Source organism: Juglans microcarpa x Juglans regia, chromosome 2D, assembly GCF_004785595.1.
Source record: "Juglans microcarpa x Juglans regia isolate MS1-56 chromosome 2D, Jm3101_v1.0, whole genome shotgun sequence".
Taxonomy (NCBI): Eukaryota; Viridiplantae; Streptophyta; class Magnoliopsida; order Fagales; family Juglandaceae; genus Juglans; species Juglans microcarpa x Juglans regia.
In genome coordinates, this window is record NC_054596.1 from 14,346,666 (window position 1) to 14,416,815 (window position 70,150).

Consider the following 70,150-nt stretch of genomic DNA (forward strand, 5'->3'; position numbering starts at 1 on the left):
AATATAATATAAAACATCTATAAAAATAAACACTATAACAATATAATCTAAAACATCTACAAACATATAATCTAAAACATCTATAAAAATATAATTATGATTTATTTATAAAAAAAGTAACCAAAAAAAAATCAAACTAAGTAATAAACAAAAAAAATAGTAAAATACCGAATTGAGGGCGATGGTCGGCGACGTGCGGTGCGACGAGACGGAGGGCAGTGGACGCTGGCAGCTGGCTGGCCGTCTGCGGTTTGGGACTCGGGTGCTGGCGCTACGCTGCAGCTGCGTGTGAAGGAAGAATTCAGCTTGAAAGTGAAAGAAGAGAAAAGAAACTGAGGTGTTAGGTTTTAATTTTGAGGTGAAATTCTAACTTTGCCCCTAATTATTTGCCATAATTTTGAAAATGCCATCAGCCTTAACAAATTAACACTCGACTGACCCGGCCGAAATATGTACCGGCCGAAATTTCTGTTTCGGCCGAAACATAAAATATCGGCCGGTACACCCGATTTTTAAACCGGTACGGAATAGCATATTTTCGATACCGGCCAACTGGCCGGTACGGCATGTACCGGCCGGTACGGAACGGTATCCAAAACAGTGATCCTAAGTACGGACAACAACAGTAATAGCCATCCACTATAGGGTGGTGGCTCTTTAAGGCTCCCTCAAAAGCTGCCCAAGGTAGAGCCACCTATGGTGGCCTCTGAACTTCTCAAAACTTCCAAACATAAAGATATAAAATGTAAAATATATATAATTTTTTAAAAAGAGGAAATATTTATTGCAGCTTATTGTATGATGCAATCGCAATCCTGTACTATATTTAAAAATAAAAATTTACATGTGGAGTATACGGAACGGTTGATATATAGTCGCACTTTTTAAAAATGTTAGATAGACGTACGAGCCTTTTTTTAAGAAAATAAAATAAAATATTATTTTTAAAAATTAATCTAATTTTAATTTTTTTTAAAAAAAAATGGGCGAAATATAGCATTTTTAGAGCAATAAATTATGAAATCTTGCCAACTACATATAAGAGTTGACCCTCTGTATGGAGCCCTTGACCCTATCTCCACACGGTTGGGACTTGGGGGTATACATCATCCGATAATTTATTTATTTCATTCTTCCAACTATCTTATAGATTGGCTCGTGAATGAGAACGATATCTCATTACTACGGGAGAAAGAAGCTGTTTTTCTCCTTCCACTGATTTTGACAGAAATTGCTCCTTGTTATCAACGAATACCTGGGGATTCGGAAATCTGGGTATTTCAAGAATCAAGCTTTTCAACTGTCAGATGGATCCATACGGCAAAGAAGTGGTATTAATCACGGGGTGTACAACTGGAGGCATAGGCCATGCCCTGGCCCGGGCGTTCGCCGCCAACGACTGCCTGGTCGTGGCCACCAGCAGGTCCCGGGGTTCGATGCCGGATCTCCAGAACGACCCCAGATTCTTCCTGCAAGAATTGGATGTTCTGTCAGAAGAGAGCGTACAACACGTCCTTGCCAATGTTCTGGAGAAGTATGGTCGGATAGATGTGCTGGTTAATAATGCTGGGGTGCAGTGTGTAGCCCCTCTTGCTGAGATCCCTCTCTCTGCTGTCCAAGACACTTTCAATACCAATGTCTACGGTAATAATAGTCTTCCTCGTTATATGTCCATTCTTCTCTTTTTCCTCTGAGTTATGCTTAATCTGTGTTTCTCGTTTTTTTTTTTTTTTTTTTTTTAGTTTCTTCCATGACGTTTATGGCATTTTTAGCGATTCCCAACATAGTAAAAGAGGATCTATGAGTTTGCACTGCTGACTTTTGATGTCCTGCTGATGGTGCAAAAACTGACAACTTATGAATGGCATCGTTATTCTTGTGGATCTCGAATGATTTTATGTGTGAGTGGGTGTCTGCGTTAATAGTGGAAAATTCATGATTTCAGCTTAAATTGCTCACACCTTTTATCAGTTGGGGATGTAATTTGGAACTGTGTTGTGATGGATCTTTTACTGTTTACATCCTGGAAAGCTAATTCCATGGATTGATTTTTCAGAAACTGTATCACTTATATTTATGCTGCGCTGGCAGACTGATGCTCTTCTAGTAACTATTCTTTATTCTCCAAATGAAGGACTTCATTCTTCTACTTGTCAGTTTCTGAAACGAGGCAGAACATCCATGCCTCCTTCAATTCAATACACTATGCGACAGTTCAATTCAACACACACACACAAACAAATACTTGACTTGTAGCTTGTTCCCAATAATGTCCTAGGACAGGAATACTTGGCCCCGAAAGCATCCCCTGTGACTGACAATATCTTTTGTTGAATGAAAGCTGAAGGGTCACATTACCATCCAGAAAGCTTGGAATTTATCTAATACTACAAAAAAGTTGAACAGAAAGATGAAGCATCACATTAACATCCAGCAAACTGGTTGACCACATCCTCTAGATCTTTCTAAACCTAACTGCATAGTTGACCTAGTGAACACATTGATGCAAAGGAGTAATTGGATGATTGGGATTGTGAAATGTTTCAAATATTATAATAAGTTTGGCTATGGATATGGAGGTTAATTCCAGGTTTTATACATTGTAACACCTGGTGCTGCGTCTGATAAACAAACCTTTTTGCGATTACATGTAGAGGCAACCACTACTTGTTTTTTCTCGGTGAACGAATCTCTTCATTTCTAATTCTTTTTTTTTTTTTTTTTTCATTCTCAAATATCTCCTATTTCTTTGTTTACTTTGAGAACGTTGTTAACAGCGTGTATAATAAGATCCATTTTCTTTGTTTATATTGTCATTCTTGATAGGTCCACTACGGTTGGTTCAAGCAGTTGTTCCTCACATGGCATCCAGGAAAAAAGGAAAGATTGTAAATGTTGGAAGCATAACTGTTATGGGTCCTGGACCATGGTCCGGTGCCTATACTGCATCCAAAGCTGCTCTGCATGCACTGACTGATACATTGAGGTATGTATATTCCCTGGATCAATCCTTATAATAAGCGAAGTTTACATCTGCATGAAAACAGAAGGTATTTCCCCTACCCTGCAAAAAGAAGAAGCGCAAAAAACCAAAAGAACTTGTGTGTTTGCTTGCATAGTGTTAGTGTTGTCAGTTATTTTGCTTATAGGGCACTGCTATAGATGCACAAAGATGTTGATGAGAATTATCTTACTAAACAAACTATTACTGTTTAGCAGAATGACATGTTGGAAATTTCATGAAGAAACCCAATGACACAAATATGTTGAATGACTATGTTTACAAGTTAAAACTTGCACATCTATTTCATTTTAGAATGAGCATGGTTATCTAATCCAATAGGAGGTCATCTACTAGTCCTTGGCTTTTTTATGGCTTTCTCCTTCTTACGGGCGAGTTCAGTGGGTTACTGAAGCTATTGGAATAAAAGGTTGGTGGATCCTTGTTACCTGGTAACAGAAACTCCATGTTACATGCAGATTGGAACTTAGACCTTTTGGGATCCATGTTATCAATGTTGTCCCAGGAGCTACTAGGTCGAACATCGGGAATTCAGCCATAGCCAACTACAACCAGATGCCTGAATGGAACCTATACAAGCCCTTTGAAGCTGCCATCCGAGAGAGAGCGCATTTTTCACAAGGAGATAAGTCGACCCCTTCAGAGGAGTTTGCAAAGAAGACTGTGGCTGCTGTGCTGAAGAAGAATCCGCCAGCCTGGTTCTCCTCTGGCCATTACTCCACCATTATGGCAGTCATGTACCATCTGCCACTCTTTATTAGAGATTTTATTCTTAGATTAGCAATGAAATGTTGAATTGCAACTTCCTGTTCCCCCCACTTGTGCTGAAAATAGGCACACACATGACTGCCCCACACTCTTCATAATTCCAAGATCCTTCTTAGAAAACTGGATGACAAAGAAGGTGATAATTAATGTCTGTAAAAGGTAATCCATATCTTTACGTTTTCGTTGAGTATACAATGATAGCTGGACAATGAATAAAACGGCTGGCATATTCTCTCAGACCAGACATGGTTGAGGCCATTTATGGCCACGGTTGTCTTTTTTTTTTTTTTTTTTAATAGATATATATATATATATATATATATTTTATGGTTCCCAGTTCTTTAGTGGGTACAAAACAAATCTTTAAAAATCAATATTAAAAAAATTCAGTTGCCTCGGAAAAAAGTAAGAGTAATGCTATATATTATATTCTCATCCTATTTTGATCATATTAAGTGGTATGTGGGATATTCATCATCATTAGATGATAAAGAAACATGTAATAAATGATCATTTAATGGTAATAAATGTGCCACATCATATTTAGAGCATCCTTATTAGCTTGGTCAAACTCCAATGATAGCTAAACTTTAGCCAATATGTGTCAAAAAATCACTATATTGGATTGGGCATCTTTATAAAATTTTAGACTTCTACTACAGTAATTCTCCAAATTTGTAGGTGAACAGTAGGTTAGTCAAATATTAAAATATTCAATTCTCACTCATCTCACAAAATATGTAGGTATTTTTTGTAATTAAGAAACTTGGTTCGATTTATTATTATTAAATATAAAATGTGATAAATAAATTAATTAGAATGTTAATTATTAAGTTAATTATAATGATAAGTTAATTATAATATAATTATTATTAATATTAATATAATATTTAATAAATGTGATAAATGTTAATACTAATTTAATTAGAATATAATTATTATTAATATTAAATTGGTAGAATTATAAATGTGATACAAATAAATTAAATAAATAAATTATTAAATTAATAATATTTTTTTATTATATAGAAAGTAAATGGTTAATCCAATCTGGAGATTGAATTTAAATAGAATAGGCAAATGTAAAAAAGTGTGATATTGACTAAATTTTGAAGATAAATTTAACCAAGCTAACGAAGATGTTCTTAGTAGAATGATAATATGCTATATATAATTTTCCTTTCTCAAGATACCTTTAAATTTTATAAATTCATTTGTACAACCCAAAGCGCTATGCGTACCGCAGATGAGTTAGACGACGGCACGCCAGGGTCAGGGACTCAGGGTCCAACTACATATAGTCTAGAGCGTATATATTGGCTGCACCAATTTCAATTTATTTTCATGTCGTTTTGGTTATAACATCTAACCCAGCAAATGGGACATTGGGAACCACCATTACAAGTTTGCCCTCACATTTTCTAAATTTTAACCTAGTCGGCTAGTCCAGTTCCATTTTTTAGACTTGGGAGACATCGTGCAACAGATTCGGCCGAACTGACTTTCCAGGAATCCCGATTCATCGCTTATAAATTTCACTCTGAAACGATATATAAATAAATATATATTTTTTTTTCTCTGTATATACTTCACAGTAGTAGATCACTCTCAGTGCGAGCCCAGGGGCTGACCAAGATGAATTAATTATGATTAAAGTTAAAAATTAAAAAAACATTATTAGAATATATTATTTTAATATTATTTTTATTTTAAGATTTAAAAAAATTAAATTATTTATTCTATTGTGTGAAAACTTAAAAAATTTATAACGCTTAAATACGATGAGATATGAAAACAAACAAGTCCCGATACGAGATGAGTTACACAACTTTTTTTTTTTTTTTTTTTTTTTTTTTTTTTTTGTTTTTTTGGCAATCTGAAGTGACCACAACAGTTCCTCTAAGAAAAGAAAAATCTTATTTTCGATTTCGATTTCAAAGTAGGTTATAAAGCTAAATCCCTAGTCATTTCGGTGCATCTGGGGAATCATCCCGATGGGCCAATTGATTTCCAGTTATCAATAAATCCGTCGATTAAGGGTATTAAAGGCATCCGAATTATCTGCAAATCTCAACAACGCCAATTTGAGGAAGACAAAAATGAATGTATGAAAACAAGGTGACCTGATTAACAGCCTATCTAAACTCAATTTACTTTGTCACTGAGAATGGCGAGGATTACCATAGTATACCATTCCTGGTGGCTGCAGTGGCCGGAAACTAGGAGGTGCCGGGGGTTGCTGTGTTAATGGTATTGTTTGCTGCTGAGTTACTTGCAAAGTCAAAGGCACTATTGCGCTGACCATATGGGGTGGGGGAGGTGGGGGTCCTGGCGGTAAGGGTACAAGGCTATTATAACCATAAGGGGCCATGATTCCTCCTGATGGCTGTAAATACTGTTGGGATGGGTTGGGAAGTATATGATATTGAGCTTGAGAGGTTGGGGCATGGTTTTGCATTGCTGATTGCGGAACCAAAACTGATTGATATGAATGATTTGGTGGCACGGTAAATGGCTGTGCTGACATGAAAGCCTTAGGATCTGAGACTGGCATGGACATTTCAGGTTTTGCCATTGACTCGGAGCCTGAACTATTGGGCATGGAGGTGAGTGAATTTGGTGGTGCTGAGGCCTGTGTTAGACCAGCATTCTTAGCCTCTTCAGCTGCAAATGTAGAAAGAACAGAAGTCATAATCAGTTGAGATGAGCTAGAAGCTGCAAGCTTGTCTGCAACCTCAGCTGCAATGGCAGCAGCTGACTTCCTAGGTGTTTGTTCTGCTTTTGTGTTTGCATCAGTTGTAGTGGTTGCAGTAGATGGGTTTGATACGTAATCTTCATCATCAACTCGCTTCCGCATGTTGCCGGCTTCCTCTGCCTGTGCCTGAGCTACCTATAAAATTGATTTAGATACAGAGTGATTAGCTAATAATCCAATTCATTACACCAATCATATCCTCACAGTATACCATATTTTCTCCATATACAGCTGCATAGCACAAAGATTTAATAGGGCACCAGTTATAAATAAAGACAAACTCCTACATAATTTGCTTGTGTGCAAAAACAGTAGATCTATAATTAAGATTCCTGATAGGGAAAGGACAAGAAAATAGAGTTCGAGTCTCAAAGAAAGTTCAACATCTCAACGGGCAGAAGAAAAAAAATCAAGGTCAATATAACCAAAATAAACAGCCATCCCAATTAGGCCGTACTTCTGGCATTTCATGTCCCATTTCTTATTACTGCACAGAAACCCTTGTTTATGGTGATTGACCTTTGATAAGTACCTTTCTTACACTAAGGATGCTTTTGCTGCAGATCCATGCATGGTTCTATTCAATGGGGAGTAACTTTTATTATGAAGGCTAATGATTGGGAGGTGAATCACTTCTCGCCATTTTTTGATAGCTTGTGCTTGCACATGGTGGGACAAAATGATGAAGATAAAATAATTTGGGGACAATCTAGGAGATCCATGTTTGAAGTAATGCCATTTTACAATTCTTATGTTTCTACTTTTCAAGAATTTCTAGCACTTGTCCTTTTGCTAGTTAGGTAATGCTCTTGCACACTTCTTGTGCACTAGGTTACCACCCCTTTTCGTCATCAATAAAATCTTATCATACTCATCAAAAGTATCCAAGAGCAATTTTTCATCGAAAGACACTTAGCTCCAAAGAAGTCAATTAAACTTCATCATGTATTGAACTTGAAATCAATTGCATTTATTAGCCCAGGCAATTGATTAGCCCAGAATATTCATCCAGAACGGAAAGTGGACAATACAATGGAACCTAAGCAGCTTAGGTACCCTCTGGCCAACTGAACTTCGAAAAGGAACGTGTAGAACAGACCAGAATAATAAAAACACGACACTAAATTTCTTTCTCAAAATAATAACATGAGCAACAGGTTGCCTAGACATCAAATCATGCAATTTACTGCTACCAAATCCTTTGTGGTGGCAAAGCTTTGAACTTTGGCATACAAATGCCACTCCCAAGAATGACCACTCAGTAATAACTCCAACCTAAACTCAAAGACTCTAGCACTGATCCATATTTACAATATTCAAACTTCAATGATAACTCTTATTTTCGCTTCAGGCTTCCTGTCTAGCCAGAAGATTTTGTGTTGACAGTGTTGCTTATTAGCCTGATAGTGAGCTACTATTCTGAAGTTCAAGTTTCTCTCACATAGCATGTTAAAAAAAATCCAGAAAGCAAAGTGAAAAAGAATTCAAGGAGATCATATTAAGTAGCGGAAAATGTATTAGTGTCACCCAAATTTATAATTTCTCTACATTGTTAAGAGCATATAATGGCACAACCAAAGAGGTAATTGTATAATAGCACATATGCTAAATATAAACCCATCTTACAACAGGGAAAGAATGAATACAGGACAAAGTTTAAGGACTAGTGAACATACTTGCATCTGAGTCCGGACATTCTCCAGTTCGGACTCCTGGAAAGAATTCAGAAAGTAAGCACAAAAAATTGCGGATATTCTTCATGTGTTGCATATAATACAAAACGGATCACCAGTAATCACATATATTAGATGATTAAAAAACCCATTAGACAATAAAAAAACGGTGCTATGATCAGGCACCTGTTCATGGAGGGCTTCTTTTAACTGAGATACAAGCGCTACTCTACTTGCTTCAACCGATTTAAGTTTTTCAATGCACTGTTTCAAAATATTTTCTTCCTCCTCTAGTTCTTTGGACAGATCTTTCCGCTTTGGATCTTTAGCTGGGGGGACAAAAAACACAAGCTTTAGAGACCCTTCAGATGTCTTCTAGGAAAAAATATGCAACAACAAAACAGTCAAAAAGAAATTATTTTCAAGCTGCCTTTTCAATCCACATCGTAGATGGTTTACCATTTTGACAGGAAATATCAACATCTTTCTCCATCTTCCTCACACGGTGAACCGCAGACTTGCATTTACTCATTTCTGAATCTTCATTGGGACGTTCGCTGAGTACCAAGTGAAATGCCGACACTATTTTCTCGGCCATACTTCCAATGGACAATTTCTGTTTCCAAAGTAATAAGTGAGTGGCATCTCAGAGATGCAGAGAAATATGTAAGCCTGTGTAATTTCTAAACAATCTAAACAAAAGGCACCAGAAAGATAACTGAAAAAAGGTCCTTGTTCAAACCGTTCTAATGGAGCGTGAATCCCTTTTTACAATTCTGACTGAACGCGACCTTTTTTTGCTTAACTCCAATGGTTGAGGCAGTTCTTCTCCAAGCATTACATCTTTGAGGCTCCGCCCGCGGGATCCAAACACTCTCCTTTCTTCCCATATAGCAACCTAAAAATTATTCAAACACTTGTTTGATAGGCGATAATGAATGGGCCATACCATCAGCTTTAAACACATATAAAACAAGAAGGCTATACCAATCTAGAGACCACATTTTTTCCATGATCATCCCCTTTCTCAAGTACGTCTTTGAGTGCACCGGGGAGAACCTTCCAAAACTCGGTAACAAATTCATTTCCTTTGCGCTTGCTATTCTGTAGAATGTCGTTTGCAAGATACAAAAGGGGAACTTTCTGAACCATCTGTGAACTGTGGAACTGTTTATCCCATGTTGTGACAATCAGTTCTGCTTTGCTCCGGTGAAATATACACAGATGTGACAAAGCTATGTAAAAAGTCAAGAAAAGACACCATATTGCATAACAAGAAAATGCGAAATCATGGGAATACCCAATCTACATAAAATTAAGGTTTTTTTTTTTTTGGGGGGGGGGGGGGGGGGGGGGGGGGGGGGGGGGGGGGGGGGGGGGGGGGGAGAGTCGGATACTATCATTGGGCTTCAATTGATACTACCAGGCTGTTAATAATCTGAATGTTAATCAGCTATGTTCAACACGTATGGATTATGTCGCTGTCAAGACTACCATACAGCCAGCTGCAAATTTATCTTTCATACCAAGAGCAAGCATATGAGGTGTCTTCAAGTACCTGAATGTTCAATTATCTAAACAACTACCTAACTTATATTAAGGGCCCTTCAACCTACTTTACCAATAACTCCAACGGTTTGAGGTCGTTTTAGTAAGATAGGTATAATTAAACCAGGGAAGGTGCATAAAAAATTTACCATCCAATGAGTGACTATTGTTCCAGACGAATTATTTCCTAAGTAAAGAAATAATTACAAATAACTTAAACTGATGGCTTAATCAGAATCCATAACTTTTAATTGTAACTCAAACCAGTAGAAACCCAGCCACATCACTTCAAATTACTGATTTCAGCATATATGTAACAACGGAAACGAACAAACATATACACACACAACATAATAACTTCATAAGCCCCCGGCACCCACTTTTGTTCCTCGCGAAGAATTGAACCGTGTTCATTAAATTAATAAAAAAAGTAAACAAAAAGTTAAGTTGAACAATAAGAAAAGGATACTTTCAATGCACTGCTGGGTGCTGTTGAGCTTGGAGAGCTTATCTGCAAGTATCTGCTCAGTGAATACACTATTCATCCCACCTCAACCAATGCCTCTCTTAGACTCTCCCACCAGCTCAATAGCGAATGAAAAACCCTAACGCACCTCAATCAAAAGCACTTAAATAGAAAACCCGAATTCAAACTCTCGAGAGCCCCATAGACGTATTCAAGCACGCCAGTAAAAGTTCTGAGCTTAAAACCCTAAAATTCAACGGAGGGAGCTACAAGAAGCTTCGAGTGGATAAAACCAATGCGTTTCGTAAGAAAATTGAGCAAATGCATGGACTGGAGAGGGAACGAAATGGACAGCGAACAGAAGAAAAGGAATTTGATAGAGCCCGAAAACAGGTACCGTAGAAAGAGAGCGAACGAAAAGACGGGGTTGGAGGAAACAAAGGAAATTGTACGGTGAGAGAGGGAAGGGATTGAGAGAGAAATCAAGGAGCTGTCCGGACAGTAGGATATGAAAGGTGTTATTGGGTTCGTGCCCTAGAAAAGGGGTCCTCTTCTTGAAGAGAACGCAATTGAGATCGGGATGGAAGGGGTGTGGCCGTTGCGTCGGTGTAACTTGAGGACTCGGGCCATTCGGCAGAACCCACGTGGCCATGACGACTCAGGAGGGAGAAGAGAGAGTAGTAGATTATTATTAATTTTGTAATTATGATTCACATTAATTGAGATATTAAATTTAGTAATCAAAGATGAAAATAAATTATAAGATGAAGAGTAATATTAGGATTCATAATAAATAAAACATTTTTCCAGTAATAATTTATTTTCGTGACTTTTTTTTTTTTTGGAATCTCATGAAATCTCAAGTAAAATTAGCCGGTTTTCTTTTTAATATAAAAATAAAGACATAATGTACCATAATTGAAGAAAAAGATAACATCCGAAACAGTTTAATTTTATGTTGTGGTATCCGGCCGGTGCCTAGCCTTTTAAAATACACTCATCATCAATCTGTAAGAAAGCATATGGTTACATGATGAGGATTGGGGGTGGGTTGTCTTTGATTTATCGACATCCATTCCCGTATCTGTATCTGTATCTAATATCTATTTGGAGATTGAATCCCCGAAATTCTTCTTATCGTCTTTGGTCTAGACAGAGAAATTAATATCCATCTGCGCCCCTTGCTTTTGTCTAGACAAAGAAACTACCATCCATCTTCACTTCACGGCCTATGTGAAAAACCAATGGGGGATCTTTTGAATTCCTAAAAACAAATCTCACAAAAATAAAATGCTAGTACATGCTTTAGCATAATGAAGAGCCCAGCTAGCTAATCAGTTTGTGATATATGGCATATGGAAGAAGAAAATAATAATAATAATGATAGCGGATTGAAAGCCCGAAGAATCTGGGACACCCCATCAACATAGAGATCCCTCAACTTCAAACGGCATCTGTATATTTTAAAGGGGGTACATATCCAATAGAAATTAGACTCTCTAGCAACTCAAAGTTCACAAAATAGAAACTCCAGTTCAACAGCAAAACGAGATGCTCTAGAAGGTAAATCTGTCCACTCAAAGAGAGCTCTTAACTTGAAGGATATTCTTAACTAGATATAACTTAACCTCAAATCAAAGCACTCCTCTCGCAAAAACCCAAACCCATCTACCAACTGGATGCTTCTGCTTGCCCGGTACATTTCCTTCCGACAAGCAACACCTGCAGACCTGCAAAGATGCAATCACATGATACTTTCTTACCATCATTATCTAACACACCGACCAACCCATAAGAAAATCCATTGAGCAGCTAGCAATAAGTTAGATAGCCTGATCCCCTACTGCTTGGTGTTTTTGCCCTGGGATGCAAGTTTTCCTGCAACTTGTTCTTCTGACAATGGTAAATAGTAGATCCGAGGCGTTGATTTGGTTTTCCGAAAGAGATCATCCAGAGTGACAATAGGAGGATCAATTTTCTCTGGAAGCGGAGGTGGGGGTGGAAGATGAACCCGCTCTCGTGACTGTGGTGAGTTTGTCAAAGGTGGTGGTGGTGGGAGAGGAGGTGGGGGTGGAAGCTGCTGCCTATTATGCTGACGGGGCGAGGGCTGCAGCTGCGGCTGCGAGATGGGAGGGCTAGAGAAACAGTAGGACCAGAACTTGCAGGAACAGCTTGAGTTTGAGGAGCCTCCGACCGCATTTTCACTTCCTGAGTATCGACAAACTCGGCCACTAAGAGACGCCCACCATTTGGCGGCCATTGCAGGTTATACACAGCATTCCTAGTCTCTATGGCTTCTTCTACTGATGAGTACTGCATAAAAGTTACCAGAAGAAGGGGGATAAGAATATCCACTTGATCCACAATTTGATATAAATGAAGGTGGTCTACTTATGTCATAAGGAGATTCTACAATGATAACTAAAACTGGGCTTTGTAGCCTAGTAGAACCTCTGTCCATTTGAAAGACAACACGAGACAGTTTTAAAGTGGGGAAAAGCTACCCCTTCTTTGTAGCCTAATATTGACGTAAAAACGTGCGCTACTGTGAACACCAAATGAGTAGGGAAGTAGAGTCTTACAGTAACATAGCAATGGGTCTTGATGTGGTCCATCCAGAAACTAGTAACAGTCCCAGTTTTGCCCAGAAGTTCTTGCACTGCTTTCAAGGTAAAGGGACGCAGAAATCGATCAATTCTAAGTGAATTAGATGGAGCTTTTTGTGATGGTGGAACTGCCCATATATAAAAGGAAGACCGTTAGATATTAAATCAAATATTGCTAGAAATCTTAATATTTAATTAGAAAAAGTGATAACTCACCAACACGTTCCTTGGGTGTATTATCACTATTTGTAGAGTCTGATCTAGAGAAATTACGTTTCAAACCAGTAGACTGGAAATTGTCCTTGGGAGTAGTCTGGAAAGTGTCCTTGGGAGTTGTCTGGAAAGCATCCTTGGGAGTAGTGTTAGGCGTAGAATTTGTACTCTGAGGCTCTGGAACTTTGAGGCCTTCAGAGTTCCACCTACGTTGCCTCTTGATTGGCTCATTATTTGCTGCTGCTTGATCTGTATGGACATCTAAAAAAATATAAATTACAAGAAGGAAATTTACTTTAAATGTTCAAATGCACTGCACAATATAAAGAACCAAACATTTATTTTCTGTCAAATTGTATGTTAAAAAGAAAAATGAACTTTCAGTTATATAAAAACAACAAAACAAGCTTATTGTCAAAGAAGAATCATAAAAAAGGGTTAAACATAAATAAGGTTGCCAAAGAAGTAGGAGCAAATAAGTAGGAGTTGGGAATGACTGAAAATAAACAGAAGCTTAAACAATGATGAATACAATTAATTTTACATACATTTCTAAAACACTGACAGGTCAATCATATATGAAACATGGGGCAGAAATCCAGCAAATAAAATATAGGCAGCAGACTAGCTAAAATTGAATCACATCTTGCAATCATACTCCTTGTTTCTCATCCCAAATGACATGTTGAGCTCATCAACAAGGGAAATAAAACTAATATATATTAAGGCTAGTTATCTTAAGCCAAATGCTGCCCTCAACCAGATTATAGTGAGCAAAATTTCCTTTTAATAAATGGTAGCTTGAAATTCCAAAAAAATCACTTATATCTATATCTCTCAATCAGTGAAAGCAAATATTGGGCACATCTCGACAATAATCAATCAAAGAAAAAAATAAAAAGATGTATATATGTATATATATTTTTTGATAAGTTCTAGATCCACACTAATAAACAAGTAGTGCTAGCAGGCCGCCCAGCTTTTACCGCTGGCCGTACTGCTAGTTCAAATGTAGTTTTTTTTTTTTTTCTTTTATTTTCTTTTCAATATTTTTTTAACATCATTAATCATTAAGAAAAAATTAAAAAAAAATATACAACCTCACTAATAGTTACTTCCTTAACAATTAAGTAAAAAAATTAAAAATTAAAAAATTCAAGCGGTAACTTTGAGCAGTAACATTGAGGGGGCTAAGTAGCATTTTCCATGCAGTTGTGAAGAAGAAATAGAGAAAGATGGAAAAAATCTATAGCCCGTATTTTCAGAGGCAAAACCATTGAAAGAAATTAGCCACCACGTGAAAACCACCACAGAACAATCAATATCTGCCTCAATGACTAGCCATTTTTTCATATCGCTATCTATAACAAGAAAACAAGTTAAAGGTGTAGCAAGGCAAAGATAAGGGGAAAAAACAGCAGTTTTATGTTTAGGAGAGAGAAATTGAGATGTGGGCATCGATTTGACACAGCTCAGCTTGAGAATGGCTGAACTGCAACACTTGGCATCGGCCTGTTTTGGCAAGAGCAATGGGGCTTTCATCGTCATCGATTGATTACTCATTCAGAGAAGCCTGGGGATGTGCATTGTGCAAGTTGAAGAAGCCAATAACCTCAAAAGAAAAAGAAGAGGTACAGAGAGACAAACACACACACACACACAGATGGGAATCTATATCAAGCCTATCACATTAGATATATGATGGGAAATATATGTTGAAGTTATATACGGAAGGCACAGCAATGCCAGGCTGAAAGCCTTTCTTTGATCAGTAATGGCAGGGTGAAAACTAATCAAATTTTTATTTCCCTTCACCTATAATCTACTGAAGATTGTAAACAGCTCTGTGTTAAAGGCTTAAGTTATGCACTGCCAATATTAATATGCTTAATTCAAGTTTCTCTTCCCCTCATTATTCAACTTTTGTCTCTCCTGACCACAAAAAGGTTGTACTTATATATAAATATTTTTTTTGATAAGTAAAAATATGTATATATATATATAGGTTTTGTGATTCTTAAACTGATGGCTGCTTCAATTATCATCAACTAAGTAATCAAATTGTTCAGAATTTGTGCGTATGGATTTTAAGGCATCAAAGGGCTCATATAATGGATATATAAGAGATCACATATGTTTTGCATACAACAAATAAATAAATGCATAAATAAGAAAATAAATAAAAATGAATGCAAAAAATAGAAAGAAAAAGATACATCTTGATCTTGATCGCAAGACTAAATAAAGCTTCAAAGCCAAACAAGGAATAGGAAGTAAACAAATGCAATAAATGATTAAAGAAAGAATTCTAAAAAAGATTAAGAAAGACCATCAGGATCCAATTCTTACCATCAAGTTTCCTTTTCTCAACAGTTGCAGCTCGATGACTCTCAGTCTCAACTTGGACATCCCTTTTCTCACCAGATAAAGCATCCCCAAGAACAGCAGCATGACTTTCCTCCTTCACAATAGGTACTCCACTTTTGTCGACTTCTTCAGAATTATACTTCCAATCAATTTGCTTACCCTCCAGCACATCCTCTTCCATGGAATCATCACCAGAACTTCGGTCTAAATTCAATTTTTCTGAGTACCCTACATCCGTACCATCAATTTTCTTGCTTATGTCTGCATCTGTAGCATTGTTGTCATCTTTCTCTGCATCAGATGCCTTGTTCTCAAGTGGCTCTTCAACATCCATCGGATGTGATTCACCATCAACTGGGACAACATTGCTGAATGATGGTTCCACCATCTCAGGCTTAACAATATCTAGTTCTAATTTGACATGATCAGTAATTACATTATCCTTTAGTTCATTCTTTTCATTAATTGACACAGAATCAGTAGAAATAGAATCAGATTTTACTTGAGACCCAAAAGTAGGGCTGACCTCAGATACCTGGTTGTCCGGGGTAGAACAGTCGAGCTTCACACTCTCAGGAGTCTTTAAACTCTCAATCCCATGCAGGGGCGTTGAACCCTCATTCCCATGCTGGGGCGTTGAACCCTCATTCCCAAGCTGGGGCGTTGAACCCTCATTCCCAAGCTGGGGCATTGAACCCTCATTCCCAAGCTGGGGCGTTGAATACTCATTATCCAGTTGAATCTTTGAGTTTCCACTCTCCTTTTCAGTTTCAAATTTCTCCAAATCCTGCCCACTCAATGCTACCTCAGATACCACAATCTCGGATACTTTAGTGCTGGTTTCAATGGCAGTTGTATGAACAACCAGCTTCTCTTCCACCCTGCCAGAATCAGTACCACTGAAGCCAGCTTCCTCGACTTTCTCTTGATCCAAGGCTGCCACACTGTCATTAATGTCAACTTGAACCACAACCTTATCTGGCTCCTTGTTCTTTTTGCCACCATGATCAGCAAGGTATTTAGCTGTTTCTGCAGCAACAGGCACCAACTCTGCATCTTTTGCACCAACTAAAGGTTGGGGTCCACTATTAAGACCATTATCCACATCATTTCCAGCACTTTCCATTTCAATGCGGATAGCTTCATCCAATCGTCTGATCAAATCATCCTTCAACCCCTTGATTGTCAATTTCCTTCTCTTAAGTTCCTCTTTTAGCTCTGTAACCTTCCACTGATCAATTGGCCGATTGCCAAGAATGGGATACTGTGACGACATCTTTTCAACTAAGAGTCACCTTCACAAACCCAATTAATACATTAAAATTGATACAAAGAGAATAACAAAATCAAGAATAGCTTCAGCAAAACATAAAATAAAAGAGGTAGTCTCTACGTGGCACTAAACATGGATCAACGACATAAAAATAAAATAATTGAAAATGTAGCTTTATTGAATAAAAAAACATGACATAAGACACATGGAACTGTAGATGAAACACAACTGCCTAAGCAACCTAACATGTACAGGCAAAGAAAAGTTTACAGCAGTAAATCTTGTAGACCATTCAGTATCAAGGCTGGGGTAAAAGAAACTCAATATATATATATATATATATTTTATATAGGTAATCCAGAAGTTTTATTCATAAGATCAGGATCTTAGTATATGGGTAGTTCATCTCAAGATCTGTCGAGCATGGTAATGTAGAACACTAGTTTAATCCCATAAATTATTGAATTTCTTTAGTTGTTTCCACCAAAATATATAATATCCACACATGTTCTTAATAGCCTAACGGCAATGTATTTATCACATGCATGTATGAGAAAAGTAACTTTCATGAAAGAAAAAGACATCAAGCAGGAAAAAAAAAAAAAAAAACACAGATCCAAATCTAAACTTTCAATGGGATAAAAAAGACGTCATGCTCCTTTTCGACATAATGTGTAAGCAATAAAATGCACATTACACGTTACAACGAGGTGTGTATTAATTCCCAGGTACGAAAAAGAATTATTAAAATTAACGAGCCATAGTTACCATACATTTTTTGGGAATATAAAATAATTCCCATAAATGCTTTCCAACATACACATCCCACGTAAAGAACTAAAAGCCTTTACAAATTATCCAATTCTTAATCTTGAGACAAACAAAATCCGCAAAAAGAATTATCTAATAATGCTGCAACATGCAACAAAAACAAACCAGCTCAAAGGTTAAAAAGGACCACCTCAATTGCTTTCAATAGCCAAGAAATCTCATCACCGGAAATATTTCCCTCAGAAACCAAAAACTTCAAATTGAACACAACGCCAGAAAAATGTGTGTAACAAACCCTAATTAATCCAGGCACCATCCGCCCCAGAATCAAATAGAAATGAAGAACGAAGACTGAAAAACAAACCATTGATGAAATAGATGGCAATTACTCACAGGAATAGTCGGATTCGCGGCGAGGAAACACTCAAAAGCCTAAACTTCCGTAAGGAAAAGGAGATGATATGTGAAACCCTAATTTCACAGCACAAAACCCACACATTAGAGTAAGAACACGCAAACCCAAAAAAAAAAAAACGAACACGCGTTTAATCTCTGTAAACTCAGCTTCCAATCATTTCGTTTCTTTTTCCTGAAAAAAAACGACAACAAAAACACAGATAGATATATCTGAAACAAAGAAAACGCCGAAACGAAATGAACAGAAAACAATATCTAATTGTTGAAACGATTAAAAATAAAAATACACAAGTTTTGGTCTAGGGATTTTCTTTTGGAGTTGTCTAGGGTTTTTAATCCCTTTCTAACGCTCGCTTCGAAGGTCCGGGTTAGTAACGAAGGGGATGAGGGGACGACTTTAATAGGGAGGGTTTTCAATCTAAAAATACCGATCCGGTTCCTCTTTGGAACTGTAAGGCCGTTTTCAGCCATTTTAACAGCAGCCAATGCAAATATGACACCTCAGCCATATACAAATTAAAATCATGAGATCACCACATGGGATTTTTACCTAGAATTAAAAATCTAGAAAGATTTTTTTGTTTTTCCTCTTCTACCCGACTGTGTCTCTTGGCTTCCACCACCCGTTGCTGCCACCAGCAGTCCGACGCCAACGATGCAACCATTGAGTCCGAGCTTGCCACCCAGTTTGGCAATACCAATCAACAAAATGACTTAATTTGTTAGGATCTGCTTGATGATATTGGAGTGTTTTACGTGAATAAAGGTTGCATAATAAAGCTTAAAGGAAATGATGAATCTGGAAAGGAGAAAAGAAGAACTTCATTCAAAGAATTCAGTTATAGGTCTGTTCAAGGCAACCCAATCTCCACAAATAGTCTAGAATATTCTTATGCTTTTTCTTATGTATGCTACGTTTCTCTTCTTCTCCCTATATACCTCTGACAACTCTAACGAAATTGAAATACATGGAAATAAAAAAAGTAACAATAATAGTGACTGACAATGAAAGAAAATAGATGAGGGTCACAGCCCTTAAACACTGTGTTTCAAGTAAATGAAACGCAGTGTTGAGATAAGTCAGCAACAAATGGTAGCTTTCCAAACGCCGCGTTTTATTCTTTTAGAATTCCCCAAACGGCGTTGTCCAACGATCTCTCTACTTACTTCACTTCACTTGATCTTCCAGACACTTCACTTCGATCTCACTTTTTTGTCCCTTTTCCTTGTACTCGATCTACGACTAGGGCTTCCTCGCACCACCACATCGCCGTCATTGAGGATCCTAACAAGTTCTCCCCTTTAAAGCACCTTGCCCACAAGGTGCGGGTACAAGTGCTTGAGTTTCCAATAGCTTTCCCATGTGTTATCCTCCTCCGAAAGCCCAGACCACTTCACGAGCACTTCAGTAAATGGCTGGTTTTCGTGGCGTTTGATGCGGCGTTCCACTATGGCTTCGGGTTCTGGAAGGATTTCGCCGTGAGTGTCCACTGGTGGCAGTGTTGACAATGGCTGAATCTGATCGCCCACTTTTCTCTTCAAGCAAGAAACATGGAAAGTGTGTTAAATTTTTGCTGTGGTGGGTAGATCCAAGCAATATGCTACTGCTCCTACGCATTTTGTGATCTGAAATGGCCCATAGAAACGGGGTGAGAGTTTCAAATTGCGTATGGTGGCTAGGGATGCTTGCATGTAGGGCTACAGGCGCAAGTACACCCAATCGCCTTCCTAGAATTGTCGTTCTACTCTTTTCTTGTCTGCAAAGTGTTTCATACGATGTTGTGCTTGCTGTAAATTTTCTTTGAGTAACTACAGCGTCTATTGCCTTGCACATAGTTGCTTGTCTATTGAGTCATTAGAAGATGTCCTTGGTATATAAGAAATTAAGGGGGTGGGGGGTACCCATACACGGATTCAAAATGGGTCAGTTTTGTAGAAACATGATAGGATGTATTATACCACCATTCGGCTAAGGCTAGCCACTAGGCCCACTGATTAGGCTTGGATCCTGCATAACATCTGAGATATCCTTCGAGACATTTGTTGAGGGCTTCGGTCTGGCCATCACTTTGGGGGTGATAGGCTGAACTGTAATTAAGTGAGGAACCCTGCATTGTAAAAAGATTCTTCCAAAAAGAGCTTACAAACACTGGATCCCTGTCAGAAATGATGGATTTAGGCAAGTCATGTAACTTAAAGACATGCTTCATGAATAAATCAGCTACCATAGAAGCTGTGTAAGGGTGGGATAAAGGTATATAATGCCCCAGTTTAGTCAAACGATCAACCACCACCAAAATAACATTAAACCCATTAGACTTGGGCAACCCTTCTATGAAATCCATAGAAATGTCAGCCCACGGTTGTTGAGGAATAGGCAAGGGTTGCAGTAACCCTGCTGGTGTAGTAGTTTCATACTTGACAGTCTGACATAGTAGGCATTCCCTTACCATCTTCTTAATGTCATGCTTCATGCCTTTCCATATAAAATCTCTCTTGGCTCTTTGGTATGTCTTTAAATATCCCAAATGACCTGCTAATGGATCATCATGAATAAAATTCAGAACTTTAGCCTTAAACGAAGAATTTGGAACAACGACAATTCTACCCTTCTTGATAAGCAACCCTTGCTGTAAATGGAAATCCTTGGGTGGATTTGAGTTACTTAAGAGTCTAGTAATCAAATCCATCATTTCGGTTGAGTCCTTATAGCTGGACTTTAATTCCTCAACCCAATCCGGGTTAGAAAAAGAAATCATGACCAAGAATCCTTATTGTTTGATATCTTCCTCCCCTTTCCTTAACAGTGCATTTGCTACTTTGTTCTCCATTCCTCTCTTGTAAACAATAGTGAAGTTATAGCCCAACAACTTAGTGAGTCATTTCTGTTGAGCCCTCGTGCCCACGCGCTGCTCCAGAATGTACTTTAATGCCTACTGGTCCGTTTTAACTACAAATATTTGGCCTAATAAATAAGGCCGCCACTTTTGAACTGCTGTGACCATGCAAAAAATTCTTTTTCGTAAGTCGATAACATAAGAGCTTTACCCTTTAAAGCCTTACTCAAGAAGGCAATGGGCTGATTAAACTGCATTAAAACTACCCCAATACCCCTGCCACTTGCATCACATTCAATAGTGAAAGGGTGTGAAAAATCTGGTAATTGTAGAACGATGGGTGATGAGACAGCCTGTTTTAGCTCCATAAAAGTTGTATTAGTCTCTTCAGACCGTAAGAAAGCATTCTTCTTTAATAGCTGGGTGAGTGGTGCAGCAATTAAACCTTAATGTTTTATAAATTTACGGTAATACCCCGTTAACCCTAAAAATCCACGAAGGGACTTAAGACTAGTTGGTTAGGCCATTCCAACATTGATGTCACTTTAGAAGGATCAGCTTTAACCCCTTCCAAACTGATAAGATGCCTTAAGTAATCAATTTCAGCCACCTCAAACCGACACTTGGAGAGTTTAGCAAAGAGTTTGTGGCTGTTTAAGACCTCTAGAACCTATTAGAGATAACTCAAATGTTCTTCCCATGATTTACTATAAACCAAAATGTCGTCCAAAAAAATTAACACAAAATTCCTAAAAAATGGACGGAAAATGGTGTTCATGAGACCTTGAAAAGTAGATGGGGCGTTAGTGAGCCCGAAAATTATCACAAGAAACTCACAGTGCCCTTCGTGTGTCCTAAAGGCCGTTTTAGACACATCATCTGGGGCTACCCTGATCCAGTGGTAACTGGATCGCAAATCCAGCTTAGAAAAAATCACTGCCCCACATAACTCATCTAGCAGCTCATCAATAATTGATATAGGAAACTTATCCTTAATCGTGGCTTGGTTAAATGCCCTATAATCCACGCAAAGGCGCCAACTACCATTAGTCTTCCTTACTAATAACACTGGGGATGAAAAAAGACTATTACTTGACCTGACTACCCCAGTGGACAACAGTTTTGTCATAATTTTTTCAATTTCTGTCTTTTAATAAAAATGGTAACAGTATGGTTGGGTTGAAATGGGTGGAGTGCCCTCTTTCAAAATAATCTTATGGTCATGAGATCTAAAGGGTGGTAACCCTTTAGGAGTATCAAAAACTTGCTGGAAATTGTCTAGGATACTCTTAATTGCACCCGGGATATTGTCTGATTTTTGTTCCAACTCAGTGCCCACCAATTGCAATAACAATCTCTTCCCCTTACTAATATAATGCAAGAGTGATTTACTGTCACCCTCAAAAGACAGTCCCGAAGGACTTAAACCCTTTAAGCAGACCAGTGTATTTGCAAAGGCAAACTCCATAATCAACTTTGAAAAATCCCAAAGAATTGGACCCAAAGTCACCAGCCAATTTACCCCCAAAACAATATCACAACCCCACCAGGATAAGACGTAAAAAGAATGGTAAAATTGGTTACCTTGAATGATGGTACGTATATGACTACAATAACCTTCATTGTGCACCATGTTACCATTAGCTATTTTTACAGACAACCTTTTAGTCGTATCAACTCTGAGTTTAGTCTTCAAGGCAATGGATAAGTCAACAAAACTGTGCATACTCCTTAAATCGATAAGGACCTCCACTTGTTTCTGGCCGATTCTTCCTAGGAGTCTCATTGTGTTGGTATTTGGAGTTCCAGAAATTGCACTTAAGAAAATTTCTAATTCAGTCTCCATGGTTATAGCAAGTAAGGGAGTGGAAGGTCCCCTCATATCTAGCACATTCCCTTAGGGTTCTTCAAAGCCCACTCCCTCAATCTCTTCCACTTCATTATGGCCATATAGCACATACATCTTAGGAGATTTACACACATGAGTTGGGTTCCATTTTTCCTCACAATGGAAACAAAGCCCCTTGCAGCGCTTATCATCCATAGACGTGGAGGAAATTCTTCTGTTTGGTGATGTATATTTAAGCTTTAAACTGTTGTCACTTGATTGGCTTTGTTGTTGTAAATAATTTCCAGATTATGTAAATGGTCTGTCTGGGCCAGATCTGAAAACCCTCCTGATAAAGGCTAGGTACTCCTCTTGTATTTTAGTTAAGCCAAAGGCTGCCCCTAGGTTAATGGGATTTAGCATACGAATGGGTAAACGAATCTCATATTTTAGCCTACTCATAAAGCAACTAAACTTATGATGGTCGGACAACCCCCTCAAACGATTCGATAATGCTTTAAACTGGGATTTATACATTGCTATGGATGACGTTTGTTTAAGTCTTGTGAGTGCTTCCATAGGGTCATCGTAAGTTGTAAGGCCAAACCGTAATAATAAGGACCTCACAAATGTTTCCCATGAAGTAAATTGCCCGGACTCCGCAGCATCTTAGTACCACACCAAGGCCTCACCTTCCATATTATAAAAAGCCATTAATAACCTTTGGGCAAGAGGTGTTTGATGGAACTCCAAATATTGTGTGGCTTAAAAAACTCACTCTGCTGGGTTATCACCATTAAAATGGAGAAAATCCAAATAGACTCCCCTAAGACCCACACTCCTGGGAGGTAACTCCCATTCAGGACCCACTTGTAACTCCCGATTAGCATTATTATTCTGGTGTGCCATCATAGTTCTCATCATATCAGTAAGTTGTTCTATTCTTTCAGTTAAGTGATCTAACCTTCCATGTACATTTTGCATGTCTTCTTGCTGTGAATCCACCTGCTTCTGGAGGTTATCTAACTGCTTGGAACGTGTGTTGTCTACCATCAGGATGAAGGCTCTGGATACCAAATGTTAGGATCTACTTGATGATACTAAAGTGTTTTGCGTGAATAAAGATTGCAGAATAAAGCTTAAAGGAAAAGATGAATCTGGGAAGGAGAAAAGAAGAACTTCATTCAAAGAATTCAGCCATGGGTCTATTTGAGGCAACCCAACCTCCACAAATAGTCTAGAATATTCTTATGATTTTTCTGATGTATGCTACGTTTCTCCTCTCCTCCCTATATACCTCTGACAACTCTAACGGAATTGAAATACATAGAATAAGAAAGTAACAATAACAGTGACTAACAATGAAAGAAAACAGATGAGGGTCACAGCCCTTAAACACTACATTTCCAGTAAATGAAACGCGGTGTTGAGATAAGTCAGCAACAAACAGTAGCTTTCCAAACGCCGCGTTTTATTCCTTCAAAATTCCCCAAACGGCATTGTCCCACGATCTCTCCACTTACTTCACTTTACTTGATCTTCCAGACACTTCACTTTGATCTCACTTCTTTGTTCCCTTTCCTCATACTCGATCTATGACTAGGGCTTCCTCACACCACCACATCACCGCCATTGAGGACCCTAATATAATTGAATATGATCATTGTTTGGATTCCACCAACTGTATTGAGGCCTGGAAAAGTGCCTGCCTCCTTGCCAAGATTTTGAAAAAAGAGATGCAATGCTTTGTTCTCTCTTTGAAGGATGCTCTTTGTAGTGAAAAAGTGGGTCTTGGTGTCAATGTTGTAGATTTGACTAGATTTTCTCCTATAGTTTCTTACTTTCGTGGATTTTTATGGGGTCTAGTGTCTGCAATCAATGATAGAGCTGCAAGATATAGCGACAATAGAGGAAAATTATTATGGTGGAAATGTGAACCTCGCTCATAGGGGAGTCCAGCGTCGTCGGGGTGAGGGAGATGAGAGAGAGGAGAGGGGTGAGGCTTCAGGGATCGAGTGTTTCAAATGGGTGAGGGAGAGGAAAGGGGAGAGGGACCTGTCAAGCTTTTTCCCTTCTATGGGTTTTTGTACTGTATGCTGCAAACCCAATGTTAGTCTCATGGTGGGCTACGTGGCAAGAAGATATTGGAGGCTGTTTTCAGCCCTTGAACAGCATGACCGGTAGGGAGATATTCTCAATACCGATTTGTTCTTTTGTGACCGAGATATTGAAAATGCCCTTTGTAGTTACACGTGGAGGTGGATGCTTCTCCTTCAAAACCGAGTCCGTGAGTTCTAATTGGTTCAATACAAAAAAAAAAAAAAGAAAAAAAAAAAACAAATTAAATAGAATTATTCTAAATAATTTTTGAATACTGCACATACAAAATGTAAGCGATGTTCATTCTATTTAAAAGAGAGTGAGATTTCTACTAAAAAAATAAAACCAGGGAGAAGCCACTGTAGCAGTGCACTCATTGCACACCCTACTTGGCTCCTTTTTTTTTTTTTTTTTTTCAAAATACACACAGTCACCCTTTCTCTAAGCAAATCTCCAGAAGATCATCTCAGAAAAATGGCGAAAGCTACCATTGCTATTTCAAATAAGGATAAAACCCTTCATCTTACTTTGAGCTCTTTCAGTTTTCCTATCATCTTTACTCTTTCTCTCTTCTTTCTTCTTCTTCTCCGTCTTCATCTTCTTTTGTTTTGTTTTTTTTTTAAAATTTTTCTTTTCGGTTTTTTTTTTAATGCAAAACACAAACACACACAGTCACCCTCTCTCCAAGCAAGCCTCCATAATATCCTTTCAGAAAAATGGCAAGATCTACGGTTGTTGTTGCAAATAAGGACAAAACCCTTCATCTTACTTTGAGGTCCTTCGGTTTTCCCATCATCTTTACTCTCTCTCTCGTTCTTCTTCTTTTTCTTCTTCATCTTCTTTTGTTTTGTTATTTAAAAAAATTGTTTTCTTTTCGGTTCTTTGGCAGATGATACGCGAGGCCATACTGACTCTTAAGGTCTGGACCGGCTCGAGCCATCAAGTAATAGTGAAGTTCACAGAGGAGAAGTACAAGAAAGTGTTGCCACCCAATTTCAAGAAAGTCTTCTCTATTCAGTTAAAGAGGTTTGTCAAGTCTGAGAGGCTTGTGAAAATCAAGAACTCCTTCAAGGTCTCCTCCACCGAGAAGGTCAAGTTGGTGGTCAAAGAGAAAGACACCAACAAAAAGGAGGATAACATCACCAAAACCTGGAAGGCTGTAACTCCCAATAAGATTGCAGAGAAGAAGGGTGTGAAGACCAAGAGGCTTAGTTAGGTTAAGACCTCGAAGAAGAACCCTAAGAAGATTAAGAAGAAGAACATGACGCTGATAAAGAGGAAGGCTCCAAAGCCACAGAGTTCGTCCAGGCCGGCCAAAAAGTCTAGAAACTAGGAAATGTACTGCACTGTTTATCTCCATTAATTAACTATATTCGTAGCTGTGGTACTGCAAAGAATGCTTGTTGATATGATTGCCTTGTCTATTTCCAATTTTTTGTTTTCTGTTTGGATAAACTCTGCTTAAAATTGTTTCTTTTTTTTTATGTCAATTGTGTGTTGATGGGATTGGGGGGAGAGTGCAGAAGGAACGTGGACTGGGGATGGGGAGAGGAGGTGAAGATTCAAATGGGTGAATTTTGAGAGACGCGCACAGTTTGTTGCAGGGAGAGTGTGCATTGGCTGCTCTCCAGATTTTTTTCTACTAAGAAAATAATTTTTTTTGTAATTTTTATATTTGTTCATTTTTTTAATAAGAGTGTGCAGCATACTTTTTCATTTTCTTTAAGGAAAAAAATATAGATTACAGGAAATAGTCAAAATTCGGCTGGAAATGTTTTAAAGCCCAGCCCATTCGGCTGAGCATTCTAGGCCTGTTTCAGGCCCAGGTCATATACAAACATTTGTCCCCGGGTGTAAATAATGAACATCTCCATTATTTTGTATGGTACGATAGTAGTGTATATATAATATTTGATCTGATATATGAGTAGTTTTGTTTTAGTTTTATTTGAATTTTCCTCATTTGGGCTTCCTTTTTCTCTGAAATGATACTGCCAGGGAAGATTTTAATATTCTAGGAATGAGTGTATTTTCTTAATCTTTCATTTTACTGAAGTTTTTTTTTTTCTATTTTTTTTAATGTATTGGTCCAAATCTAGACAACTTAAATTTTAACTTTGAATTTTTCTTAGGCCAGGTCCCGTCCCCACTTCCCTCATAGCGTGCAGGCCCGCACCCTTCCCAATGCTTCCAGAAGCACTGACTTGACTGGGAGAGATGGGCAGGGCCTGCCGCCACCCCACCCCACCCCACACTTATCCTAAGATTGCATTTCGACGTTGATAAGAGCTTAGTTATTTATTAATAATAGGAAGTTGAATTGTGAAAAGAGTTATATAAAATTTATCTAAATTAAATTTAAAATGTGTTTGAATATTAAGATAAATTTAATACTTTTTATGAAAAATTAAAAAAAATTGTAAATTTCACGTATAAAGATGTGTTAAGTTTAAAAATATTGTAGGTCTCACGTTAAAGAAGTTTTAAGTTAAAATGAATTTAATAATTTAAAAGTTAAGTGTTTAAATGTTAGACTCAATTCAAAATTAGACTGAACTTAACTGAATCTTGCAACCAAATGCAACCTAAGATACCAATAAACTTCACTTTGCATCCTCTAATCAAATCCGGTCATTAAGATTGTGCCATGTTAAGTCAAAATAACTAATTTAGAGTGCAAAGTATAATTTCCCAAAAAATAAAATATTTTAATCCTATAAAGCTAAAAACTCCAGTAACCCACACGCACAAGAGTCACAAACAGAAACATAAAAGAGCGGTACAACAAAATTACACCATATATATGGTTCTGACTAGTATATGCCATAAGCACCAGTTAAAAGACCAGTTAACATGCCTAACTGGAACTTTGGAGGTAAAAATCAAGCTTTTACAATCAAAAAGACGCATTCCGATGGTATAGGATTTCATTTTTTTCAAGTCAACTTCCTGATAAGGAGAAACAACCTCTGATCAAGCTCAAACTGAGCACAATGGGACGGCTCCCCTTTCAGCATCATCTGAAGCCCACCAAATGATACGTATATCTCCCTGCAACCCATGACAAAATCCAATACAAGGCCAACTAAATCAGATGACTACTAGACTAGATTTCTTTTTTTATTCTAAGGAAAAACTATATTGGCAAGATTATTGATTATCTATCCCTTGATGGTATAAAGACAAATATTGTCTGCAACTATATCATGAAGAATACATGGATCTGGACTATTTATTTAGTTTCACACTCTTAATAAGCCCATGAAAAGAAAGTGCATATCACGAGCAGTCCAGGACAATTGCAGGAGATAACAACAGACTTTCTTTTCTTCGAAAAATGGAGGAAAAAAAGTGTTTGAAAAAAAGCTTGTGTACGTACACTTTCACACCAGGACCTGAACCTCCATCTGAAGTTTTAGCCTGAGGTTCATCTGAAATTTTATATAGTCTGCCATGCATGATGTATTCAAACTTGTCAGCGAGTGACTGTTGCCCACCCTGGGAAGGAAATAAAATTCAGATGATAGGCAATACTAGGGCTTTTAATCATAGAAAGATCACTGAAAACGCCAAATGGCAACAATCAAAACAAAAATCAAGCATGCAAACACGCAATCTAAGATTCAGGAGCGAATGATATGAAAGATGAATAGCAATAGAATATTAATCATATGTCAAGAAGCAAGCAAAGACCAGAATATCTTCAGATTTTACCTACAGAAAGTAAACGAAGGTCAATCAAGGAATGGGCACAATATTGCTTCTCATATTGTGGTATGGCTTGGGTGATGCCTACGAGGATGGAGTACCTTTTTGCTTGCCGGGGAGGTTTAAGGGGTAATGTGCAAATAGCCACTGTTTGGAATATGATCCCTTTATGCCTTGTGTGCTGTATTTGGGTTGAGAGGAATGATCGATGCTAGGGGTGAAAACCGACGTCTGAAAAAACAAAGGAGGCACCGACCGTAACCGGTCGATGGGGAGGAGGAAACCGATCGAGGCGGTTCTCAGTCGGCGTCGGTTCTCTGGCGGTTCTACTGAGAGAATAATGAGAGAGATTGAGAGAAAGAGAGAGAGAGAGAGTTGCATAGGAGAGAGAGAGAGAGAGTTGCAGAGATTGGATTCAGGAGAAGAAGGGGTTGGGGAAGAAGATGACTCATCTCGAAACGACGTCGTTCCACTTAAGTTTAAGTGGAACGGCGTCGTTTCAGACTTATTTTTATTTTTTTTTCTTACGTCCTTAATAAAACGATGTCGTTTGGTTTAATGCCAAACGGCGTCGTTTCCATTATCTGTTGTAATACTTATTAACATAAACGACGCCGTTCCACTTAAGTGGAACGGCGTCGTTTCGATAATGGTATATTTAAAAAAAAAAAAGATTTTATTATATCGGTCGGTTCAACGGTCCGGTCCAGCTTCAAACCGAGACCGAACCGCTGAACATCGGTTTCTTCAAATTACCACCGCACGCCGACCGGTTCTCCATCGGTTCCGACCGGTTCCTGACAGGGCCGGTCGGTTCGCATCGGTGGCGGCCGGTGGCGTTAGTTTCTGTACAGCCCTAATCGATGCTTTGAAGATAAGAAACGCTCGATGGATGAACTTAGATGTTTTTTCTTTAATTCCTTATTTCAGTGGGCTTGGGCTATTGTATTTAATGGAACTAGTATCAATGATTTTCTTGTTTCTTTTTCTAGTTCCAGACTTGTAATAGATTCAGTTTTCATATACTTCATGTGTACTTGGCTTTGCCTTGTTACTCGTCTCCATAAAATTTTTATTCATAAAAAATATATATATATATATATATTGCTTCTCATATCAACAAGGACTAAAATTGAAGGAAGAGATGCAACGATGAGGAGGAAATACGAAAAATACACCCACACACTATTTGTGTTGTAGAGGATTCCAGTAAATCAGTTATTGATTTACGGAATCCTCCTTCATCTTATCCTCCTTGATTATAGGAGATAAGGTTTTCCTTTGTAATTATCTTTCCTAGTTTTTCTAATTGTATTCAAACTCTACTCTGTTTTGTATACATCTATATAAATGCAATACTCCACCAGAGAGAAGTACGGTGGTTTTACAAATATTGTTATGGTATCAGAGACAGGTTCACTAGTATCTCAGAGGGTTGGGCGCTGACTTCGTTAATTTTTCTACTGCCCAGATGTCCCTCACCCCATTACCAACCTTCAAAGATTTGGTTCCCAAAGCTGAAAGCTTTGAGATTTTTCAGAAGTCACTCGGGTCCTCCCCTGTTTCCTCTGCTGCTTTTACTGCAACCAAAGGTTCTCCTTCTTCACGGGGTGGTAGCAACTCCAAGTTCCGTCGATCTCGCAACGGGCACAATGGAGGAAATGGACACGGACATGGCAAACGAGGTTCCTATATTCCTCGGTGTCAAATTTGTAAGACTGAAGATAATACTGCCGATCGCTGTCGGAATCGTTATGAGCGTAACGAACCTACGGCCCACCTTGTTGAAGCCTTCACCACGGCCTGTTCTCTTTCAAATGGCTCGGAGTCTGATTGTTTGACCGATACCGGCGCTTCCGCTCACATGACACCTGATTCTTCTCAGTTGGAAAAGGTTGATTGAGCCTTATCATGGTAAGGACTGCGTAATAGTGGGAAATGGTGCTTCTCTCCCTATTACTCACACTAGCACGTTCTCTCCTCCTTCCAATTTTAAACTTCTAGATGTTCTTGTTGTCCCTCGTCTTACCAAAAACTTGTTGTCCATCAGCAAACTAACTTCTGATTTCCCTCTCTCTGTCACTTTTTCTCATGATAATTTTGTTGTACAGAATCGAGTCACAGAAACGGCGGTGGCAACCGGTAAACGCGAAGGTGGTCTTTATGTGCTGAATCGTGGCAACCCTGCTTTTGTTTCTGTCCTTAGGAATACAAATTTACATGCTTCTTTTGAATTATGGCATGCTCGCCTTGGTCATGTAAATCATTCTATTTTATCTCTTTTGAATAAAAAATGACAATTATTTCTCACTTCTCTATTGCCTAATCCATCTCTTTGCTCTACTTGTCAACTCGCTAAAAGTCATCGTTTACCTTTTTTCCCAAATACTACACGATCTACTGATACTTTAGGTCTCATCCATTGCAATATTTGGGGTCCCGCTCCTGTCAAATCTAATTCCGGCTATATCTATTATGTGATATTTATCGATGATCACTCTCGCTTTACTTGGTTTTATCCCATAAAATTGAAATCGGATCTTTTTGATATTTTCCTCCAATTCCAAACATTGGTTGAAAATCATCACTCCACCAAAATTAAAATTTTTTAAAGTGATGGTGGCGCTGAATTTACAAGTAATCGGTTTCAATCTCACATTTGACAATTTGGCATTCATCACCAAATGTCCTGTCCATACACTCCTTCTCAAAATGGTAGAGCTGAGCGCAAACATCGGCATGTGACGAAAACTAGTCTTGCCCTCCTCTTTCACTCTCACGTTCCTCCTCGGCATTAGGTTGACGCTTTCAGCACAGCTACCTACATTATCAACCGGTTGCCTATGCTCGTTCTTGGTGGTCTTTCACCTTTTGAAGTTCTCTTTGGTAAGTCTCCTAATTATGAAAATTTCCATCCCTTTAGTTGTTGAGTCTACCCTTGCTTGCGTGATTATGCACCTCATAAATTTTCTTCCCGCAGTTTGCCGTGTATTTTCCTTGGCTATAGCTCTTCACATAAAGGTTTCCGTTGTTTTGACATTGAAACTTCTCGCACATATATTACACGGCATGCTCATTTTGATGAGAATTTTTTTCCATTTTCAAACACTTCCCGTGCTAACTCTATCGCTAACATTGATTTTTCTAATTTTTTCGAGCCCTACTCTCTTGAACACACTCCTAGCACATCTTCGCCCACTACTACGCAGATCTCCCCTGCTCCTTGTCATTTTTGCACAGATGACACTTTGCAGGTTTCTTCCTTTGATATGGCGTCAACTTCTTCTTCGACTGCACTTGCACCTGCTACGTCAACAGCTCCTGCAGTTTCGCCTGCACCTGCGTCTGCTACCTCAACAGCGCCTGCAGTTTCATCTACTGATTCTATGGCCCCACCCGATGCCAATACTCCATCAATTCCTTGTGCATCTCATCCTATGGTTACTCGTGCAAAATCTGGGATTTTTAAGACACGACATCCAATTCATCTCAGCCTTGTGCAGTCCTCACCATTGCTCCATGCTTTGCTTGTCACCTCTGAGCCTAAGGGATTTAAATCGGCTGCCAAAAATCCAGGTTGACTTGCTGCCATGGACGACAAAATGAAGGCCCTTCAAACAAATCATATTTGGGATCTTGTTCCCCGGCCATCCAATACTAATATTGTTGGTTCCAAATGGGTTTTCCGGACTAAATTTCATTCCGATGGGTCCATTGATCGCTTCAAAGCGCACCTTGTTGCAAAGGGCTATACTCAACTTCTTGGCCTCGATTACACAGACACTTTCAGCCCTGTGGTCAAAGCCTCCACAGTTCGTGTTGTTCTTTCTCTCGCAGTGTCTCACAAGTGGCCCTTGCGTCAACTCGACGTCAAAAATGCCTTTCTCAACGGCATTCTTCATGAAACCGTCTACATGGAGCAACCCCCGGGCTATGTTGATCCTCACCATCCTCTCCATGTTTGCAAATTAAAGAAGGCTCTCTATGGCTTGAAACAAGCACCACGTGCTTGGTTTCAACATTTTAGTTCATTTCTACTAAAACTTGGTTCTTTTTGCAGCCGCGCGGACCCTTCTTTATTTGTTTTTAATCGGCAGGATGATCTTCTTTATCTTCTACTCTACGTCGATGATATTATCCTCACTGGGAATAATTCAATTCTCATAAATCGATTTACTACCCAGCTGCATGCCGAGTTTGTTATCAAGAATTTAGGTCCATTAAATTATTTTCTTGGTCTCGAGGCATCTTACATTCCAGACGGCGTCTTCCTCAGCCAAGTAAAATACGCTACTGATATATTGGCCCGTGCACAACTTCTGGACAGCAAACCCGTTCCAACTCCTATGGTTGTCTCTCAATGGCTCTTTTCCGAAGGTGCTCCATTTGAAGATCCTACTCTCTACCGTTCATTAGTAGGTGCCTTACAATACTTGACAATTACACGTCCGGATCTTGCACATTCAGTCAACTCTGTAAGTCAGTTCTTTCATGCACCTACTGCTGTTCATTTCCAGGCAGTCAAGCGAATACTTCGCTATGTAAAAGGCACACTTCACTTTGGCCTCAAGTTCACTTCATCCTCTTCTATGGGTTTAGTTGCATACTCGGATGCCGATTGGGCTGGATGCCCGAACACTAGATGCTCCGCCTCTGGCTACTCAATCTATCTTGGCAATAATCTTGTCTCTTGGAGTGCAAAGAAACAGCCCACGGTTTCTCGTTCAAGCTGCGAATCCGAATATCGAGCTCTCGCTCTCACTGAGGTTTTATGGCTCACTCATCTTCTACGTGATCTTCGGGTCACCTTAACTCATCGGCCTCTCCTTCTTTGTGACAACAAAAGTGCTATCTTTTTGAGCTCCAATCTCGTGTGCCATAAGCGCGCCAAACACATCGACCTCGATTATCACTTTTTACGTGAACTTCTTGTTACTGGAACTCTTCGTCTTCAACATGTTCCATCCCACCTGCAACTGGCCGATGTCTTCACCAAGAGTGTTTCACGGGATCTCTATCTTTTTTTTCAATCCAAGCTTCGAGTGTGTGTTAATCCCACTCTTAGCTTGCGGGGGGCTGTAGAGGATTCCAGTAAATCAATTATTGATTTACGGAATCCTCCTCCATCTTATCCTCCTTGATTATAGGAGATAAGGTTTTCCTTTGTAATTATCTTTCCTAGTTTTTCTGATTGTATTCAAACTCTACTCTGTTTTGTATACATCTATATAAATGCAATACTCCACCAGAGAGAAGTACGGTGGTTTTACAAATATTGTTATGTCACATCTCTAAAGAATCTGCTATGTTAGCCATGCTCAATTGCTCACTGTACATATGTGCTTCCCTTCTCTTCTTAAGTCCAAATTTGATACCGGAGCATCTATGCAGTTGGTGAACCTTCATAATAGGTTTCCCACCTTTCTCACTTTTAAAGTCTTTTGGACTGAGCTCCAAATTTTTGTTTAAATCTTTGAAAACTTCTAATTTTACCATCGGTGTCAATTCCTTATATTTCAAGGTTATTTTTCCCATTAAGATCATATATCCCTTCTATTTCACAATTGCTTCAAGTTTCCATCCATATGCAGAGTTAAAGAAAGACAAAAAGTCTCTGTCCCCGTATACTCAGGCCTTTGTCTATTTTATTCTCAATAAAATTTGTTTATCGATAAAAAATTAAAAAATTAAAAAAATTAAAAAAGAAAAAAACTAACAAGAAGTTCAAGAAACTGAGTTGGCTTCTTCCAACAATTCAGGACTGAAAATTTTATAAAAACTACATACAGTACATTGGACTTCAATGGTCAAAGCCTTAACACAACAAAGCCAAGCCTAGCATATCCACAATATTAGGGTTACACGGGTCATTACAACAATTCAAGATCCAATAAAACTTATTATCATGAATCTACTTTCTGATATATCCTCATATTAGCAAATGACAGGCCTGCTTCGAATTGGTTTCGGCTGGAGGACAGAAAAAATTTCTATCTTTGATTAAGGTGTTGTAAATACCTATCAACTTGATCAAAGATTCCAAAATGTAGATCAATGACTGTTTCTATAGACTTTAATGGGCTAAAAAAGTATTTGCAAAGATGATAAAAAAAATGTAGATTGAAATGAATTCATCCTCGACATTATGCCATGCAATCACTTGGGGTAATAACTAATATTTTCAAAGCTTATATATTACTTAGCCAAGATTTATCATACCTTATGTCATTCATCTTAATAGGGTCAGTTACAGCAACCTTCACTAAATCTGGATCCTAGTTTGTACAATCTAAAGTTCGTCTAAGGTTGAATCATTTTGTTTATCGATGATAAACTCGATAGCTCCAAATAATTGAGGGTTACATAAATAGCACAATTTAATTTTCAGCAGAAAAATACAAAAGTGAACACTAATGATTTGTGGTCCAAAACTATTCTCACAATGGCAGCCCAATGAAAAGGGCATCATCTACTTTTTTGATAGGAAAAGTATATGGTGCCTGCCAAAATGGTGCAATAAAGAGGAGAATAAGATTACCTCCAAACTCAGAGTAGTAGATAATGCCATCAAGATTTTCTCCTCTTTATCAATAGGATAAATCTCCGTATTAACATCTAGTTGCATTAACATGCCACACTTCTCGCTTTGTGCTTCAATTCGAGTAACTACAGAAAATTTAAAACGCCAACTGAATACTCAATGTTCTTTTTAACAAATAGTAGAAACCAAGTATAATTAAGAAAAAAAAAACAATTGATCGGCATGAAACCCCATCAAGGAAAGGCACTTCGACCCACCTTAGGGAGTAAACCCTATATACAACTCTGCCCTCCAGAACCATGTATCAGGTAATCCAGGAGAGCTCTACATGTAAAGCATGCAATGAAGAGTAACGTGCAAATATGTCATGTTGAATCTTGTATAAAAACTTTGAGGGTAGTAACATATGGGTTTCAAAACTAACCATACCACAAATACAACCATATTTTTGTTCCACTAATGTATCACATCCCAAAAGGCAAATTGCAAACTCCACTAGAGTACAGATTCAGTGAACCTTAGTGTGACAGCCCTATCTAACATACATAATATCCACACTTCCAGAATAACCAGCATATGAAATTAACAACATTTCATTTTTTACTCATGCACTTTATGGATTGGAACCTAAACCCCGTTTTCTGGGGCAAATGCCACTCCATTTTTTATTCATGCCCGCGTAAGAATTCATGTTTCTAAAGAAAACGATATGGATTAGTCAAATAAAACGCTCCCAACTCTGAAAAACCCGACTGGAATTTGATAAAATCACAGCGAGAGAAGGCGACTTGATAACCAAAAGAAAGATGCTAGTTTCCTTGGTATATAGTGGGATTGCAATCTTTTCTTTTCCCAATGTCCGGAAAGATGAAGGATATTACAATCATATCAAAGCATACAGCAGAAGCAGGAAACAAAGATAACCAAGAAATAGCTGAATGCTCTCGTGAACAAGCACCCACCCAAGATTATTCCATAACCATACCTTTATCAAATTTTTTACCATCTGGATTCACACGTTCCACCCTAAAAATATCATCAAAAAGGAGCGCACCCATCCTCACTGAAAATGTGTTTGTCAGCAGCGACTTTGGGGCCTTCAGGAGACTAGCTGTGAGCAGTGCCGTTATGGAGAGGGAGAGAGAAAGACCTGGAATCAATGACACAACGTTGGAGTGTGATTAGCTGCTGGGTTTGCTTCGGCAGAGCAAGTGAGCAGATTTGGAACCTGAAGGGGTGTAACCGGTCCAGTTCGGTCTGGTTTTGGAAAAAATCTAGGACCGGACCGGTATATACCGGTTTTGCATTTTTCAAAACCGATTACGCACCGGTTACCCTCCTAAACCGGTACTTCCGGTTTTACCGGTTTCCGGTCAGGTTTTTCGGTTTTTTTAAAATGTAAGTTTGACAGTTTGTCATTACAAATCTGAATGATCTACATGCCATAACTCTGATAAATCTGATAATGAAGTTCTATGTTAGGTTCCTATTGTGATGGTGATGTGATGATTGAATGTAAATGGGGAATGATGTATTTATGGCTGGAATGTTGCAGGAAATGGAATGGAAATGAATAACAATCACAACAATCCTAATAAAACATTTGAATGATCTACATGCCATAACAAGTTCTTACAAGCAAATCCATAATCATTCTACTCTTTTTTTTTTTCCTTCCCCCTTACTCTGTCCCTGAACCCAGGTTCGATTAGGTCTTAGACTCTTAGTTCTCTGTCACATGGCCGAAATGATTCAGGTATGTATCTAAAAGACTAAATCTAACAAGTAATGAAATGAAAAAAAAAAATTGGAGAAACATTACCCTGAGGTGGGGCCGAAGGTCTGTGCGGCGAGGAAGAGAGGCGAGGCGGCGACTGGCGAGGCAGAGAGGCGAGGCAGAGACGAGAGTGGGGCAGAGTGAGGCAGTCGGCAGAGAGACGAGGGAGAGACGAGAGTGAGGTTCGATTTTAGAGTTTATTGGCACTATTGCCTTCTGGAAGTCTAAACGGCGCCGTTTCCTGTTGGTTTCTTCTATGTAGATGGTTCTACTTTTTTATGATAATTATAATTTATATATATTTGTAATACATTTAATACATAGTTATAGACTATATAATAGTACTAATATTAGACTATTACTATTAGTATTAGTTATATATTAGTATAGCTCTATAATATATTAGACTATATAATAATATTAATATTATACTATTAGTATAGTTATATATTAGTATTAGTGATAAACTTATAGTTATATATTATTCCTTCATATCCAAGATCAGAGGCATCTGTTTCAACAATTTTAAAAGTATGAGGAGATGGAAGTTCTAGGCATAATAATTTCTTAACATGAGCTTTAATTTGTTTTATGATATTAATATGTTTTTTTGTCTAATGAGGTAGATTCTTTTTTAATCTATTAAATAATGGTTTATATAATGGTATGAGAGATTGGTAAAAATCTGCAACATAGTTGAGACTTCCTAGAAATCTCTGTAATTGATTTTTATCTTTTATTTCATCTAAAAATTTATCAGCAAATTCTATTGCTCTATTAATTGGTGTAATAGTTCCATGATATATTACATTTCCGATAAATCTAATTTTTTCTTGAAATAATTTTATTTTTGATGATAAAACGACTAATCCATTTTATTTGATAACTTGAACAAAAGTATTTAAATGTTTCCAATATTGTTCAATAGATGAAGAGAATATTAATACATCATCTATGTAAACTATCAAAATGAGTGAAATGGATAAATATCTCCTTCATAATATTTTGAAATTTACTAGGAGTATTTTTTTATTATAGCTTTAAAATTATCAATTTTTTGTGTCAATAACGGATTTTTAACTGTTCTTGAATTCTTTTATATTTTAATTCTTATTTTAAGAAATGTATCTGGTTTTCTTTTCTTCTAATTCTATTTTTTGTTAGAAAATTAATTTATCTGATTAATGAGACCTCATTTAAAGAGTTAATTTATTTTGATACTGAGAGAAATAGAAATTTAAATTGAATTTATTGTCCAAAAATTTTAGTAAAAATTTATTTTTCTGTTACATAAAAATGGTAAAATAGGACAAGAAAAGGATTTCCTAATATTACTTTAGTATTAATATTTTTTACTAAAATGAATGTTGTATAATATATTAGACTATTAGCATTAGTTATAAATTTATAGTAATTTAGTATAGTTATATAATATATTAGACTATATAATAGTGTTAATATTATACTATTAATATAAATATATATTAGTACTAGTTATAAACTTATATATTAATATAACTATATAATATATTAGACTGTATAATAGTATTAATATTATACTATTAGTATAGTATAGTTATATATTAGTATTAGTTATAAACTTATAGTGATTTAGTATAGTTATATAATATATTAGACTATATAATAGTGTTAATATTATACTATTAATATAAATATATATTAGTACTAGTTATAAACTTATATATTAATATAACTATATAATATATTAGACTGTATAATAGTATTAATATTATACTATTAGTTTAGTATAGTTATATATTAGTATTAGTTATAAACTTATAGTGATTTATTATAGCTATATAATATATTAGACTATATAATAGTATTGATATTATACTATTAGTATAGTATAGTTATAAACTTATATATTAGTATTAGTTATAAACTTATATATTACTATATTAGTATAGCTATATAATATATTAGACTATATAATTATAATTTATATTAATAACATAGGATCAAACAAATTACAAATATAACAATGTTCATATTTAAGATTAACATTCTCTGTTATAATTTATAAATTATAATATAAAATTATTTCATATATGATATATAATTATATATATTATATTTACAACTTTCACATAGAATTATATATTATATATAAAATTTATATATAAAAAATATTTTATATAATATTAATTTTGTATAAAATTTATATATAAATATTAATTTATATATATATATATATATATATATATTTCCCAACCAGTTGGTCTAGAAAATCTTAGGACCGCTGATTTTCTTCATATAAGAACCGGTTCGATTCGAATAAGTTTAAAATCGGACTAATCGATTTGGTCTGATTTTTCGATTTAAATTTACCAACCTCGTAGGATGTTCAATTTGAAGTTTAACCTCCCAGTGTCAAAGGCGATGCAGTGTGGGCCCAGGAAAATGAACCGGGACGAAATGTCACACGTCTTGCATATCAGGCTGTATTTCTGGTAGCCCATAATAAAGAGTGGCCCATATTACAAAACTATGCTCAATACGGAGACACTTCCTTTGTAACGAAGAAATATTGCCTCCGCCACCGATAGCGCCCTTTCTCTACGGCAGCTACCGGCGTCAGTGCGATTGTTCTTTCCGTTTCAATTTGATGCCAAGAACCTTCTGAAATCTTAAACTACCTCCTGAACCCTTCCTCTCGCTCTTTCGGTCGGTAATTTTCTCGAGCAACTTCACCACGCCATTGCCCTCACATTTCATTCTCTCAGAGAAACAAATACCATGTTACGGAGGTACGTGCAGACAAGCTCAATAATTTCATCCGCGACATATTCTCATGGTTAATTATTTCTGATTATATATTTTCTGTGAATTACTTTAGCTTCTCAAGGTTTATTTGGTTTATTTTCCTCACTCTCAAATCCCGAACTATTTTCACAGTTTTCTAGCATTTTGATTGTAGAACGGTCAATTTCTTTGGGTGACCCTATTTAAGTTCATTTTCTTTGGTGACTCGATTTAAGTTCAAATGCCGTGCCTAATGCCAAGTCCCGTGGATTTTCAGGTCGGTTTTGGAAATCTCATCGCTCCGAGCACTTAGAAGGATCCCGAGGCAGATTACTACTCAGGCACGTGACAATTCTAATGTTCAGTCTCAATATAAGTAGAGAGTACATTCTTTTTAACTGAAATGTGTTGTTGAACAATTTACTTATATAAAAAAAAAAAGTGTTGTTGAACAATGGATATGCTACGATCCTCAGGCTGTCAAAGGTTGCTAGTTAAACTGGATTTCAGATTTCAAGGAGCTTTAATAATGGCCTTAACTGGTTCTTTTGGATTATGATCGGTAATGTGGTTATCGCTTTCCTCGGGTCCTTAATAATTGGTATCATAGCTAGTACCATGTCACAAGTTCGTAGGGATGATCCGTACGCTAGATTAAAATGTCTTTATTTTTTGCAAGAGCGTAGCATTAAAAGGTCATTGAACAGATTATCATCTGAGTGGATCCTAGATACACAAGTATGATAGAATGTTATGATCCTGAAGGTGCCAAGTCGGTTTTTTCACTAGTTGAAATTGAGTTATGGTTTCAAGGAGATTCAATAGTAATTTTTACTAGTCATTTACAGTATGAGCACACATGTTAAGAGTAAAATGTCTTCATATTGTGCATGGACATAGTATTAAAAAGCCATTGAAAGGGTTTCCATCTGAGTGGAGCTGCCACTAGAGAAAGGGTTACCATCAACCATCAGGTTAGTTTTTGATAGAGTGGGTTGCAGTGGATTTCTATACAAAAGTGTGGCGGAATGTTATGATCCTAAGGGTGTCAAGTTGGTTTTTTCACTAGTTGAAACTTGATTATGATTCCAAGGAGATTCAATGGTAAATTTGACTAGTTCTTTGAGTAATATGACTAGCCGTTTCCTTGAGCCCTTAAAACAATATTTTGCAACGTATATAGTATTTCTTAAATTTCAGTTACAATATTTTATCTGAAAATTCATCGCGATTTATGTTCTTGTTTTACTTTGATTACTCACCTGCCAAGCTGAATTTACTTCGACGTATAGGGGGCAGTCGGTACTGGTACTAATCTTTTAACTATGGTCATGAGGTTTTAGGCTAAGGTCATGGTGAAACTATTACTATTATTCTTGTTGTGTGAATGCATTGAGGTTTATTACATGTAAATTTGGTAAGTCTCTTTCTCAATGGTCGCAACTGAGGCCATCTTTTGTAATTGTTTGCGGGGCACAATTGTGACAGATACCTACACATTCTTCAAGAAAGGAATTCTCAACCAGACATCCACAAAATGCATCCTCACAACCTGGTTCTGCGGGCAGGCCACATGACTCTGGCTTTTTACCAAAGTTGATTGTTGGAAGTGTTGCAATTGGTGCTGCATTCTTTGCAGCTTATCAAACTGGCTATCTAGATCAATTTCTGAATAAAGAGCAGCATTCTTCATTCAAGGAAGCTAAGGTTCATATTGAGAATAGAGATCCAAAGGATATCCAACATTCAGTGGAGAGATTAATTTCTAGTGGTAGTAAAGAGCCTAATAAACTTGAAAGCCAGCATCCAGGAGAGCAATTAGTTTCACATGAAAGTGAAGAGGCTAACAAGTTTAGTCCCACTGCTGAGCATGGCAATCCAAAGGTCGAAGATCTGAAAAACCACTCTCAGGTGCAAGATAAATCTGACATTATACCTGGCGAAGATCTTATTCCCATCCAAGAGAAAGACTCGCTGAAACACTCTCAAATAAGTGTGGAGTCTAATGAGCAAAGTGCAGATTCTGGAATCTCATCTGAAGGGAGTCCTGACATAGAAAGCACAGAGGAAGATACTGGTAAGACTCAGGATGGAATTGATACAGCACCTGCGGCTACCCAGGTTGGTGCAGTCTTAGAAGAAAGTGATATGAAAACTTTGCCACCCGAGCATCTTAACACTGAAAATAGACCAGAGGTATTTTGTTTGTCCTCAAACCTGCTGCATATATCTCAACAACAATTTCTAATATCATTGCTGATTATCATACAGACATATATTATTTTCTGAACATTGTGGTTACTGTCAGAAGTAGATCATTGTAACTTTGACTCAGTTGTAGAACGTTGAAACTTGTTTTCTTTTCCTTTTTCTCCCCTTGTAGTACTTACCATGTATTTTGAGACAAGCTATACCTCTTCCAGCCAGGAAAAGAAAAGACAGATGAAAAAAAGAGAGGCTTATCAAGGCTTTGTGAAATTATATATGCAACTGCTATAGCATTTTAGTAATCAGTGTATCTCTCAGTTACCTAGGCATAGCAAGGCTTCATGTGAAGTTTTTTTGGGGGGTCTAAAGACATGGTTTTAAACAGTTACAGGGTGCTAAAATGTTTTCGTATTCCTGCAATTTACAATTTGGTGAAAACTTACGTGGCAATAGTACCATAAGCATCAAATATGGACAATGATGGTGACTCTTATTTTATATTTATGTTGTGTGATTATGAACTCAATTTTACGAGTTTATTTTAGCAAGACTTCTTTTTGTTTTGTGTTTCTCTACTTGTGGGTTTTATACCTGTGTTGTATACTTAGAAATTCACATTTTTTTTTTAATTTTCTTCTGGTTTTATCAAATAAATATCAATCTACTTGCGTTTATGTGAAGTTGATTCTTGTGGAACTTTGTTGCAGGATGTATCTGGTAATGATTTAAAATCATCAGGTTCACTCCTTGAGGCATATAGTTTAAGGGATCAAACTGATCACAGCGCTGCAACTTCTTTAAAAAGTCAGGGAAATAACGAAAGCAATACAGTAAATGAGGTTGTTATCAATGTTTGTTTTTTATTTATCCAGTCATATTTCTATATTAATGCTGAAAAAGAATGCTCAACTATATATCAAGACTAATGTCTTCTCTGGGGCAATAGGCTCTAATTAGTGCGGCTGGGGAGTTGAGTGATGCTTACATATCCAAAGATGGAAAGTTGGTGCTTGATTTCTTAGAATCCATTCATGCTGCTGAAGAAAGGCAAGCTGAGTTAGATGCTCGTGTTTTTGCAGAAGAAAAGAGAGTGTTGAAGGTTTGGACTATATCGCAGGATAACCGAACATAATTTACAGTTTTGTAATTTCATATATGGTTTACCAGATTGGTGTAATGAGCTTTGTTTTAATTTATCTCTCTGCACACTTTAGGAGAAGTATGAAAGGAATTTAAAGGATGCATCAGCTAGGGAACTCATGCGAGCAGAGGAGGCTGCAATGTTGGATAAGGTAATAAAGATTTCCAGCCTTTTTTTATTCTAGTTTTCCTTGAGTATAATATCTTCTTGTGGTTGCTGTATAGCTTTAGGGGCCTTAGAGGAAGGAATATAAATAGGAACGGTGATGAAGCAAACAAAACATGCACTTTTTTGGAACTAGAAAAAAGATTATTCAATCCACTAATGCAACTAAAGGAATTACCTCTTCTGAAATGGAACAAGAAAGAGCTAATAACCACTGCTTGCGAACAGCTCTCCTCACTGGAAGTTGTTCCTACTGTTACTAGAAGTCTAGGGCCTCTCAGGTCCAGTTTCTATCTTGAAGGCCAGAGAGGGATATGTAGAAAAATTGGGAAAGTTCTTTACAAACCTGCCACGTTCACAAAACAAGGCTAGGATAGCTGGAAAAATTCTGAACGATTTGGCACTTGAGGATTTAATAAAATATGAAGAATTTGACTGTGCTATATGGCAATAAACCCATTTCTTGATATTCATGTATTCTAGGGCTTCCACATTTTAACCAACACGTAGAATGTCTAGCCAACTTATAGGCAGACTTTTGAGTCTCTCATTCCTCCCACACAGTGTAGGATTGTTATAATGTACTTCGTAATGCAAAGTAAAGAAAATGTGATTTAGATGGAGAAAAGCAGTGTTGCTTCATTTGTTGGATAAAATAAAAAATGAGACAAAGTGAACAGAAAGAAAGAAGAAAAACTCTAGCATACACTTAAAAAACATGGATTTTTTTTACTCATCTCTGCACCCCCAAAAAAACCTAGTTGGTACTGCTTTGCTAGCTTTTCAAATGCCTATAATCAGCTCCTGCCTATTGCAAATTCAAAAGTTTTATCATTTTTCAGGAATTAAAGAGAGAAAAATCAAAAGCAGCTCATGCTCTCAAGTCACTTCAGGAAAAATTGGAAGAGAAACTCAAGATGGAACTTGAACAGAAGGTGCTCATAAATTTATATGCGGTCAAAATATAAATGGATGTTTTAGCATCTGATTATTAGTGAATACAACTTGTTTTTCCTAATAATTGCAGGAAAATGAGGCAGAATTAAAGTTAAATAAACTTCAGGAGTTTGCAAAAGCAGAATTGGCCGCAGCAATCGCAAGTGAGAAGGCTGCCCAGATTGAGAAAATGGCAGAAGCAAATCTTCATGTAAGATAATTCTGTTACGCTATAGTACTAAATTTTCAATTTTAATGCATATTTGAACTCTTTAAGAAGGGAAGATTGAATTATACCCTGATGCATTTTACGAATTTTAGGGATATTATTAGGGAAAAGATAACAAAAAATAAAGATTTTTGAGGATAATTCTAATATAATGATGCTTTGTAGTGATGCAACAATGGCTGTAAATCCTAGTTAGGTATAGCTCATAAATATGTCCCATGTTCTTGGCTATGCCTATATTAAATTATGAATAAAACTTCTTGACACCTATCAAAACAGGATTAAAACATATAAGAAAAGGCTGGGGGGTCTTTAATCGACACTCTAGACGTCAGGTGGGTGTAGGAAACAGGATTAGATTCTGGAGAGATGTTTGGTATGGTAGCAGTGCTCTACAAGAGTTGTTTCCTTCACTTTTCCAGATTGCAAGTTCCAAAGACATCACAGTGGCGGAAGTGATGGGGAGCTCGGGAGGGCAGATTCATTGGAATATTAACTTTAGTAGGGCGGCACATGATTGAGAAATGAGCAGTTTTGTTGATTTTTATAGCCTAATATACTCCATACGACCGAACATGCAGCATGAAGATGGTATGTGGTGGTTGCCTACAAGGAAAGGCGTCTTTTCTGTCTGCTCCTTTTATAAGGCTCTAACTCAAGAGCTTGATACTCAGTTTCCTTGGAAAAGGCTCTAGAGGCACAAGGCACCCCTAAAAGCCTCTTTTTTTGTGTGGACAGCTTCATTGGAAAAGATCCTCACTACTAACAACCTAAGGAAAAGGAGGGTAATCATCGCAGATTAGTGTTGCATGTGTAGAAAAGGGGGTGAGTCTGTGGATCATCTTCTTCTACATTGTGAGTTAGCAAGGGAACTCTGGAACGAGGTATTTGGTAGACTAGATCTAGCATGGGTTATGCCGAAGACCGCGGTGGCAGCGATGGCATGTTGGACTTACATCAGAGGGATGCAACAGATCAAAGTGGTCTGGAAGATGATCCGTATATGCATCATGTGGTGTTTGTGGCAGGAGCGAAACGAGCGGACGTTTGAGGACAATGAGAGATTAGTGGATGAGCTAAAAGTTTTATTTTTTAGAACTCTTTGTACTTGGGCTATTGCTGTGGACTTTAATGGCATGGACCTACATGATTTCCTTGCTTCTAATGCGCGTACTTAGCTAGGGCATAGGTGTTTTTTGTAATTGGCATTTTGCCCATTCTTTTGTTAATAAAAGGTGTTTTTTATTTAAACAGGATTGCACATGAAAATTCAGAAGTCTTTGGAGGAGTCTTGTAAAGGAGACTAGTTTAAAAAATACAATCATTGGCTATGGAGTGTATACAAGGAAATAACACTCAAAACTACACTGCATAGATCAATGATGTTAGGTTCTTGATAAGATGTTGTAATCTGATCACTGACAAGTACAAGTAGATTTTGACCATTGATAATCTAAGGAAACGTGGGCTTATCCTTATGGATTGGTGTTGTATGTGCAGAAATAGCGGCGAAACAATGGGATCATTTACTTCTACATTGTGAGTTTGCAAGGGCCATATGGAATTACTTTTTCGGCAAAATGAGATTAGCATGGGTTATGTCAAGGAGGGTGGTTGACCTATTAGCTAGTTGGAGAGGGATCACGGGGATACCATAGATTGCAGCTGTGTAGAAGATGGCTCCCATTTGCCTACTTTGATGTATTTGGAGTGAAAAGAATGACTGAAATTTTGAGGATCAAGAGCGTTCTTTAGAAGAGTTTCAGAGTTTTTTCTAGAAGACTATTTATGTGGGCAATTGTTATAGACTTTAATGGTCACAACTTTCATGATTTCCTTGTAGCTGTTGCTAGTTCTTAACTAGGTGTAATCACATGTATATTTTCTGTGTACTTGGGCTATGCCTATTTCTATATCGATAAAATATCTTATTACTTGTAAAAAAAAAAAGATATAGGCACAGTAGTATTTGAAGTATCTGTTGTGCTTCAATAGACTTTTTTTGACACAGAAACGAACTAACAGGTTTATATCACTTATAACAGACCCATACCATGCATGAAAGTGGGTATTGGGTTGACACTGAAGCAGGTAAATCAACTAAAGCACAAAAGCTGACACTGATTATATTATAGCTGGGCTAAACCCAATCCTTTCTTAAACAGGTTTAGTTTGTGTCATACATATCATTCTCATGATCAATCTGTATATTGTATTTTACATGTCTAAGCGTGCTTTTAGCCGTTTGCTCCCTGAATTCTATGGTCCATTGTTAATTTAGTTTTTACTTTTTGTAGATAAATGCCTTGTGCATGGCATTCTATGCACGATCCGAAGAAGCTCGTCAGAGTCACTTTGCCCACAAGCTTGCTTTGGTAAACTTCCCATGTTAATTTTATGGTGGTCTTGTTGTTCTCTCTTCTCCTCCATCTTTTTTCCTCTCTGTTGTTAGTTATATTTTTGGAGCGTGCAAAATTAAGACCCTAACTATTATTTGCATTTGGTCTTGCAGGGAGCAGTTGCACTAGAAGATGCACTTTCAAAAGGACTACCAATTCAGACAGAAATAGATGCTTTGCGCTCATATCTTGATAGCAGTGGTAAAGACTCTGTTTTAGATTTGGTCTTGTACTCTCTTCCCGAAGAAACACTTAAAAATGGTGCTGATACTCCATTGCAATTGAATCATAAGGCAAGTTATTTTATATGTTCTAACTGTAACATAAATTGTGGTGGATATTGTTTCTTCTATTATTAGATGCAAATACTTATTTAATGCTGTTGATTGTTATCTTTTGTAACCTTGCCAGACTTTGCTTCAATAACACTAGTAACTAATGCCAAATTTCATAAGTTTCTGTCCTTACCAGAATGTTCTGATGGGAGTCAAATGAGATGATTACAAAAGACTTTGATTGCACTGTTTTCTGATTAGTAATGTTTTGATTGTCTGATATTTTCAATTTTTAGACTTGCACTTGTTGTATATGAAAAGAAGGCCCAACATTACTAATAATCCTATTATTAGTAATGCTGGGCCTACTTTTTCCTGTAAACATAAGTTCAGCTAGCTGTTGATCAAGTTGTAGACTCATTTCTTCCTTTGATTCGGGGATCTATGACTATGAGGTTCTTCCTTTGATTGGAGGATCTATGACTATGATGAGGCTATTGTCCCACCTGTTAGTGTCCTGTTATGTGGTTGTTTGATAATTTTTGTTTAAATGAAGTGCTTTTTGCCATGCTAACCAATTACACCACACTTATAAAAAAAAAAAAACTAATTACACTACGCTCTCTGCAAAACCATGCTAGCTCCCACCCAACCGTCTTTTACTTGGTCAAACTGAACTCTCTCTCTCTCTCCCCCTCCCCCCCCCCCCCCTCTCTCTCTCTCTCTGCTAATTGTGAGTGTCATGCATATGCATCTAAGTTTTCAAAGTTTGGTTGATGACTAATTTGGCATAAACTCTGTATGCATGGTCCATCAATTGTCTTGTTGAAAATCTTGGTGCTAGGATGAACTATCACAGGACAAGTTTCAACTTTTTGTTGTCTGAAGTAATAAATAATAATGTTATTTATATGATAATCAGGACTTTCTCGTTCTGGTGATAGAATATATATTTTTAAACTAGCATAGAATATTTTAGCGGCCAATTTTTAGGCTGTTTTAATAAAATTGCTGTCATTAGAACTGAATCCGAAGAATTTTTCATGATATCAGTTGTTTGGTTGTTATATCCTCAGGTTTCCTCATGACTCTTTTGTTACTGAATTTCCAGAAGATTTATAGCTAAAACATCTCTCCACAATTTAGTTATGGCATGAGGCATATAGGATGAGGCGACCAGCTTGTTTAAGTGTGTTGAAAATAGTTATCATTATTGATCTTGTAGCAAACTTGCAAATGTGTGGATGGTGGGAAATCAAGTATCCTAACTAATGGTTATGGATGGATCTAGTTGAATAACTCAAGTTTTTGGTATTGGTGATTCACGTTGATTTGTGCAAGTAAAGATGCGTAACACATCTCATGTTCATTCTGTCCTCACAAATTTGCAATCATAAATTGATACTGATTCCAAATGTTTGAAACCATTTTTTTTTTTTTTGGGGGGGGTGGAGTGGAAGGGAAATCCTGCTAACCTCATGCTTACTGCAGTTTGATGCCTTGAAAGGGACGCTACGGCACTTCAGCCTGATCCCACCTGGAGGTGGCGGCATCTTGGCACATTCTTTGGCACATGTTGCATCCTTGTTAAAGGTATGCAGATATGAGGCCTACTCTCCATCAAATATACACGTAACTCACTTATTTGAAAGACGTTTGACTTTGCCTCATGGCTTTTCTAGGTCAAGGAAGTTGATCAGTCGGGTGATGGAATTGAATCTGTCATCAATAGAGTTGAGAACTATATGCGGGAAGGAAAACTTGCCGAAGCAGCAGATGCTCTTGAAGAAGGTGTTAGAGACACCCAAGCTGCAGAAATAGTCGGTGATTGGGTGAGGCAAGTGAGGAACAGGGCTATTACAGAGCAAGCTCTGATTCTGCTTCAATCTTATGCTACTGCCATTAGCCTTAGTTAGCAAATGAATTTGAACGTCTTCTGATTCTTTGATCTATTAGTTGAGTTTGCAAAATGGTCTGGTTTTTCAGACCACTACCCAGAACAAGACAACCTTTCCTCCTCCGAGGCTTGAGCAGCCCAAGTTTATGGCGGTTTTTGTATGTAATTGCAATGTACTCGTGACCTCGTGTTGGATTATCAACGACCTCACCTCTAAATAAAATTTTGTTTTAATGCCTAGGAACTAATCGTGTATACCCCTTTGTTCATTAGATGACATGGTGGAATTGAATAAAATACTAGATGCAAGCTGCTTTGACAGGGGCATGTTACTTTCCTTGAAGTTTGTTTTGACTTAACATACCAACCTGATACGAGCCTGGGTTAATAATGGGTGTGTGTGTGAATTTGTAGCTCCAGTATGACCGAAAATAGAGCTGAGTCACTACTGTTATCTCAGCCTTCCACGAAATTACGTTCGTAAGAAATTTATTCACAGCTTTATTATTGTATAGCAATCTATTTATATAGAACAGACTACACACACACAGACAGTTTCTACGTAGTTGATATTGGTTATGAGTTTTCCTTTTTTCCTCCATGGCATTCGGTATTGAATCCGAGAGACCAAACGAGGACAGAAGTTAATGGGAATTCTATAGGAGTAATAAATTTGACATGTTAACTTTCTGAACAGAAACGGACACTGCACATTGAAAAAAAAAATGCATTTTGTATGTCATTTATGACATTTTGTACCATAAATGCGGGAAAGAACAAAGGTGGCATTGGGTATAAAAGAATAGAATTTTGTGATCTTCTTCTGATCCGATAGGAATCGAGCTATTCATGGAAGCCTCCAGGCTCCAAGTTTTAAAAAAGAAAAATTCTATTCATCCCTACATACCACACATTATATTTTTATTTTTATTTTTTTCTCTAATCAAATATATAATATATAGACGATGAGTAGAAAAACTCAATAAATTTAAGAAGAATAAAATCAAAAACAATTTTAAAAAATTTTAAAAAATAAAAAATGTGTAGTGTACAGTGCGTGAGGATGATAAGTAACAAAACTCTTTAAAAAAATGAGATTTTACCAAAACAAAAGAGGGAGAGAGGGGGGACCCAATATGAAATCTTCAACATAGAAGTTTGGATTGACAGAGCTATAAAGGACAACAAAATCCAGCAAACTAAACACTGTCCTTCATATGTCCGATTGATAGGGACCAAGCAGCGGCCAAACCCATTCATATGGCCGGTTTTGAGAACGTTCAATATTGTTGAAAAATGGTCGCAACACAACACATTTTTCTCCCACCTCCTCAACTTTTGTAATTAAAATAAGGTAGGAATGAGGCACATTTCAGTGTCCACCACCATTAATTTTGGTGAAAATTGCACATGAAGTAACACACCCTTCTCAAACTAACAATGCAAGAAAAATGATGTGATTACGGTCTCTATCAATTATCATATTTTTGGTATGAATTTAGTGTCTCAATCATATGGGTTGAAAGATCCACTTCCAGGAATTATTTCTTCCTCCTTTTTTTTATTGAAGGAGTAATGCCCTACATAACTAAACTAATAGAAACTCTAATCTTCATGTTCACATAATCACTGGTATTGTGTCTTAATCATCCCCTCAGGTCCCACATCAAAGACACGTACAAGATTGGATTGAGAGTCGTGCTACAGAAAAGTCTCACACTCTGCACACTATTTAAAAAATATATAATTTTATTTTTTTATCCTCATATTTCATATTTCATATTTCATGAAATACGAGAGTAAAAAGATAAAATCAAATATTTTTAAGTTGTGTGTAAGAGTGTTGAGGTTATGTTTAGATTTTTTCTTGGATTAAATTATTAAAACAAAAAACTCTTAGCGAACCTCTGAATCTTCAGATTTGCATAAAGTTTTTCAAACACTAATCTTCATTATCATATCAACAAAATGCCCATTTTGTCACGGCCTAAAGCTCAGCGTCTTCACACTGCTGATCGGCCTAAAAAGGCAGTTTCGTCATTACGTCTGGAATACTGATTAAGACGATTAATGAATGAAAAATGTATTTATCGTTATTAGGTGTATCTCACTGTCTAAACCACCGATTGTCTTTTGTCAATAATAATTAAAAAAAAAAAAAGATATGTGTTCTCAGCCAACTAAGCGAGGAAGAGAGGATCCACGTGGGTATATTCTCAATTTTGCTTTCGGCTTGGCTCGACTTTGTTTCTAAGAAGAAATCAGCTACCATGGTATTTCTTGGTTCCCAAATTTCCAGGTTATTCACAATTTTCATGATAAAAAATATATTTGGTTTGGAGATTTCTTTTGAATAATGTTATAATAATAATAATAATAATAATAATTACAGTTATGAATTGTATAAATACTGTATATTTTTTTTTAAAATAATAAGATTTATTATTAAAAAAATTAATTTTTTCATATGAATCTTAAATTTACTCATTTTTTAAAAAAGAATACGTAAAATTTTTGCACTCTATGACTGTAAATATCTTTTTTCTATACTTTTACATTTTAAATTATTAAAGTTTATATATGAGTAATATTGGATACAGTGTGCAAACTCCACATGTGAAAAAAAAAGTAAAATTGAGACTCACATAAAAAAATTATTTTTTTAATAATAGATCTCACTTCTTTTCAAATGGCATGTGCAAGACTTGCACATTCTAAAATTATAAATATCATTTCCCTTTATATATTACATATTACATGTTTTTTCAATATTAAAATATTATAATATACACAACTAGTTACTTAATTATCAAGATTATACCACGTTAAATATTTTCGTTATTTATCTTAGTTATTAATATGGGAAAAAATGCTAGAGCACTCTCAATGGATCATTTATAATACATTTTTCTTTAAAATATAAAAGAAACTCTCAAAAGTGCACTCCATTAGATCTATTATTTTAAATATACTTTTACATTGTGCTACAGTAAACTTCTAGATATTGAGAACACCGTTTATCATTGTAAATATTTTTAATTAATTTCTCTTCCCACCTCTTGCTAAGTTTCTCATTTTTACAACTCTCTTTATTCATATTATATATTTTGAGAATATTTTCATTATATAATCTCTTCTTTTTATTTTTTGAATTAGTTTATATTTTGATTTAGCTTATAAATTTAGGTTAATTTAAAATATAACGTAATTATATGACATTGTATATGAGAATATATTGCAAATATAAAAAGATATGAGAATATTATTAGTAGTTAGAAAAAATATTTGAAATGAATAAAAAAGATTAAAAAGTATAATATTTAAATGATATGAAAAAAATAGATAAGCTGATATATGATATATTATAAAAGTCAATATATAAAATAAAAAAAATGAATTTTAATGATGTATTTTAAAAGATATGATAAATAATCTATTACTAGTGCTCAAAATTTTTAAAGTTGGAAGATGCAATATGTTGAATTTATGAATATGATGATTAGTGAATACAACTAACTTCTCTGTCCGTAAAAATCATGGGAAGAGTAGAATTCTTTTGGATAGTTAAAGTGTTTTATCTCATCTTATCTAATCTTATCATTATAATTTTTTTAAATTTATATACAAAATATAATAAATAATTTAATTTTTTTAAATCTTAAAATAATAATAATATTAAAAAAGAATATTTTATTAATATTTTATTAAATTTTTAATTTTTATCTCAATTCATCTTATCTCAACTTACTATCCAAAATACTATAAATCAATAAGATACGAGTCTTTTGAAATAAAAGAAGCGGCCACTAGTTGGGGCCGATTTCTGGTCACATTGGCCGCTGCGTGGTGGTCGAGGGTAACTTCTTTGTTTTGTTTTAAATTTATAATTGTGACAATTAATGAATTTTAAAAAATAAAGAAAATAATTCATTATAAAACTTTATTTATTCATTTTCAAAATAAAAACTCTTACATTACAAGTTTACATACTGTCCTTAAAAAAAAAAGTTTACATACTGTTACATATTTTCAATCAATATTGAGAGACAAAATATTTAACAAAAAACTACTTATTTCTCTATATAGAGGGAGATTGTTACCTATTTTCAATTATTAACGTAGAATAATGCTATTTGACAATTTGAAATTTACTACTCATGTGATTCTTTTGATGTGGTATCATATGTTTGACGTGGCTTCATCATATAATGCCACGTAGTTTATTAAAAATAAAAATAAAAGTATAAACACAAAAATTAGGGAGTTTAAAGTTTCAAGATATATTTTAGTATCAAACTCATCAGATTTATTTTAAATTAATTATTAATGAGATCTATTATTTTTTTAACTTTTCATAAAAAGTAAAATATATCTTAATCTATTTCATACATTTCAACACATGTTTCAATTTATTTCGATGAGATCTATAAAAAATTACTATTTATAGATTTTTTGAAATCACTTGAGCACTTAAACGCAAACTAATCTTTATCTTTTTTATATTTTTTTTACATTTTTTTATTTAAATATATTTTTTAATGAATCACATAATATTAAGCGGTGATGCCACGTCAAAATGCACCGCCATGGTCAAGAGAGCATATGAAGTATGAACGATAAGTTTATGTGGCGACTCGTAACGTTAAACTCTTTCTTTGAAGATAAAACTTTGGGTGGCTACACCGTCAGTGCAATTGTGGTGTTTTTTTTTTTTTTTTTTTTTTTGCTTTTGTTTACATATTTTTTTAACACTTTTAAATAATTTTTTAAAAATAAAAAATTACTAAATAAAAAAAAAAAATAAAAAAAAAAGTACAGCAGAAGCTCCAGCGATGAGAGTAGCTTTATTAAACTTACCGTTTTCAGGAACCGCTTGGCCGAATGGGAGCCAAGCGAAGCCAAGCAAGCCGTCAAGCTCTACGCTAGTAGCCTACTACAACTTTGTCGGTGAGGCTGTGAAATCAGCTACTCTCTCTCTCCACTCTCCCTTTCCATCTACGAAACCCGCAGATGCGTCAAAGAGCTTCCACTACTCTCCGAAGGTCTGCATCTCTCTCCCTCTCTGGCTCTATTACATTTCTAGCTAATGCATTGGTCAAGATCGTAAATTCTTCGAAATCCGATGCCATTCTGTTGCATCCTGCGAAAGTCCGGTACCGGATTCATGCATTTTCTCACATTTTTGATTCTTCATTGACTGCGACTAAAGAGTCTCTGTCTTCTATTCTCTACTACTCGATCTACTGCTTCCTTCTCCAAATTCACTGAAATCTGTTCAAGACTCGTAACTTACCTACATTCCATTTCTCTTATTCTCTGTTTGGCTGCCGAGGAAACCGAGAGAAAACTATATTCAGGTTCTTTGCCGTCTTCTTTCGGTTTGTAGCCCTGCCTTATTAATTGTATAACCGAACAGAGCATAAAAGAAAATGGAACTGAGGCGGAGTAATTGATCTCTATTGTTGTTAGCCTAGCATGATTGAGCTTCGGTCATTTAGTTATTGTTACTGTCTCTATATTTTGTGAGCTAGCAAAGCTATAGGTGGTTTGGCTTACAAACATTCTGAAGTGATTTTTTGTTCAATTGGAATTGGGATTCTCGGATTTACGGTGTTGTGTGGTTGGGTGGGCAGGAAGCTCTTTGATGTTCTGACTGGATCTCGGGTGTAGATCTGGAGAACGGGAGGGTTCTGGATTGATTTGCTTTGGAATCTTGGCGTGAACCGAAACTGGCGGCCACACTAGCTTGGAGGTTTGCTGCCAGCAATGGCGGCAGCCTTCCCTCTAATGATCTGGTAATCTGTATTTTTTTTAAAAAGAAATTCAATTAATATATTTCCATTTCTTGCATGCTTGATACTTCATTTGCATGCTATGAACCCTATGACGTCAATTGAATGGGGGATACGTGTGGATTGAATGTGTGAGATCTGATTGGCCGCCCAATCTCCCTTTTCATTTTCTTTTTTGAATTTCGAAATTCTGACCAATATGTCCTGTCTATAATGTTCTTGTTTGAAGTTCCTTTCCTCTAGTTTAATAGATTTTATCGTGTTATGTTCTTTTTCTTCATTCCTATTGTTGGGTGTTTTTCTATTGTATAGGAACTATTGTATGCTTGCAATGTACTTGGTTGCGCCCCTTGCTGAATTTAAGTACCTTATAAAAATTAAAAAATTAAAATTTTGGAAACAAAATTGGCAAATGTTTTTAGAATGCGGGATTTTTTTTCTTTTATTTTTTTTTCTCAATTTCCTACTGTTAACGTAATTTTTTTACTTCATAGAATAATGGATGATTAAATCTGCATTTTGTTTTTTCATTTTATTCTATAAACTTAATTTTTTATTTTCCAATGGACTATCATTTTCATACTTACAAAAAATGGATTATTATATTCACTGGACCCTTGGACGTGCATGATTAGACCTGCCCTATTTATTGTTCCCAAGTCTGACACTATTAGCTTGAAATTTTTGTTTCATTTTCATTAATATTCAATGCTTTTCTGCCATTACTGTCAATTGAATGCTACAAGATATGTCATGCTTATTGTTTTTCGCTTTCATCTTATGATTGCAGGAAAGAAATGGCGATGCCAAAGCTCAAGATTCAGAACCTCCTACTCCACATTCGGTTATAAGGATGGGTTCAAGGTCAGTTCGGTCCTGCTCTACTGACAAGCTTTTTCACTCAAGTATAGCAGCTCAGCCCTAAATTGGCTAACAGTGATAAGTCGCAGAAGAATAATTTTGCTGTTAAGTTTAATAAATAAAGAAAATGGCAGAAAGGAATAAAAGTATCTAGAACATGGTGAAGTGCTCCCCAAAGTTTTCTCATGCAATAGGAGCTGCAGATCTGCTGAGACTGCTGCTATGTGGCTTATTTTTCATATTCAAAGATTCGCTCTTTATGAAAATCTGATCTGCTTTTACTATTGTAAACCATCCAGCTGTTAATTTCTGGATTCAACCTTGTCAACTTAAAACTGTTGGAGATCAAAATGTAGCTTCAAATGCCTAATCACTTCGAATGAGCAAACTAGCATAAAAACATTTGGAAGGCTTCTAGCATGATTTGGCAATATGATTCCGGACTAGGAGACACTTCATTGTTCCGAGAACTTGACATATTACATTCCTTAATTCGAGAGTCCTATACCGTAGTTTTTTCCCCTCTCTCCCCCCAAAAACTCTCCCTCTGGGGAATTATAATGACAGTAGTATTAGTTGCTACAGATTATTGAGCTTTTTGATATGACGAGATAGATATAAACTTCATTAAATTGCCACAAAATTAGGTCGGTGAAGAGTGTTAATTTGCTATAATCCATAGAATGATGATTCTAGCTGAATTTTTATTTTCTTAATTTCTTGCAGAGAGCGCAGTAGCATGGAGGATCCAGATGGGACATTAGCAAGTGTTGCTCAATGCATTGAGCACCTGCGTCAGAGTTCCTCCTCTGTACAAGAGAAAGAGTATTCATTGAGACAGTTGCTGGATCTTATTGACACTCGTGAAAATGCTTTCAGTGCCGTTGGATCTCACTCTCAGGCAGTTCCAGTGCTTGTTTCTCTACTCCGGTCGGGCTCACTTGGAGTGAAGATACAGGCTGCAACTGTTTTAGGTTCTCTCTGCAAGGAGAATGAACTACGAGTAAAAGTCTTGCTTGGTGGATGCATTCCACCATTGCTTGGTCTACTCAAGTCCAGCTCAGCGGAAGGTCAAGTTGCAGCTGCAAAGACTATTTATGCTGTTTCACAAGGTGGTGCAAAGGATCATGTTGGATCAAAAATCTTTTCAACCGAAGGGGTTGTTCCTGCGCTCTGGGAACAACTAGCAAAAGGACTCAAGAGTGGGGATATAGTTGATAGCTTATTGACTGGAGCATTAAAGAACCTTTCCAGCAGCACTGAGGGATTCTGGACTGCAACAGTTCAAGCTGGAGGTGTGGATGTCCTTGTGAAGTTGCTGACAACGGGACAGTCGAGCACTCAAGCAAATGTGTGCTTTCTTCTTGCATGTATGATGATGGAGGATGCATCAATTTGTTCTAAAGTGTTGGCTGCAGAAGCTACAAAACAAATCCTTAAGCTATTAGGACCTGGAAATGAAGCTCCTGTCCGAGCAGAAGCTGCCGGTGCTCTTAAATCTCTTTCAGCCCAATGCAAAGAAGCGAGGCGGGAGATTGCTAATTTCAATGGTATTCCTGCTTTGATAAATGCTACTATAGCTCCTTCCAAAGAGTTCATGCAGGGGGAGTATGCCCAAGCATTGCAAGAGAATGCTATGTGTGCTTTAGCAAACATTTCTGGTGGTTTGTCTTACGTCATCTCAAGCCTTGGTCAAAGCCTTGAATCATGTACTTCACCTGCCCAAGTTGCCGACACATTAGGAGCATTAGCTTCTGCTTTGATGATATATGATAGTACAGCAGAATCTACAAGGGCATCAGATCCTCTGGTTATTGAGCAGACTTTGCTTAAGCAGTTCAAACCCCACTTACCTTTTCTCGTGCAGGAGCGTACAATAGAAGCCCTGGCCAGTTTGTATGGGAATTCTGTACTGTCAATAAAACTTGCAAACTCTGATGCAAAGCATTTGCTTGTTGGTTTGATAACAATGGCCACCAATGAAGTGCAGGATGAGCTTATAAAAGCTCTTCTCACACTTTGTAACAATGAAGGTAGTCTGTGGCTTGCCCTGCAAGGCCGTGAAGGAGTCCAGCTATTGATTTCTCTTCTGGGGCTTTCATCAGAACAACAGCAAGAATGTGCAGTTGCATTACTATGCCTTCTATCTAACGAAAATGATGAAAGCAAATGGGCTATCACTGCTGCTGGTGGCATACCTCCACTTGTCCAAATTCTTGAGTCAGGGTCTGCAAAAGCCAAGGAAGATTCAGCATCAATCCTTAGGAACCTATGCAATCACAGTGAAGATATTCGTGCTTGTGTTGAAAGTGCTGATGCTGTTCCTGCATTATTATGGCTGCTGAAAAACGGGAGTCCCAATGGGAAGGAAATTGCCGCAAAGACTTTGAATCATTTAATCCACAAATCTGATACTGCAACCATCAGCCAGCTTACTGCATTATTGACCAGTGATCTACCTGAATCTAAAGTTTATGTTTTGGATGCCTTGAAAAGCATGCTCTCTGTGGTTCCCCTCAATGATATCTTACGTGAAGGAATTGCTGCCAATGATGCAATGGAGACAATGATAAAAATCTTGAGCTCAACTAAGGAAGAGACTCAGGCTAAGTCTGCATCAGCTCTGGCTGGAATTTTTGAAACTAGGAAGGACCTGCGTGAAAGTAGCATGGCTGTTAAAACTCTTTGGTCAGCCATGAAGCTGCTTAATGTTGAATCTGAAAGCATACTGGTAGAGTCATCACGTTGTCTTGCTGCAATATTTCTTTCGATCAAAGAGAACCGGGATGTTGCAGCTGTTGCTAGAGACGCATTGTCTCCTTTGGTTGTGCTTGCTAACTCTTCAGTTCTGGAAGTTGCTGAGCTGGCAACATGTGCTCTGGCAAATCTTATTTTAGATTGTGAAATATCGGAGAATGCTGTGCCTGAAGAAATTATTTTGCCTGCTACTAGGGTTTTGTGTGAAGGAACAGTGTCTGGAAAGACACATGCAGCAGCAGCAATTGCTCGTCTGCTCCATTCTCGCCGAATTGATTCTGCCTTAACTGACTGTGTGAATCGTGCTGGAACAGTTCTTGCATTGGTTTCTTTTCTAGAATCTATTATTGGTGGATCTGTTGACACATCAGAGGCACTAGATGCACTTGCGATTCTGTCCAGATCAGAGGGTGCTAGTGGGCAAATAAAACCTGCATGGGCAGTTTTAGCTGAATTCACAAAAAGTATTGCCCCAATAGTTTCATCTATTGTTGATGCAGCACCATTGTTGCAGGATAAAGCTATTGAGATATTGTCACGGCTTTGTCGGGATCAGCCTGCTGTTTTGGGAGATACAGTTGCCTGTGCCTCTGGATGTATATCCTCAATTTCGCGAAGGGTGATCAGTTCCACAAACCCAAAGGTCAAAATTGGGGGAGCTGCAGTGCTCATTTGTGCTGCGACAGTTAATCACCAAAGAGTGGTGGAAGATCTTAATCAATCACACTTGTGTATCCCTCTTATTCATTCTCTTGTTGCAATGCTTCATTCTGGACAGCCTTCTTCGGGAAATCAGGGTGATGATGAGAAGGAATCCATTAGCATTTACAGGCATACTAAAGAAGAAGTAGGGAATAGCAAATCCAATAAAGGAACATTGGTCATATCTGGTGTGAACCTAGCAATATGGTTACTTTCTGTTCTTGCCTGTCATGATGAAAAGAGTAAAACTGTTATTATGGAGGCTGGAGCAATTGAAGTCCTCACTGATAGAATATCAGATTGCTTTTCTCAGTACACTCAGGTAATTTGCTTTCTTACTCCACAATGATAAACTGTAAAATCGTGCATCCAAATGATGAATTTTGAGAATTGCATATAATGCATTGTTCCTTTAGAACGTTATTTTTTGTCCATCTGTTTAGTCATGCATGCAATGGTGGGATCTAGTAGTGTGGTTATACTGAGTTTTTTTCCTCATTTAATGGTAGCTGCTCCATGGTAATCTATGCAGATTGATTTTAAGGAAGATAGCAGCACTTGGGTTTGTGCTCTACTTTTAGCAATTTTATTTCAAGATAGAGATATCATACGAGCACATGCAACCATGAAATGTATACCAGTACTTGCAAATTTTTTGAAGTCAGAGGAGTCAGCAAACAGATATTTTGCTGCTCAAGCAATCACCAGTTTGGTGTGTAATGGTAGCAGAGGGACTCTTTTATCCGTTGCAAATTCTGGGGCCGCAGGTGGGCTTATTTCCCTACTTGGCTGTGCTGATGTTGACATATATGATCTTCTGGAGATGTCAGAGGAATTTGCTTTGGTGCCATATCCGGAGCAAGTGTCCCTTGAGAGGTTGTTCAGAGTTGATGATATAAGGGTCGGTGCTACTTCCAGGAAAGCAATACCTGCCCTTGTTGATCTGCTTAAACCAATTCCTGATCGTCCTGGAGCACCGTTTCTAGCACTTGGACTTCTGACTCAGCTGGCAAAAGACTGTCCGCCAAATAAGATTGTAATGGTAGAATCAGGAGCTTTGGAAGCCCTGACCAAATATCTTTCACTTGGGCCACAAGATGCAACTGAGGAGGCTGCTACTGATCTGTTAGGTATCCTATTCAGCAGTGCTGAAATTCGGAGACATGAGTCTGCATTTGGCTCTGTCAGTCAACTGGTAGCAGTTTTACGTTTAGGTGGACGGGGTGCAAGATATAGTGCTGCCAAAGCATTGGAAAGCCTGTTTTCTGCTGACCATATTAGGAATGCTGAAACTGCCCGACAAGCTGTTCAACCCTTGGTGGAGATTCTTAACACCGGTTCAGAGAGGGAGCAGCATGCTGCTGTTGCTGCATTGGTTAGGCTACTAAGTGAAAACCCATCGAGAGCCCTTGCTGTTGCAGACGTTGAAATGAATGCAGTGGATGTACTTTGCAGGATCCTTTCATCAAATTGTTCGATGGAGCTGAAAGGGGATGCTGCTGAATTGTGTGGCGTTCTTTTCGGTAATACAAGGATCAGGTCCACAATGGCTGCAGCACGCTGTGTTGAGCCTCTGGTTTCTCTTCTTGTAACTGAGTTCAGTCCTGCTCAGCAGTCAATTGTCTGTGCGTTGGATAAACTTGTTGATGATGAGCAACTGGCAGAACTTGTTGCTGCACACGGTGCAGTAATTCCTCTCGTTGGCCTCCTATATGGTAGGAATTACATGCTTCACGAGGCTATTTCTAGAGCTCTTGTGAAGTTAGGGAAAGACAGGCCTGCTTGTAAGATGGAAATGGTGAAAGCTGGAATAATTGAAAGCATACTCAGCATCCTCCATGAAGCACCAGATTTTCTTTGTGCTGCCTTTGCTGAACTGCTGCGAATATTGACCAATAATGCTAGCATTGCTAAAGGACCATCTGCTGCAAAAGTGGTTGAGCCCCTTTTTCTGTTGCTGACAAGGCCGGAATTTGGGCCTGATGGGCAGCACAGTGCATTACAAGTTCTTGTCAATATCTTAGAGCATCCACAGTGTCGTGATGAGTATACGCTGACCTCTCACCAAGCTATAGAGCCACTTATACCTTTACTTGATTCTCCAGCTTCGGCAGTGCAACAGTTGGCAGCTGAGCTTCTATCCCATCTGCTCTTGGAAGAACGACTTCAGAAGGATTCAGTGACACAGCAAGTGATTGGTCCTCTTATACGAGTTCTTGGTTCTGGTATACACATACTGCAGCAGAGAGCTGTGAAGGCTCTTGTAAGCCTGGCACTAACATGGCCAAATGAGATCGCAAAAGAGGGTGGTGTCAACGAACTTTCCAAAGTCATATTGCAAGCCGATCCCTCACTTCCTCATGCTTTGTGGGAATCTGCTGCTTCTGTTTTGGCAACCATTCTGCAATTTAGTTCCGACTTTTATTTGGAAGTGCCTGTCGCTGTGTTGGTGAGGTTGCTTCGTTCTGGCTCAGAGAGTTCAGTAGTTGGTGCATTGAATGCTCTTCTGGTGTTAGAAAGTGATGATGCGACCAGTGCTGAAGCAATGGCTGAAAGTGGTGCCATAGAGGCTCTTTTGGAACTTCTGAGGAGTCATCAGTGTGAGGAAACTGCTGCAAGGCTGCTGGAAGTACTGTTGAACAATGTGAAGATCAGAGAAACAAAAGCTACGAAATCTGCAATTTTACCATTGTCCCAGTACCTCTTGGACCCACAAACTCAAGCTCAACAAGCAAGGTTACTGGCCACTTTGGCCCTTGGTGATCTATTCCAGAATGAGGGCCTTGCTCGAAGCACTGATGCTGTTTCAGCTTGCCGTGCTCTTGTAAATGTGCTTGAAGAACAACCTACAGAAGAAATGAAAGTGGTAGCTATATGTGCACTGCAAAACCTTGTGATGTACAGTCGTTCAAATAAAAGAGCAGTTGCTGAGGCTGGTGGCGTACAGGTTGTATTGGATCTTATTGGTTCGAGCGATCCAGATACATCCATACAGGCAGCAATGTTTGTCAAACTTCTCTTCTCTAATCATACTATTCAAGAGTATGCTTCTAGTGAAACAGTCAGAGCTATAACTGGTGAGTTCTCTTGATTCTCGTTTCAGATAATATATTTAATAGTCTTATCCGCAACATGAGATTCAGCTTATACTGGTCCTCTTAATTGTGGCAATTTTCTCTAGTCTTACCAGTGTGGTTTGCAACGCAAATCTTGTTACTTCATTGATTCACAATGTCAATTTTAAAGTTTTTGTACTGGATTTTCTATTATAACTAACTTCCTTTTGCCTAGAACATAGTTCAATTGGGAATGTTTGAGGCTATTTTATAATAAATCATATTCCATGAAGTATGTTTCCAATTTAACCTAGAAATTGTCACAATTTTGCATCATATTTCCTAATGAAATTTGATTGAAATTGCAACGCCCCAATGGAAGGCCAAACCACATGGCTTATACTCCAAAAAGACTAGTCAATGATATAATTGGAGCCCCATTGGAACATTATAAAGAGCAAGAATGACACACAAATCGAGAAATGGTAAGTCTATCCCAACTAGAAATGTGGTACTTGAGCCGTGCCAGTTACGATAGATGGATCCGACGAGGATGTCGGGAATTTAAGGAGGGGGGTGTGTGATATCTCATATGATGAGAGGATAAGGTAGGTGGTGTATGGGATCCCACATTGCTTGGGAAGGAGAAGTCCTTGCTCTTTATAATGTTTCAATGGAGCTCTAATTGTATCATTGACTGGTCCTTTTGGAGTATAGGTCATGTGGTTTGGGCCTTCCATTGGGGCGTTACAGAAATTTACTCCTCTTTCTTTGATAATTGAATGATATTTTAGGAAGGCACTAAAAGGAAAGGTGCATGGAACACTTACCTAATTGTATTTGAGTCATTTTTAGATGGACCTTTGGTATGAAATTGAGTACTAATCCAATTGAGGAGCTTTGTACTCACGGGTAAAGCTGGTGAGGAAAAAAATTATATATAGTATTTTATTGTGGAATATGCGAAATAAAAGTAAGATACTTTTTAATGGTTGTGATCAAGCTGAGCGGCATTTGAACAAGAAAAGTGCTTAGATTTTATCTTTGTTGTGGTAGAACATACAAGAGAATTTTAGTTACTTGTCTAAGTGTAACTTTCTAGCTGACCAATACTTGTACATGAGCATTGCCTACAGTTTTTTTTTTTTTTTTTTTTGTTTTGGTGTGTGGTAGTAATCAAAGAAGATTTTAGTTACTTGTCTAACAGTCAGCTTTCAGGCTGACTAGCACCTGAATAAGAACATGTAATCAATAGCTCATAGAAAAATATCCATGGGGCTTGACGGGAGTTTTCCGGATACACCAGATATAAGGTGGGACACGGTCCCAAGATAAAGTTATGACATGATAATGCAGAGATAAAACTTTTAATGGGCCTTTTCTGGTTTTGTTTGGTTTGTGCGGGTTAAGGATGCTTTGATGGCTGATGATTTGCAACTTTCAAATGGCTCTCAATGAGAATTAGAATTTATTACAGCACATGATTGGGAGGTGGACCCTTTTGCCTCATTCTATGTTCGGTTGTAGTTTTTTTTTTTCATTGAGACGGGAGAGAAGACAGCATGTGTTGGTCCCTATGCAAGAGAGAAGCATTTGAAGCCAGATGTTTTACATGTGCTATATCCCATGGAAGTATATTTGGCAGAGTCAGGCTCCCTTAAGAGCAACGTTCTTTTCTTGAGTGGTAGCTAATAGGGAAAATCCTTAAATTGCTTGTAGTGATGAATGATCCTGTATATGCAAGAGAGATTGGAATCAGTGGGCCCATTGCTACTACATAGTGAAGTAGCCAGTGCTTTATGGCAAGATATTTCCTGCCTTCTCGGATTGTATTGGGTTTGTCGGTGTGGGTATTTTTATGTGTTGGACCTGTCAATTTGGCGGCAAACATAGTGAAACCTTATGGAAAATGACTTGATTGCCTAATGTAGTGTATTTGGAGGGAGAGAAATACGAAGTTTCAAGGAATGTGAGAAGATTGTGCAGGAGCTAATGGTTTCTTCTTTATATACCTTTATCACAGTATGGCTGCAAATTTATGTTTTTTCAGCTTAGTTTTCAGGATTTTCTTGATCTTTATACTCTTTTTATCTAGGTGTATCTTATGTGTACTCCTTGAAATACTTGGGTTGTGCATTTATGCTCATTAAAAAATTATCGTACTTTTTCATAAAAAGAGACAAGTGATTCTCTTTTACCAATCTGCGCAATATGGTGACTATTGATTCTTCTATAATCTTCCAATGTGCCATTTCTTTCTATGATATGGTCTATGTTTGTACCTGTTATTGCTTGGATGGATTATGCCTTTGTCACGCAAGCAGTTTCTTTCCTTTTTTTCCGGTTGGCTGATATGCTTATTTTGGTCTTGCATCTTGCAGCTGCTATTGAAAAAGATTTGTGGGCCACTGGAACTGTGAATGAGGAGTATTTGAAAGCGCTAAATGCTCTCTTCAGTAACTTCCCACGTTTGAGAGCCACTGAGCCTGCAACTCTTAGCATTCCCCATCTGGTTACATCCCTCAAAACTGGTTCAGAGGCAACTCAAGAAGCTTCCTTGGACGCACTTTTTCTTCTCCGACAAGCTTGGTCAGCATGTCCAGCGGAAGTTTCTAGAGCCCAGTCAATAGCCGCTGCGGATGCAATCCCCTTGCTGCAATACCTAATCCAGTCTGGCCCTCCTCGGTTTCAGGAGAAGGCAGAATTTCTCTTGCAGTGTTTGCCTGGTACATTGGTAGTGATAATCAAGCGCGGTAACAATATGAAGCAGTCAGTGGGAAACCCTAGTGTTTATTGTAAGCTTACGCTTGGCAACACTCCACCAAGGCAAACCAAGGTAAAATGCTTTCATTTACTTACGTACTGTGTTCTTCCGATCTAACATATGTTTTCTGGGAACAATCTTGCCTTGAATATTTCACTCTTTATAGAGTACAAATGAAGATAATCCCCAAACCAAGAGCTATATTATTTGATTTTTTGGCCAAATAATTCACAAAAATTTCCGAAATTACGGATTTAGTCCTGGTGCCTCAAAGGAAGGCTAATAATCGTCATTGGCTTTTCTAGACCTGCTCATGTAACAAATGCATAAAGCTTCTTATTGTCATTGAGGTTGAGGGAGCCTCTGTTTAAGTGTTGCTTTTTTTTCATCTTCATACATATTCTTGTCATATTTAAATGGACATAGGCTATAGGACAAACATAATTACTTTGCATTTCCTTTAGCCTGTTGTTGTGATTGTTCTTGATTCTACTTTGCAATGAAAATATTTGGTTATGTTGAAAAGTTGTGGCATTGCTCACAACATTGTTCTGAACAAAGCTGTATTTCATGAGATGCCTTTCAATCATTACATCATTTTTATAGTTATGCCGCAGGTTACTCAGCCTTTTCTTTTTTCATCTCATCCTTGTGGTGTATTTGGCTGCTCTTATCAGATTATTGCCAATATAACTTTTCATAAATGTTAATTTGTCAGGTGGTTGCAACTGGTCCAAATCCAGAGTGGGATGAGAGCTTTTCATGGTCCTTTGAGAGTCCGCCAAAGGGCCAGAAGCTTCATATTTCTTGCAAGAACAAGAGCAAAATGGGGAAGGTAAATAAGATGAGAAACTAACACCAGAATACAATCTGTTGATTTTCCATTAAATTGCATCTTAATGATAGTTCTCTTTTTCATCCAATGGCAGAGCTCATTTGGAAAAGTAACAATCCAGATCGACAGGGTTGTAATGTTGGGAGCAGTTGCTGGCGAGTACACTCTGTTGCCACAAAGCAAAAGTGGGCCCTCACGGAATTTAGAAATAGAGTTCCAGTGGTCTAATAAGTAAGACCCATTTGTGAAGAAATTAGTGATCTGCTGCAAATTGAATTACAGGGAAAATGTGTTAAAAAAAAGATTTCTTTTTTCCCCTCATTTTGTGTTATTTATCATGACAGTGTATATAGGTTTCTTGAGATTTTGATTTTTCGACACTAGTATGAAGTGTAGTGATTTTTCAATCCTGACCTTACCTTTACTGAGATGGAGGTTATGGGCAGAAGGATTAAAAGCTTTCCTTGTACTTTCTATATTAAGTTGTGCGCTTGTCAATTTTCATAGAGAATCTGCGGTTGGTTCTGGTTGTATGTGTTGATTTCATAATTTTGTTTGTAAAATAAATAGCAGTCACCAACATTCATTGTCATACCACGTCGAATGTATAAATACATTTTGGCTTTGCCTCTGGAAATACAAAGAGGATTGTATTTGTGGGAAAGAAAGTAGCAAATCTTCAATACGAAGAGGATGAATACAAAATTAAGTTTATAAGTTTATAACGTTGATTGTGAGGATTCAAGCAAGTTTTTTTTTTTTTTTTTGGGGTCACCAAAAGAGGTTGGCTCAGTGATTAAGCTTATTTCCATGGTGATTAAAAAAAAAGAAGCTTATTTCAATCAGATCTGGTGCACTGTTAAAAGAAGATGAGACTTGTGCATATTATCCTTACCTGTGGACTTTATATAACTCTATTTCCTCGTTTGGGTAAGAGTCGGATTCCTCACATGATCTGTTTCTTGGGGATCCATTTGGGCCCCTCCGAACAAGTACCAGGCCAATAAGTAAAGTAAGGATACTATCATAATCACTCTCAATTAGAGATCGAGTTCCAACTTTCGGTCTCCCCCTTTCCCCTTCTCTTCTTGCCTTACTAGACAGGTATCACCTGATCCACCATCATTGTGTCTCATTTTTTAATCAAAATTAAGACTATTATTATGATATTTCTTTTTTCTCTTTATAACAAAATAATCATTAACATTATAACAGATTACATAAAAGTTTTGTTAAGTCAAACAGCCTGTGCAACACACATTGGAACAGCTTCCCACCACATCTCAATATCTTCAACATTCCAAGCATAGCGCGCAAGTTGATGTGCAGCCTCATTTCCCATTCTTGATACATGTTGAACCTTAAACTCAGTAAAGAGATGTAACATATTCTTCACTTCTGTCAAAAGATTCCCAAGACTTGAAAAAGAAACACCCACCTCTTGTAGAGCCCTTACCATCAACATGCTATCACTTTTAAGAATTAATTTCGAAAATCTCAAATGGGCACAAAGCTGTAAACCTCTGAACATTGCAAGTAGCTCAATGGTATTAGGATCGAACACTTCATTCTCAATTTTACTAGCAGCTATCACTACTTTACCATTCTCATCTCTTAGAATAACTCCCACTCCAGCCTTATGGAGATCAAAAAATATTGCACCATCCACATTGAGTTTAAAATAACCAGCAGGTAGGGGTCTCCAACAACATATTTTCTCTGTTTTTGAAGTTGGGAATAATGTTGAATCCCTATAAACTTTCTACAAAGAAAGAGCATGATCTATAACCTGTGTGGGTTCCAAATAGAGATGCTCAGCTACCATCTTATTTATGCCATAAAGCCCAAGCTATTAAGAAGAAAGTAGTGATCATTTATATCTCTTTTATTCAGTAAGAACAGAGCTATATTCTTGATAGGTATATCATCTTCCAGATCCTTCATGGCAGAAATATGGTTATACCAAACTTCTCTAATAGTATGACAATAAATTAAAGCATGTTTTAGATCTGAACTATTGTTAGGAATCTTCAATCTTCATCCTCCAAATCTCTTTCCATAGTTGATTATGATCATGAACATTTGAGCTCTCACCTTTATTTCGTGTGGAAATTGTTTTAAAGAATCTATAAGCACTTTTAACACTAAATGTACCATTCTTTTCATGTTTCCATATCCATGTATATGCATGCTCTCCAGGACAGATAACTATTTTCAGAATATCAGTAGCCACCCTTGGATTGAATAGAGCTCTAACTTTCTCTACATTCCACCACCTCGAATTTCTGTCAATAAGGGATGCCACCCTTTCATCACTATTATTCTCCGGTCATTCTCATCTCCTTATGTAGGGCTTGGTGCCCAAGAATCCATACATCTTCCCATATTTTTTAATGAGGATCCATTCCCAATTTTCCATTGACAGCCTTGAAATAATAAATGTTTTGCTTCCCAAATTCCTCTCGATGCATATGATGGATTAGTGCCTATTTTTTATTAAAAAAAACTAACATTTGGAAAGTACCTTGCTTTGTATATTTGATGCAGTATATTATCTTCTTGTTATAAAATTCTCCAGCCTTATTTTGCCAAAAAAAATGTTAAAAGTTTTCAAACCTCGAAAACCCAAACCCCTTTGGTAACAAAATTGGCATGGTAGTGTAACTTTTTTTTCTTTTTTCAAAGCGTTTTTTTCTTTTTCACCTTTTTTTTTTTTAGTTTGGGTGGACGTAGTGTTTTTTTATTGTGTGTGGGTAAACGTGCGTTTGTATCTTCCAATTGGAAAAAGCTACTCTACCGCTCCCAGTTTACCGCTCCCCTTTGACACCTTGACGTGGCTGCTCATGTGTATACCTGATGTGGCATTGTGAACAGAAAAAAAGTAAAAAGAAGGAAAATGGGAAACGAGCTTCTCCTCTTCTCGTCTGTAAGGAGTTTCGTGCGCGATGAAAATTTCTCCTCTATAAGGAGCTGACCCTTAGCCCATCCATCTTCTCCTCTGTAACGAGCCTCTCCTCTTCACCTACACAGAAAAACTGGCTCCCAAGGTTTGCATTTCATCATCTCCACATCGCATTTCATCCTCTCCTCTTCACCGACACCATTCTCGGTGCTAACCATGCGCAAGCACCCCCCGAGTTTTTCATCTACACAGAAACACCATTCTCGGCGCTGACCACGTGAAAGCACCCCCCGATTCAGCGCAGTTCATCCTCACCACCATTACCTCCACGTCGGGCTCCAAGGTAGAAGTTATAGGTATTTTTGAAAAAAAAATATTCTTTATCTCTGCTAGGTAGTTGCTTCCCAAATTGGTTGCTCAATGTGGACCTCAATTATTTGAAGGTTACAAAATAATGTCAAAATCAAACTCTTGTAAGATAAAAACAGGGTAGGGAATTGTAAGCAATCGGTAGGTAGTTTGAGGAAGGAGCAGAGAACATTAATATTTAATGGTTCAGGGCCCTTTATTCTTATTAAAAATGAAATATTTAAAAGCCAACACATTCAGTTCAAGGCCTTTATTAAGAATTTGAAAATAGAAACGATTGCATTACCCCTTTATTCTTATGAAACAGAGGGTCATAGTTCAAGGCCTACCTGACAACACATTTAGTTTCTCAACATCTGTAAAATATAAAATCTTAACAAGCCAAGACATACATTTTCCGGCAACAATTTCTTAGTGTATAAGGAGGGCGACTTACATCATTGGGAATTATTTTTTAACAAGTATGTTCTGGGACATAAGAATTTCTAGTAGTTCTGCCGATGGGCATGAATAAAGCCATTCACCACATCCATTGTACTAACAGTAAATTAATTGTATGCTAATTGTTAAATTGTATAGTTAAAAATTACTAACAATAGATATAGTTAAATTTGTCTCTTCTAATTGTATGCTAATTGTTGAATGTGATAATGAAAATTTTTATAATCATCTCTTGTCAATAATATGAAGAAAATAAAATGATATGCTAATACAATTATTGGATATATGTTGTAGGTTCTTCAAGGCGGAGTTGATATGGCTTCCTTTTTAGAGTTATCAGATAATGAGTATGATGAAGTAGTAATTGATGATGTACCTGATAATGATGATGGTGTCAAAAAACCCAAGGTTGATGAGGTTGTCGAAGAACCCAAGGCTGGAATTACATTTTCTAGTGAAGAAGAAGTCCGGTCTTACTATATGAAGTATGCTAAGCATAAAGGGTTCGGGGTGCGTAGAAGAAATTCTAGACAAAACGATGATGGGAAGGTTAGATGGTTTACGTTGGTATATGTGCGGCAAGGCACAACAAAGAGTCAGGCTTCCAATGTCCTCAAGCCAAGACAAACTAGAGGGTAGGGTGTAAAGCAAGAGTTAATGCAGTTTTGAATGAGGATGGCGGATACACCTTATCTAGTGTAATATTGGATCACACACATGTATGTAGTCTGGGAAAAGCAAGACACTTTAGATGTTTCAAGAAGGTAGATGCTCGTGTGGCGAAGAGGCTTGAAATAAATGATGACGCCGAAATACGTACTTCAAAGACTTTCAAGAGTGTAGTTGTTGAAGTGAGGGGGGTATGAGAATGTGCCATTTGGGGCGAAGGAATGTCAAAACTATATTGAAAAAGCACGACAACTTCGCCTCGGAGTTGGAGGTGTCGAAGCTCTAATGAACTACTTCCAGGATATGCAGAAAAAAA

General features: G+C 37.3%; 7 protein-coding genes, 1 long non-coding RNA gene and 1 other non-coding gene across 11 annotated transcripts; 5 read left to right on the forward strand and 4 right to left on the reverse strand.

The window, feature by feature from the left end:
• Positions 1–1,175: 1,175 nt before the first annotated feature.
• Positions 1,176–4,027, forward strand: LOC121250300 (short-chain dehydrogenase RED1-like). Its single transcript, XM_041149397.1, has 3 exons — positions 1,176–1,644; positions 2,827–2,986; positions 3,481–4,027. Exons 1-3 carry the CDS (start codon positions 1,308–1,310, stop codon positions 3,815–3,817), a joined length of 834 nt encoding a protein of 277 aa, XP_041005331.1. The 5' UTR covers positions 1,176–1,307; the 3' UTR covers positions 3,818–4,027.
• LOC121250299 (regulation of nuclear pre-mRNA domain-containing protein 1B-like) lies at positions 2,645–10,918 on the reverse strand. Of its 2 annotated transcripts, XM_041149396.1 has the most exons (9): positions 10,236–10,817; positions 9,206–9,453; positions 8,961–9,116; positions 8,678–8,834; positions 8,405–8,547; positions 8,222–8,257; positions 5,972–6,680; positions 3,451–3,910; positions 2,645–3,033 (listed from the first exon to the last, which is right to left on the reverse strand). In XM_041149396.1, exons 1-8 carry the CDS (start codon positions 10,309–10,311, stop codon positions 3,903–3,905), a joined length of 1,533 nt encoding a protein of 510 aa, XP_041005330.1. In that variant the 5' UTR covers positions 10,312–10,817; the 3' UTR covers positions 2,645–3,033; positions 3,451–3,902. The 2 variants fall into 2 exon arrangements, with proteins under 2 accessions (XP_041005330.1, XP_041005329.1); XM_041149395.1 differs by lacking the exons at positions 2,645–3,033; positions 3,451–3,910 and having other exon boundaries at positions 5,824–6,680; positions 10,236–10,918.
• A 681-nt stretch (positions 10,919–11,599) lies between these two features.
• Positions 11,600–18,272, reverse strand: LOC121250298 (apoptotic chromatin condensation inducer in the nucleus-like). The gene is given in 6 exon segments (XM_041149394.1): positions 11,600–12,372; positions 12,375–12,545; positions 12,815–12,966; positions 13,055–13,300; positions 15,401–16,713; positions 17,856–18,272. Coding segments are annotated over 5 exon segments (2,163 nt in total). The 5' UTR covers positions 16,695–16,713; positions 17,856–18,272; the 3' UTR covers positions 11,600–12,072.
• Positions 14,498–14,645, reverse strand: LOC121251291. The gene has a single exon (XR_005937959.1). It is a non-coding gene; the product is annotated as a small nucleolar RNA snoR134 (small nucleolar RNA).
• A 6,150-nt stretch (positions 18,273–24,422) lies between the features above and the next one.
• LOC121249288 (histone H1-like) lies at positions 24,423–25,860 on the forward strand. Its single transcript, XM_041147995.1, has 2 exons — positions 24,423–24,635; positions 25,534–25,860. The coding sequence occupies exons 1-2, from the start codon at positions 24,423–24,425 to the stop codon at positions 25,858–25,860; spliced, it is 540 nt and encodes a 179-aa protein (XP_041003929.1).
• A 1,474-nt stretch (positions 25,861–27,334) lies between these two features.
• Positions 27,335–36,857, reverse strand: LOC121250920 (DNA-directed RNA polymerases II and V subunit 8A-like). Its single transcript, XM_041150181.1, has 5 exons — positions 36,716–36,857; positions 35,879–36,043; positions 34,891–35,018; positions 28,024–28,142; positions 27,335–27,695 (listed from the first exon to the last, which is right to left on the reverse strand). The coding sequence occupies exons 2-5, from the start codon at positions 35,949–35,951 to the stop codon at positions 27,581–27,583; spliced, it is 435 nt and encodes a 144-aa protein (XP_041006115.1). The 5' UTR covers positions 35,952–36,043; positions 36,716–36,857; the 3' UTR covers positions 27,335–27,580.
• Positions 36,858–39,169: 2,312 nt separating this feature from the next.
• On the forward strand, positions 39,170–48,923 carry LOC121250244 (MICOS complex subunit MIC60). Its single transcript, XM_041149291.1, has 12 exons — positions 39,170–39,441; positions 39,714–39,777; positions 40,925–41,632; positions 42,352–42,483; positions 42,591–42,743; positions 42,859–42,936; positions 43,793–43,885; positions 43,978–44,097; positions 46,413–46,490; positions 46,628–46,807; positions 48,281–48,382; positions 48,472–48,923. Exons 1-12 carry the CDS (start codon positions 39,431–39,433, stop codon positions 48,703–48,705), a joined length of 1,953 nt encoding a protein of 650 aa, XP_041005225.1. The 5' UTR covers positions 39,170–39,430; the 3' UTR covers positions 48,706–48,923.
• Positions 46,814–47,381, forward strand: LOC121250245. The gene is made up of 2 exons (XR_005937735.1): positions 46,814–47,244; positions 47,283–47,381. It is a non-coding gene; the product is annotated as an uncharacterized LOC121250245 (long non-coding RNA).
• Positions 48,924–53,582: 4,659 nt separating the features above from the next.
• Positions 53,583–65,977, forward strand: LOC121250161 (protein CELLULOSE SYNTHASE INTERACTIVE 1-like). 2 transcript variants are annotated; one of them, XM_041149140.1, is made up of 8 exons: positions 53,583–53,728; positions 54,320–54,481; positions 55,269–55,342; positions 56,066–59,120; positions 59,331–61,875; positions 64,236–64,690; positions 65,337–65,453; positions 65,548–65,977. In XM_041149140.1, exons 3-8 carry the CDS (start codon positions 55,332–55,334, stop codon positions 65,686–65,688), a joined length of 6,324 nt encoding a protein of 2,107 aa, XP_041005074.1. In that variant the 5' UTR covers positions 53,583–53,728; positions 54,320–54,481; positions 55,269–55,331; the 3' UTR covers positions 65,689–65,977. The 2 variants fall into 2 exon arrangements, with proteins under 2 accessions (XP_041005074.1, XP_041005075.1); XM_041149141.1 differs by lacking the exon at positions 53,583–53,728 and adding an exon at positions 53,745–54,043.
• Positions 65,978–70,150: the final 4,173 nt, after the last annotated feature.

Excerpts from the sequence above, each read along its gene's own strand:
- LOC121250244 (XM_041149291.1), top strand. Across the intron at positions 42,937-43,792 it reads AGGCTGCAATGTTGGATAAG|GAATTAAAGAGAGAAAAATC; the intron begins GTAATAAAGATT and ends ATCATTTTTCAG. Across the intron at positions 48,383-48,471 it reads ATGTTGCATCCTTGTTAAAG|GTCAAGGAAGTTGATCAGTC; the intron begins GTATGCAGATAT and ends TGGCTTTTCTAG.
- LOC121250300 (XM_041149397.1), top strand. The coding sequence starts at position 1,308 with ATGGATCCATACGGCAAAGAAGTGGTATTAATCACGGGGTGTACAACT. Across the intron at positions 1,645-2,826 it reads TTTCAATACCAATGTCTACG|GTCCACTACGGTTGGTTCAA; the intron begins GTAATAATAGTC and ends CATTCTTGATAG. Across the intron at positions 2,987-3,480 it reads GCACTGACTGATACATTGAG|ATTGGAACTTAGACCTTTTG; the intron begins GTATGTATATTC and ends TGTTACATGCAG.
- LOC121250920 (XM_041150181.1), bottom strand. The coding sequence starts at position 35,951 with ATGGGTGCGCTCCTTTTTGATGATATTTTTAGGGTGGAACGTGTGAAT. Across the intron at positions 35,019-35,878 it reads TGGTAAAAAATTTGATAAAG|TTACTCGAATTGAAGCACAA; the intron begins GTATGGTTATGG and ends AATTTTCTGTAG. Across the intron at positions 27,696-28,023 it reads TCAGGTCCTGGTGTGAAAGT|GGAGATATACGTATCATTTG; the intron begins GTACGTACACAA and ends CATGGGTTGCAG.
- LOC121249288 (XM_041147995.1), top strand. The coding sequence starts at position 24,423 with ATGATAGAGCTGCAAGATATAGCGACAATAGAGGAAAATTATTATGGT. Across the intron at positions 24,636-25,533 it reads CTTCTATGGGTTTTTGTACT|ATGATACGCGAGGCCATACT; the intron begins GTATGCTGCAAA and ends GTTCTTTGGCAG.
- LOC121250161 (XM_041149140.1), top strand. Across the intron at positions 64,691-65,336 it reads CTCCACCAAGGCAAACCAAG|GTGGTTGCAACTGGTCCAAA; the intron begins GTAAAATGCTTT and ends TTAATTTGTCAG. Across the intron at positions 65,454-65,547 it reads ACAAGAGCAAAATGGGGAAG|AGCTCATTTGGAAAAGTAAC; the intron begins GTAAATAAGATG and ends ATCCAATGGCAG.
- LOC121250299 (XM_041149395.1), bottom strand. The coding sequence starts at position 10,311 with ATGAATAGTGTATTCACTGAGCAGATACTTGCAGATAAGCTCTCCAAG. Across the intron at positions 8,835-8,960 it reads ATTCACGCTCCATTAGAACG|AAATTGTCCATTGGAAGTAT; the intron begins GTTTGAACAAGG and ends CTTTGGAAACAG. Across the intron at positions 8,548-8,677 it reads TGATATTTCCTGTCAAAATG|CTAAAGATCCAAAGCGGAAA; the intron begins GTAAACCATCTA and ends TTGTCCCCCCAG.